The sequence below is a fragment of the Aedes albopictus genome, chromosome 2, assembly GCF_035046485.1.
Source record: "Aedes albopictus strain Foshan chromosome 2, AalbF5, whole genome shotgun sequence".
Lineage (NCBI taxonomy): Eukaryota > Metazoa > Arthropoda > Insecta > Diptera > Culicidae > Aedes > Aedes albopictus.
In genome coordinates this window covers 54,328,814-54,400,902 of record NC_085137.1, presented here as the reverse complement: position 1 = coordinate 54,400,902, position 72,089 = coordinate 54,328,814, and the positions used below count along the sequence as shown (strand labels likewise).

The 72,089-nt window shown below is 38.9% G+C and overlaps 1 protein-coding gene across 1 annotated transcript; it reads right to left on the bottom strand.

Annotated features, from left to right (window-relative positions):
• Positions 1 to 57,001: 57,001 nt before the first annotated feature.
• LOC109409175 (armadillo repeat-containing protein gudu) lies at positions 57,002 to 67,722 on the bottom strand. Its single transcript, XM_019682595.3, has 5 exons — positions 66,647 to 67,722; positions 62,453 to 62,801; positions 57,772 to 58,278; positions 57,323 to 57,718; positions 57,002 to 57,236 (listed from the first exon to the last, which is right to left on the bottom strand). Exons 1-5 carry the CDS (start codon positions 67,285 to 67,287, stop codon positions 57,099 to 57,101), a joined length of 2,031 nt encoding a protein of 676 aa, XP_019538140.3. The 5' UTR covers positions 67,288 to 67,722; the 3' UTR covers positions 57,002 to 57,098.
• Between the last annotated feature and the right edge of the window lie 4,367 nt (positions 67,723 to 72,089).

The following is a 72,089-nucleotide window of genomic DNA, read 5'->3' as shown; positions in this document are numbered from 1 at the left end:
TCATGGGATGCTTTAAATTTTTTTTCTACAATTTCCTTCAGATTTTACTGTAAAGCATCCAGCATTTCTCCGAGAATTTCTCAAGCAAGGCATCCATGGGTTTCTTTTAGAAATCCCTCTTTTAATTATTTAAGAAATCCATGCGCGAATTATTTAAGGAAATTATCCTCGGATTCTTTTTGTTTTCAGCTATTCACATAAAATATCAAATGTTCAGAATTTCTCCAGAAAGTTCTCCAAGGATTTCTTATGAAAATTTTCCACAGATTGATTTCGATTTTTTCCTATGCATCCTTCAGAAGTTCTTCCACGGATTCGTTAAGAAATTTCCATGGAGTTTCATTTACAATTTATTTATGAGATTTCTTTCTTCGATTCGTTCCAAAATTGCTCAAGCATCCGTCGTCATTTTACGGAAATAGAAAAGCAGTTTTTTCAATAGAATGACCACGGAGTAAGCAAGCTCTATACTGTAGACAACCTGTAATTTTACAATTCGATGGAGACTTGTGTTCAACGCGATGGATGTCATTTTGTTTCAGCGAACTCGATGTACTATAGGAAATCGGTCTTAATATCTACCAAGGTTTTTTTTTTCAGAAACTCCAACAGCTCTTCAGAAAAATTTCCAGGAATTCTTCAGGAAATTTCTCCAAAGCTTCAAATGTTCACTCAGAAATTCTTTCTAAAATTATTCGAGTTAGATTTCCAAGTATTGCTTCCGAAATTCCGCCAGGGATAAACCCAAAAATTATATATGACGTATAAGAACATTTGCTCAGTAAGCATTGTTTCTACAGTTCATAAATTTCAAAGGGTTGATCAATTCATTCTAGATGTATCAACGTAGCATAAACAATGGAATATTTGTATCGTTATTCATTATAAATCACCGTTTCACCTAAATAAATTATTGATGGTCCTTATTTTAAGGCTGTTGATATTACAATATCACGCTGCTCGTAATACCAAAGGTAGCACAGAACCATCTACAAAACGCATATGTTTATTGTAATCATGTATGATATAGTATACTACAATATTGATACAAAGTGGTTTTCCAAATAACCCTGGAATTTTAAATGCAGTTTGATTATAGAAACAAATGCCCAAAGTAGCCCATATCCGGTTCTTTACGACATGTGCCCGATTGGTGTATGAACTACTAGGAGTTATAATGTCATAGAGTTGAAAAACTACGAAAAAGTGTAAAAAGAAGCCCCGCATGACCACTAGCGTGCACAGGGGGGGGGCAAGGGGGGGCACTTGCCCACCCTTCTATAAAAAATTATATGCACCATTTTTGCAATTCTTGCACCTTGGATCTTACCACGCAATGTTGAGAATCACTGAGCCATGATGCACCATTGACACATACAATTTCTGAGTATCTCATGCACAACCATGATGTTCTCAGAATCATCTATGCTAAACTCACGCACCATCTTCTAACTAATCAGTGATGTCAGCACCATATTCAAATAACATGCACCATTTTGGCATTTCGTATTCCAAAACTGTATTCCATGTACGTGAACCATGGTGACTTCGGCACCACATTGAATTCTAAGCACCATTTTTGCAATTCGTGCACCTAGCCATACAAAATAACGAGTATCACTGAATAACAGTGACGACTAATACAGCACACTAACATCATGCACCTTCTTCAAAGCTTTCAATACACCATCATGATGTCCACAGAATGATCTAGGTATCCACGTATTATGATGATCGCATGAAATGTCTTTTTATCAATTAAGTATCTAATACCTCATACTGATATGCACCATCATGAAACTTCATGCACCATCACAGGTCTTCAAGCACCATTTCAGCGTTTATCATATGATGTAGGCATCTAAAGCACCGTAATGCCGTGAGCATCACATAAAATACATTTTTTTTGTATGCTATGCACCATTTTTGTAATTCGTGCACCTAACCATATTGATAAGCTTTGAAAAACGGTGCAAACTAATGCATCATCTAGCATCATACACCTTCTTCAAAGCTTTCCAACCACCATTTTGGCATTCACCATATCATCTAGGCATCTTATGCACCATTATGATGTGGTTCACAAGTGAATTTGATGTACCATTTTGACATTTCGCATACAAAATAGCATTCTTTGTTCCTGGTCTATGTTGATATCTGTGCCGTATTGAGTTTCCTGCACCATTTTTACAATTCGTGCACCTACATATGGTATTTGTTGAGTAGTATAACTGAATCATGGTAAAACTAATGCACCATACAAACATCATGTAGCTCCTTTGCATTTCATGCACCACCATGATGATCACATAAATATCTAAGCACCATCTCACGCGTCATCTAAGCATATAATTCACATTTGAATTTCATAAACTCCATTTTGTCATATCGTACACCAAATTGTATTCCATGTAACTGATCCATGTTGACTTCCGCACCACAATAAATTCTATGCATCATTTTTGTAATTCTTGCATTTTGGATCTAATCACCCAATGTTGAGAATCACTGAATCATGGTGGCAACAAATGCACCCCTGATACATACAATTTCTTAGTATCTCATGCACACCCATGATGTTCTCAGAATCGTTTTTAGGCTAATCTCACGCACCATCTTTTAACTAATCAGTGATGTCAGCACCATATTCGAATAACATGCACCATTTTGGCATTTCGTATTCCAAAACTGTTATCCATGTACGTGAACCATGGTGACTTCGGCACCACATTGAATTCCAAGCACAATTTTTGCAATTCGTACACCTAGCCATACACAATGTCGAGTGTCGCTGAATAACGGTAACGACTAATACAGCACGCTAACATCATGTACCTTCTTCAAAGCGTCCACAGAATGAACTAGGTATCCACGCATTATGCTGATCTCATGCACTATCTTTTAATCAACTAGAAATCAAATGCATCATACTGATATGCACCATCGTTAAATTTCATGCACCATCCAAGCTTTCCAAGCACCATTTCAGCGTTTATTATATCATCTAGGCATCTGATGCACCATTATGTTGTGAGCATCACATAAAATACTTTTATTTTGTATTCTATGCACCATTTTTGCAATTCGTGCACCTAACCATGCAACATATTGATAATCTTTGAATAACGGCGACAACTAATGCAGCACACTAGCATCATACGCATTCTTCAAAGCTTTTCATGCACCATTTTGGCATTCATTATACCATCTAGGTATCTTATGCACCATTATGATGTGGTTTACATTTGAATTTGATGCACTATTTTGGCATTTCGCATACAAAATAGTATTCCACGTACCTGGAACATATTGATTTCTGTGCCACATTGAGTTTCCTGCACCTTTGCACGAATTGCATGTGCACCTTAATATGAAACATGACGAGTATAACAGAATCATAGCTAATGCACCATACATACATTATTCATTCCATGCACCACCATGATGTTCACAGAATCATCCAGGCACCATCTCACGCACCATCTTTGAATCAAATATGTGTCTAATTGCGAAATAATGCACCATCGTTAAATTTTATGCATTACTAAAGCTTTCAATGCGTAATCTTGGCGTATATCTGTAGTAATCCGTGAAGGCATTCTAGGAGAAATCCCTGGAGAAATTTCAGGAGGAATCCTTGAAGGACAATGATTTTATTGCCCTTTTCCGGCTATACCAGTCGGCTAGTATGTCTGAAATAGACGTAAAAACTTGAAGTATTTTTAGGCAAAGTACGTTTAATTGGCAAATTGAGAGATAAATTTGTGAAAAAATTACCACTTGTTTTGGTGGGATTCGAACCCACGACTCCGTTATCGCTAGTCCGGCGCTTTAACCAACTAAGCTACAGAACAAGTTACAACTCTGCAGAATAGAAAGTCAAACTGGATTCGAAGCACCACCCTAAACCGTGGCATCTAAGAGCCGAAAGAGAGATAAAGTTGTGAAAGACGGACCTGGTTTAGGGTGGTGCTTCGAATCCAGTTTGACTTTCTATTCTGCAGAGTTGTAACTTGTTCTGTAGCTTAGTTGGTTAAAGCGCCGGACTAGCGATAACGGAGTCGTGGGTTCGAATCCCACCAAAACAAGTGGTAATTTTTTCACAAATTTATCTCTCAATTTGCCAATTAAACGTACTTTGCCTAAAAATACTTCAAGTTTTTACGTCTAATCCTTGAAGGACTTTCTGGAGGAATCCCTGAAGGCATTACTAAAGAAGTGCTTGAAAGAATTCTCGAACGTAGCTCTCAAAAACTGGAAGAGGAGTCTAGAGAAATTCCTGTAGAATTTGCAGGAGGAGCTACTAAAGGAATTGCTGGAAAAATTATTGAAGGAATTCCCTGGAGGCATTTCTAAAGGAATCCTTGAAGAATTTCCTGGGGGAATCCGTAGAGGAATTCGTGAAAGATTTCATGGAGGAATTTGTAGAGAAATATGTCGAAAAACTCCTGGACAAATTTCTGGAAGAGTTCCAGCAGGGGCTCATTAAAGAACCCCTGTAGTAAACTCTGGAGGCATTCCTGGAAGAAACCCGAGAAATTCCTGGAAGAATTTCTGGAGGATTCTCTGAAGGCATTCCTGAAGGAATCCTTGGGAGAATGCCTGGAGGTTTCCTTGTAAGAATTCCTGGAGGAACTTCTGCAAGAATGTCCGGAGGAATTTCTGCAGGAATCCCTGAGGAAATTTCTGGAGGGACATTTCGAGGAGTTTCTAAAAGAATTCCTGGAGGAAGCTGTAAGAAATTCCTGGAGAAATCCCTGACGTAATCCCTGGAGGAATTCCTGAAGGAATCCGTGAAGGAATAACAGGATGAAACACTGGAGGGGTAACAGAAGGAATCCATGAAGGAATCCATGAAATAGTTCATGGAGGAATTCCAGTATGAATTGCTGGAGGAATTCCTGAAGGATTTTTTGGAAAAATTCCTGCATGAATTTGTGGAAGAATTACTCGAGGAATTCAATGACGAATCCTTGCAGAAATAACTGAAAAAGCTCTGGAGGAATTTGTAGAGTCATTCTTGAAGGAATTTTTGGAAGAATCCACGAAAAAAATATTGGAGGAATTTCTGGAGGCATGCTTTCAAGAATCATTGGAAGAATTTCTGGAGGATTTTCAGGAGGAATACTTGGAGGAATCCCTGGAGACATTCATAGAGAAATCCCTGCTGTAATCCTAGGAGGAATTCCTGAAGGAATCCGTAAAGCAATTCAAGGATGAATCCCCGGAGAATTATTAGAGAAACTTCTGGAAGAATCCCTAGAGGTTTTTCTGGAGAAATTCCTAACAAAAAATGTAGGAATTCCTGGAAGAATTTCTGGAGGATTTCCTGAAGGAATTCTTTGAAAAATTTCTGGAAAAATATTTGCGGCTTCCTGAAGGAATGATTAAAGGAACTCCTCGAGCAAAAGAATTCTTAGAGGGATTTTTGAGGAATATCTAAAAAAATCATTGATGAATCCCTGGAGGAATTCCTGGAGAAATTCCTGGCGAAATCTATGGGGGAATACCTGATGAAATTTTTCGAAGAATTCCTGGAACAGTTCCAGGAGAAGTTTTTTTCTGGAGAAAACCGTGGATAAATTCTTGTAGGAATACCTAGAGGAATTCTTGGAGGAATCCATGAAGAATTTTTAAGATGATTTTCTGGAGCAATTAATGAAGAAATTTTTATAGTTGTCCCAGGAGAAATTTCTGGAGAGATTCCTTGAAAAATTCCAGAAAAAAATCCTGAAAAAATGTCATTTCTACATCCCTGGAGAAATTTCTCGAGGAATTCCTGGAAGAGTTCCGGGAGAAATTTCTTCAGGATTTTCTGGAGAAATCCAAGCAGGAATTCATTTAGGAGTCCTTGCAGAAATTCCTGGAGGAATCTCTGTAGAAATTCCCGAAGGTATTCCTTCGGAAGGGAAGTAAAGCGTGGGTCCCGAGATGAACTAGCCTAGGGCTAAAAATCTCGTTAATACAGATAAAAAAAAGATGGAATTAACGAAGGAATTTTTGCAGGAATAATGGAGGAGTTCCTGGAGGAATTTCCGGAAGAATTTTTTGAGAATTTTATTGCGAAACATTCCTGGAGAAATTCCTGGATGATTTTCTTGAGGAATCCCTGGGGAAATTCCTGGAGGAATCCATGTTTGAATTCCGGGAGGTATTTCTGGATAAATTCCTGAAGAATTTTTTGTGGAACTAGAGAAATTCCTGGATAAATTCTTTAAGAAATTTCTGGACAAATATTTAAGGCTTCCCGGAGGAATGTCTAGAGGAACTCATCGAGGAATTTGTGAAGGATTTTTTTTGATTAATTTCTGAAGAAACTCATGGATGGACTCCTGGATGAATTCCCGACGAAATTCCTGGAGGAATCCAGGGAGAAATCCCTTAAGGAATTCCTAGATAAATTCCCAGAAAAGATCCAGGAAAAATCCCTGCTGTAATCCTAGGAGGGATTCCTGAAGGAATCTGTGAAGGAATTCAAGGATGAATCCCTGGAGAATTCCTGGAAAAAAAATCTGGGAGAATCCTTAAAGATTTTTCTGGAGAAATTCCTGAAAAAATGAAGTAATTTCTGGAAAAAAAAATCTGGAGGATTTCCTGAAGGAGTTCTTTGAAAAATTTCTGGAACAGTTTCGGGAGAAGTTTTTTTCTGGAGAAATCCGTGGATGGACTTTTGGAGGAATGAAGAAGAGGAATTCTAGGAATACCTAGAGGGTATCCATGAAGATTTTTTAGAGAATTTTCTGGAGCAAAAACTAGAGAAATTTTTATAGTTGTTCCAGGAGATTCCTGAAAAAATTCCAGAAAAAAAAATCCTGAAAAAAATTCTGTAGAAATCCCTGGAAAAATTTCACGAGGAATTCCAGGAAAAGTTCCGGGACAAATTTCTTCAGGATTTTCTGGAGAAATCCGAGCAGGAATTCCTTAAGGTATCCTTGCAGAAATTCCTGGAGGAATCCCCTTAGAAATTCAAGAGGAATTACTGAAGAAATTTTTGAAGGAATGAATGGAGGAATTTCTGGAGGAATTCCCGAAAGAATTCTTTGATGTATTTTTTGCGAAACATTCCTGGAGGAATTCCTGGAGAAATTCCTGGATGATTTTCTTCAGGAATCCGCATTCCGGGAGGTATTTCTGGATAAATTCCTCCAGATTTTTTTGGAGGAATTCATTTATGAATTCTTAGAGGAACAACTAGAGAAATTCTTGGATGACTTCTTTAAGAAATTTCTGGACAAATATTTAAAGCTTCCTGGAGGAATGTTCTCGAGGAATTAATAAAGGATTTTTTTGAGAAATTTCTGAAGAAACTCATGGATGAATTCCAGAATTCGGAGGGATCCATGAAGAAATCTCTGGAGGAATTCCTAGAGAAATTTTCGGAAGAGATCCGGAAAAAAATATTTTAGGATTTTCTGGAGGAATTAGTCGAGGAATTTCTGGAAGAATCCCTGGAGACAATATTGGAGGAATTCTGGCAGAAATTCTTAGAGAACTTTCTGTAGGAATTCGGGTAGCAATCCCTGGAGGTATTTCATGTGGATTCCATGGAAGCATCCCTGGAGGAATTCCTAGAAGAGTTCTAGGAGAAATTGATTTAGGATTATGTGGAGGATTCCGTGAAGGATTTCCTGCAAAAATTCCTGGATGAATGCCTTGAGGTATTTCTGGTGGAATCCATGGAGGGAGGAATTTCTGAAGGAATTCCTGAAAAAAATCCTGAAGAAATTCTTGGAGGAATCCATGGAGGTATCCCTGAAGGAATTCTAGGAAGGGTTCCGGGAAACATTCCTTTAAGATTCTCTGGAGGAATTCTGACAGAAATTCCTAGAGGATTTTCTGGAGTAATTCCTGGAGGTATTTCTGGATGAATTTTGGAAGAAATTTATGAATAAATCGTTGAAGGAATGAATCCCTGAAGAAGCCCTTGAGAATTTCCTTAGTATGTCCTGGAGGAATCCATGGAAGAATTGCTCGAGAAATTCCAGGAGGAGTTCCTGGAAGAGTTCCGGGAGAAATTCCTTTAGGATTTTCTGGAGGAATTTGTAAAGCAATTCCTTGAAGAATTCTGGGAAGTAATACTGAAGAAATTCTGGCAGACATTCCTAAAGGATTTTTTCTAGAAGAAATTTCATGAGGAATCTCTGGAGGAATTCCTGGGGGTAATTCTGGAGGAATTGCTGGAGGTAATTCTGAAGAAATGAGGCTCCATGGAGAAATTTCTGAAGGAACTCCTCGAGAAATTTCTGAAGGAATTTTTGCAGGATTTTTTTAGGAATTTCTGAAGAATTTTTTTACGAATCCCTCCAGGAACTCATTGAGAAACTCCTAGAAAAAGTTCTTGAGGAATTCCTTGAGGAATGCAAGGAGAAATCCCTGTAGTTCTGGTGAAAATTCCCAGAGGATTTTTTTGAGGAATCCCTGGAGGAGTTCCTGGTAGAATTTCTGGCACTCTTCCTTAAGAAATTTCTGAAAGAATTTTTGCGGAGGAATTTTTGCGGAATTTCTGAAGAAATTCATGAATGAATCCTCGGAGGAATTCCTGAAGAAATGCCTTGAGAATTTCCTGGAGGAATCCATGGGGGCATTTTTCGAGGAATTCTAGGAGGAATTCCTGGAAGAGTTCCGTTTCATTTAGGATTATCTGGAGGAATGCGAGGATCAATTCTTGGAGGAATCCCTAGATGAAATATTGTAGGAATTCTGACAGTCGTTCCTAAAAGAAAATTTCAGGAGGAATCTCTGGAGGAATTATTGGAGTATTTACCAGAGGAATTATTTGAGGAATTTCTGGTGAAATATATGAGGCTTCCTGGAAAATTAATGGAGGAATGCCTGAAGGAACTTCTCGAGGAATTTCTGAAGGAATATCTGGAGGAATTTCTGAAGATATTAATTATTGCATCCCTGGAGGAATTCCTGAAGAAATTTCAGGAAAAAAAATCCTGGAGAAATTCCTAGGAGATTCCGTGGAGGGTTCCCTGGTGGAATTTCTCGCGGAATCATTCGAGGAACTCCCGGAATTCCTGGAAGAGTTTTGGGTGAAATTACTTTAGGATTTTCTGGTGGAGTCCATGGATGAATTTCGGCGAGAAACCTCTGGAGGCATCTCGGAGGAATTTCTGGAGGAATGTCTGAAGGAACTACTCGGGCAAATTCTGAACGAATTCCTGGTGGAATTTTTTGAGGAATTTCTGAAGAAATTTATGAATGAATGAAAAAATCCTGAAGAAATTCCTGAAGGAATCCGTGGAGGATTTCCTGGACAACTTCCTTGTTGAATTCCTCGAGGAATTCTTGGAAGGGTTCCGGGAGACCTTCTTGGGGAACTCAGGCAGAAATTCCTAGAGGATTTTCTGGAGGAATGCCTGGAGGAACTGCTGGAGGAATTTTAGGAGTTCTTCCTCGACAAATTTCTGAAAGAATTCCTGGTGGAGTTTCTGGAGGATTTTTTGTGGAATTTCTGAAGAAATCCATGAAGGAATTTCTGATGAAATTAATTGAGAATTCCCTGAAGGAATCCATGGGAAAAGCCTTGGAGAAATTTCTTGAGGAATACCTGGAAGAATTCCGTGAGAAATTCCTTTAGCATGTTATGGAGGCATCCGTGGAGGAAATATTGGGGGAATTCTGACAGACAGACATTCAGGAGTTTTCCTAGAAAAATGTCAGGAGGGATCTCTGGAGGAATTTTAGGAGTATTAACTGGAGGAATTCCTGGGGGATTTATTTGAAGAATTTCTGGAAAAATATATGATGCTTCCTGGAGAAATGTCTGAAAGAACTCCTCGAGGAATTTCTGAAGGAATTCCTGGAGAAATTTCTGGAAGAAGTTTCTGAGGAATTTCTGAAGAAATTCAGTAATGAATCCCTGGAGAAATTTCTTAAGAAATTTTTGGAAAAAATCCTAAAGAAATTCCTAGAGGATTGCTTGGAGGTATTCCTGGAAGAGTTTTGGAAGAAATTCCTTTAGGATTTTCTGCAGGAATCCGTGGAGGAATTCCTGAAAGAAATCACTGGTTGCATATTGGAGGAATTTCTAAAGAAATGTCTGAAGGAACCCCTCGAGGAATTTCTAAAGGAATATCTGGAGGAATTTCAGAAGAAATTCATTATTGAATCCCTAAAAGAATTTCTGAAAAAAAAATCCTGGAAAAAAAAAACCTGGAGAAACTACTGGAGGAATCTATGGAAGATTTCCTGTAGAGATTCCTCGCGAAATTTTTGGAAGAGTTCCGGGAGACATTCTTTTAGGATTCTCTGGAGAAATTCTGGCTAAAATTCCTAGAGGATTTTCTGGAGAAATCTCTGGAGGAATTTCATGAGGAATTCTTGGAGGTTTTTTTTAGGAATTCCTGTAGGAATTTCTGGCGTTATTTTTCGAGAAATTTCTGGAGGAATTTAAGAAGTATTTTTTTAAATGATTCATGGATGAATCCCTGAAGGAGTTCCTGTAGAAATTCGTTGAGAATTTCCTGGATAATTTTCTGAAGGAACTCCTGGAGGAATTTCTCAAGGAATTCCAGGAAGATATTCTTCAGAAATTCCTTTAGGATTTTCTGGGGGATTCCGTGGGGCAACTCCTAGAGGAATCACTGGAGGAAATATTGGGGGCACACATTTCTAGTGGATTTTTCCTAGAAGAAATTTCAGCCGGAATTCCTGGAGGTAATTTAGGAACAATTCCTGGAGTATTTACTGGAGGAATTCCTGGAGGAATTATTTTAGGAATTTGTGAAGAAATATATGAGACTTCCTGGAGGAATTTCTGAAGGAATTATTGGAAGATTTTTTGAGGGAATTCCTGGAGGAACTCATGCACGAATCTTTGGAGAAATCCTGGAGGAATCTCTGTAGATTGCAATAAGGATTCCGATCAAAATGTTCTATCTAGGAGTTCTGACATTCTCCTAGCATCATTGATTGTCTAGGATCAAAATTCTTTCACAACGACCATATTTTTTTTCTATAATTGATAATTTTCTAGATATTCTCAATTGCATTTGATACGTTTATAAAATTTTATAAGAGTCGAGATAATGACTTCATATTTAAGTTTCGTATTGCCTTGAAATCATTACCATCCGAAGCCTTCTCTAGAATCCCAATATGAAGTACTTGGTGATGTTGGCACCACAACATGTTGAAACCCCTACTTGGGAATTCATATTGCGTGAAACACCATCATTCTATTTTGCACCATGATCATACATATATTGCACCATTATTATAGTGCCCCCCCTAAGCAAGAACCCTGCGCACGCTAGTGCGCATGACGGTAACCCAAATATTGAACGCTTCCTTAACCTACCTCATGCTAATGTTGGAAAATTCTCGCTAATTGTTGAACGGCTCAAGCTTTGTTCGTAATTAATGACGTAAAACCCAACATAAACCTATCATTGACCTGTTTATATTTTGGTCACCAAACCCAACAATCGTTTCTCATTTGAAGAAAGATCTAGTGGACTGAAATCGTTTTAAACATGACTAGGAGCAAAAAATGACTGAAAAGATTTTACTTTAAGCGAAAACGACTGAAGAAAAGAACGCCTTTGAAAGCCCCTGAAACACTCCTGGAAATCCATGGGACCCACTCAACCCCCTAGAACAACCCTGCAACAACCCTTAAATCCCTTGAAAACCCGTGGATCGCTTCTGAAATGCTCCTGGAACCCCCTTAACACTTCGAATCCCTCTCTGGAACACCTCTAGAACGTCCTTGATACCCATTGAAAACCCCTGGAACCTCCCTGAAGCGCCCTGAAAGACCCCTGAAACATTCCTGGAACGCCCCTGAAATCCTTTGAAATGCACGGTTAGGTATGATGAAAAAAAAAATCTGGAAGTCATGCTAGTATCTTAGGTTTTGCCAGTGCTCAACAATTGGACCCTAGATGCATAACCCAGCCAACCAGTGATCGTATAAGATGTTACATAAGATGTAAAAGTGGAGGCGATATGCGTACATTTTACATGCGCCTTAATGGAGGCATGTACGCATATGGCCTCCACTTTATCATCTTATGCAACATCTTATACGATTACTGGTAGTCTGGGAATGACATAATGTGATAAGAAAAAACATTTTTGCAAATGAAATTACAATAAAAATGTGATTTTAAACAATTATAAACTTTTAATGACATCCTTGCAGATCTTTAAACTATAGTGTAACTTTGATATTTGTGGTCGATTAGCCAGCAAAGCTTATTTCGTAATAGCAATTTAATAATAAAATGTTCAATCGATATTTTTGACGCAAAATATGTATAATTTTGTAATATAATTATAGCAATATTGTGATACACATGTATACGCATCTACATAATACGTTTACGTTGCATAATTATTTGCATTATTAGGGCAGGAATGTCTCCAAAGATTTCTACAGGATTTTTTTAAATTTCTTGAATGAAGAAATCTAAGAATTTCTCCACGAATTTAACGTACTTTCTGAGACTTCTACGGGGATTCTACTGGAGATATATAAAGAAATTCCTTCAAAAATATCTCTGCATACTTCAGAGTATTCTTCAGGAATTACCGCAAGCGATTTCTTCAAAAGTTCTTCCGTGGAGTTTATAGAAAGTTACTCTATAAAATTTCTTAGAAAATCCTACATAGATTCAACCGGAAATTCTTCCAATGGATTTTTTTTAGAAATTGCTTCTGCAGTAACATCTTCTGAGGTTTCTGAAAAAAAAAAATACTTGTTGGAATTGTTTGAGATATTCCTATAGCGAATTTTTTTTAACTCTTCCAAAAATTGCGCAAAAAATACTAAAAGAACGATTAAAAATATCTATGAAAGAATTTCTGGAAATTCATGATAATTGACCCGAAAAACTCCTGATATTACCTTTGGAGATTCCTAGAAGAAGACTTTGAATATGTTCTGGGGGAATATACGGACAAAACTTTCTTAGGCAATTTCTGAAGAATTCCTGAATAAATGCCTGGAAGATAACTTGAAGAAACTCTTCAAGTACCTTCCAATATGCTAGGAAAAAATCATGAGAAACGTCTGGAGGAACTCTGGAAGTAACTGCCAGGAAAAATAGCTTGAGAAGTTTCTGAAAGCATTCCTGGAGAAATACGTAGCAAAACTTTTGAAGGAATTCCTTACAAAATGTCTATAGAAATCGTAGACAAAAATACTGTAGCACGTCTCAAAAATTTTCTTAGGGATCCCTGAATCACTTGTAAGAAATCCTGGAGATACCTCTGGGGCACAGCTTCCCAACCTTCATTTCTCGAATCATCAACTGCTTGCAGGCACGCATCGATTGTTCTACGAAAAGCGGGCTGATAACAGACTGGGCGGTTGTGAGAGCCAAACATGGGAAACCGTGCTTCGGATGGACTCTTAGAAGAATTTCTCATACAATTTCTAAAAGAATTAATACACAAAAAAGAAAAAAAAATCCTGGACATTCTGGGGAAATTCTTCTAGGGACCACTGAAGAAATTTCACAAATTTATATATTTTTTGGAGGAATCTTCGAAAAATATCTGGGAGAACTGGAGAACCCTCAGCAAGTATTTAGAATAATGTATCAAAAAATTCCTTGAAAAATGCAAAGGAATAAATTATGCCGAAATTTCTGCAGAAATTGCCAAGAATTCTCTAGACAAGATTCAAAATAAATACCTGAGAGAATCCCTGAATAGTTAGGGTCAAACATGGAGGAACCTCTTGAAGCAAGAAATAATCTCAGAACCTTTGAGAGAAAAAATGTCCTGAAAATGCATATATATAAAAAAAGAAATTTCTGAAGTAACCCCTGGAGAAATTCTGCAAACATTTATTGCGAAATTCATAGAAGAATTCCTGGAGAAATTCCAAGGAAAATCTATTGAAAGAAACTCTGGCGAAAGAATTTCCTTCAGAAACAATACATGAAGCCTACATGTACAAACATCTGTAGAAATCCTTGAAGGAGTTTCCCAAAGAATTCCTGAGGAATCCAAGAAAGAATATATGAAAGAATTTCTGAAGAAACCCGTTTCCTAGTTTCAAAATGAATCTTTTGAGAAATTTCTTGAGAAACTACTGAAGAAGACCCAAGGAAAACTCCGATAGAAAATCTTAAAAGAATCTCTGGAAAAATTCCTGAAGAAATTTTCACAGGAAATAAACATGAACAGGAAAAAACAGGAACAGCAATCTGACACTAGAAGTGTGAAATATTCTATGGGGGTATTTCCCAGATACATTTTTGGTAAAAAGTGCTCAAGAAATGGTAATTTCTTGGAAAATTGTTCCATAAGTCATGAAAAAAAAATGTTTTGGAACCTTCCATAGAACAATTTCCCCTTAGCAACAAATGAAAGAGGAGACCCTTAGCCTTCATTTGGTGGAACACTTAGCGATAGTGATTTTATTCGTTAATATTTTTTGACTCAGGCACCGTCCGGATGAATCTCTAGAAGGATTCGTACTGAACTGCTGAATTCCACATGTATACGCATCAACATAGAAAGAGAATTTCTTAAGTTAGTTGGATTGACAAATCTCCCTACTAATTTAGAAAACTATCAGATATTGAGAAATTTTTCGGAACTACACCATAGACTTCCAGTTTTTTCGTTTTATTTTTACTAAAACTATAGGTTTTTTTTTTGAAGATTTTAATTGTGAGATACCTTGGACGTGAATGGGTTAACTTGGTTAATCAATTTGAAAATTCTGCATGGGAATGTTTACTAAGCAGGTGACTCACCACGCCGCTTTACCAATATCGGAGATAAAAGAGAGATAGAGAGAATAAAAACAAAAACATAAAAAATATATTGCGAACACATGCTTACTGATATAAATATCAATCACCCACATTGCCATAGTTCACCCACATTCAAACAATCTCCGATGAATGGGGCGATGCCGGCTACATTCAAAACTCGTTCCTCTCTAGTCACTATATCACGGTGTTGTGGTTGAAACGCGTGCGCGCACGCAAATACTAGCGCGCTTCGGTTGAATACAGCTGCGGGTGTGGATAGTATACCCACTCGTGCTAGTGACTTATACTAAACCATTGGGGTGAGCAAGCTCACCAAACTTTTTTTGTTTGTTTGTTTTGATCGTGTATATGGAGCAGTTTGGTCTGTTGTAAATGTGTTTCGCGCTTTGATGAGAGTTGTTCAGTCGCCTGGAGACACTTCTTTCAACTAGTCATTGAGAGCGAAAGTGTTCTAGATTGTTTCAACGTTCAATCAGAAATTTCTCAGGAAGAATTTTCTTCAAACATGTCTGTCGACATCAGTTGGGAAACCTTGGGACAACAATTCCGACAGCTGGAATGTCTGGATGATCGCACGTTCGTGGAATGGTCCAACGCCCTGCTGGAGTGGAACGTGAAGAAAGTGCCATTGCCGGATGAGTTTGAAATTCTGCTGCGCTACAAACTTGCTCGCTATGGAATGGGGAAGACATTTGGCGGCGGTGGTGGTCGAGAATGTAAAAGGTTTGATTGGACGTCAGCTGTGGATCGAATGGTGGAATTGGTCGAGGGTGTACGGCTGAGGACAATCGAAGATATGGAAGAGCATTTGGACGACGAACTGCTACTGCGACTTCGGTTGATTCTAGGCGAATTACAAGATTTGCTGAGCGTTGAGGAGCTGCAGGAGATTCCACTACGAGAGATGGAGTTTTGTTTGGCTATGTTCTTACTGATGTTTCAAGATGAAGTGAAATACGGAATTTTTAAACTGTTGCTGCTTCCCACGAATGTTGTGAGTTTCTTGAGAGTTGTCTTGATATCATTGCAGAGGAAAACATCTGATGATGACGAAAAACGATCCGATTTGTGTGAAGAGTTAGAGCAGTTTGAAGAGTTGAAGGAATGTTTCAAAAATGTGGAAAAGCTGTTCAACTTGATAGTCGTGGCAAATATGTTGGATAGTTGTGATAGTCCCTCAGATGTTTTAGAAGTTTTGGTGTCCAACATTACAAATCGAATCGAATTTACATCTTTTGAGATCCCACATCTCAACCGAATCCGTGACAAATTGGTCAAAATATGTTGTTATTCAGATAAGGGCAATGCTATTCGAGATGGCAGGATTTTTGTAAAATTAACAATGTTAAAAACCTTGATAGAATTAGAGCTGTTTCTACAGCTGAGCAAACTTTACCGGCACTTTTTAGGTACTGTAAAAGACACTCAGTGTATACAAAAAATAAGACTACTCTGTAGATATGTGGGAATCTCTAAGCATACAAGTCAGTATCATTCGGTGCTCTATATGAAAATTTCAAACTTTTACTCAAAGCTAGTAATTTATTTAGGTACAAAAGCAGTAAACAGTAATATCTCCGAAAAGTTGAGGGTAGTTGAAAGTCTCGAAATGTCGTGCATTTCTTTTTCCAGAAAAAGTTTATCCAGGATCATTGATCTCATAGAAAGTAATGTCGATGTGGTAAAAGTTCAAAATTTTATAAAACAAGAAATCGAGAGAACTGTAGATGGAGCAACTATTATGTCTATTCATGAATTATGGAATACTGTTTCTGAAGAAATGAACTTCGTCAAATCGTTTAATTATAATATTCAACCGGTAGTACATCTCAATGAAATCAATCCATTCAATCCAACGTCACTGTTTGATCTTACCAAAGCAATTCAATCGATTCTAAATAACGTCAACTGTTCTTCAATTGATGACATTTTAGTAAATTATGGAAAAATATCTCGAAATAGTATGGTGAGCCTTCAATTTCTATTGACTCGCTACTTTGAAAAGTTAAATAAGTCAGATTTGCTTGAGGATGAGATAGAATTGCTGAAATGCGGTCATCAAATGTTCCACGAAAGGAGTTTTCTCAGTTTCCTGAACAACGGACACCCTAGTTCCGAAGTGTTCCTGCCTTGCATTAACTTGAATGTTGTTCTAATATCGTTGATAATTGCTGAGAATCACTGTGAACTGTTTTCGAAGCAGAGTCTACTGTCAAATGCCAACAAATTGAAAGACATTCGTCATGAAGGTCCAAATTGGATTCGAATGCAGCGTGAGCTAGGGAAATCTCTGTTGAAAAGCGATGAGATTCACTTCGAGCAACTCATCAACGAAGGAACTTATCCAAACGCAGATTGGTTTACTTTATTTGGAGATGACATGAGCAATCCACTTAAAAATATGATTTCCAAACAGCTGTACAACAAACTACACCCGAACAGTTGTAGTAATTATTTGAAAGAGATAGCGGCAGAAATGCGCCGTCGAATCTTGACAGATAATTTCAAACTGAATGCTGCCTTGATGCTGAACAGGTATGACGAAGCGTTTGCTCTTTCTAAGAAGCAAATCAGCTCAATCAATAAGAAGCTCTTCAGTTGGGAGTCGTTGGCCTTTGCACTGGATCAAACTGAAACTGGCTCTTGCATTTGGCAATTGGAAACATTCGCAGAAGTGTCGCATAAGTTTATTGACGTCGCTAACGTCAAATCACTCACTTTTATGTTTTCTATTTTAGATAAGCATCTAGATAGCAACATAGAAATTGATCTATCATCGTGGTTTCGTTTGCTAAGAATACTTAGAGAAAGGATTCGAGGAAGTTTTATGCGAACGGAAGATGTTGTTAGCTTGGACAATTTGATTTTGTCATCCGTATATGAGCAGAACAAAATTTCTCTTGAGAATGAATTGCAAACCACAATTGAAAAGAATCACTCAGAGCTTTACAACATAATTTCCTCAAAGTCAGTCACAAACTTCGATCACACCAATGTTTGGATGGCACCAACCTTACTTTATGAAATTATAGATTGTGACAAATTGAGTGACCAGCAGAAAATCCTACTCATGAAATTTTGTCACTCATTGGGTCATGATCTGTGGGCCCAGCCGTCGCATCCAAATTTGTCAGTAATGGCCTATGCTCTTCTGAAGGGATGTAATGCAGTTTTACACTTCTTGATAGGATGGCTTTGCCAGGAGATCAAGGAGCCACAAGTACAATTCGCATTGGTAATTCAACAGTGTTCAGTAAGAATTTTCAAACTGTTTCTGTCGAAGCATAAGTTCAATGATGAAGATACGTTCAACTACATATCGAATGCGCTGCAGGAAATTCATGTCAAACAAGTCTTTATCTCCCATGAACTGCAAGCTTTTCTTTGGTACAAGCTTTCAGAGTATGGTTTCAACAATCTTTGCTCGAATTCTGTCACTCCGAAAGTCCCCACTCAGTGGAAACAATCGTGTCAGTTCATCATTGAAGATGTTCGCCGATTGAAGCATCGATCTGATCGCGGGGAGTTGCTAGGCGTTGACAATGAAGTTCTGTACCATCTTCGTATGATCCACAATCAGCTTTTCTACATTAAGGACAAGCCTCACTTCAGAAATATTCCTTTGAAAGAAATCACTTCTTTGGTTGCTGTTTTTCTCTCGTCTTTCCATTGCCATGATGGGGTTGAACCTCAATCTGAAAAGTACTTGGCTTATAGGATGGTATTAAACAAACTCACAATAATGAAATTTTTTGAAAGCATTGCTGATCTGCTGCAACAGTACCTTATCTCCTTTGCAAATGTAACTAAACGTTTAGTTACCATGCTTCAAGAGAGTGGTGCCGCCCGAAAACGAGAAAAGCTTCAATCGCACTGGAAAGAGATCAGCAAAAAAGAAAAAGACCTTCCAATGTTTTCGGATAACGTTTGGAGCAGTCTTTTCTCGAAAAAGTATTCACCATTACTGAACAAAAATGCGGAAAGTGTAGTAGAGACCGTCTTTTCAACTGAACCCATCGTTTTTGATCTTCCGAAGCAAAGTCAGTCTTGCACGCGAATCACAAGACTCTACCATCGAGTGAAGCAGTTATATTCATTGCGCAAGATATTCAAAATCTTGCAGAATATCTCTTCCGGTGATGATAGCAAGGAAGTAACCGTAGCATCTCTGAAACGGTTCAATCAAATCTTCGGCGAGAGCATCAAAAACACCAAGAATTCTCAAAATCTTCCGGCAAAACTAAACCGTGCGCTAAATCACCAGCTCAGGGACTACATTATGATCGTCAAAAAGGCTCGGGACGTAACGTGTCACGACTACCCTCTGGTGAAGAAATTTTTCCCAATCGAAGAGCAGTACACGCTTTTCTCCCGTATCAAAGAACAACAGATACGAATGTTGACGGTAACCGTTGCGATGCTGTTGATCTGTACTCATTCGGAGTATTGGCGATGCCTTTTTGGTGCTCTTCGTCGGTGTCGTAACATGCATCAGTTGAAATCGCTAGTCCGTTTTGTTGGCGATCAGCAAGAGTTTGAATCGGATCAAGCTCGCTTTTTGAATATCGTTCGCGAGTATCACAATGAAATAGAAGAATTTTTGAATTCCATTACTGTGAGCTCTATGCCTGCGAAGAAACTTGAATCTTTAGAGCGAATCAAGAAGAATCATAAAAGAAGACTTGATGTGATAGAAAAGTTACGCGAAGCAATAGAAGATAACTTCATCTACAAGTTTCGAAATATTCAAATCGCCACTTTTTGTTCTCCAACAATTGAACATGTTCATCGATTGCTTGAAGTAAATTTGCTTCCCAAAAGCGATTATAATCTGTTGGAATTTGTGGAAAACCGCTGGATGGTATTGGATGAGGATCTAGACGCCTTGGCGGATGTTTCGAATTTGCTCGAACAAAATGTGACTGGTTTGAAATCAATGCTGTTTAATATTGAAATCAATCGAGAATCTATGCAGGAATACCACCGACGCCAAGAAGTACGAGCAATTGTGGATGGGCTATTCGATGTTTTGCGTAATCCAATTTGTGATAAGCGAAAATTGGAACACGAACTAAACAGTAAACTGGATCGCAAAAACTATTTTGAAAATATATTTCTTATTAAACACAAAGTACAAGCGATCAGAGATGTGTTCACGCAAATATCGACAAATGCATTGAATGACAAAATTAAAACCTTGCAAGAAAATGACGTTTTGCAGCTGCTAGACATATTCAACGCAACACAACGGTCAATTTTGAAAGTTTATGAGAAATATGAGTGCTCAGACATTGAGTTGCTCGTCAAAAACCATTCTTCCATTCCGCAGCAGGCAACTCTTGCGATTGAGTATTGGCTGTTGGAGCTGTGCGAAATTCTCATCAGTACCAACCAGTTTCAGGATAACTTCCATACGATCAAAAGTGATCTGCAGATGATTTGCGGAAGGAACTTCCGTAACTACTTGGCTCACGATGGATTGTCCTATGACATTCTGACGTGCAGCTCAAACTTGAAGGTGCTTATCAATGGGTTGGTAATGGCAAAGAAGAATTGGAAGCTTTTTGCTGGTGTACATCCAAGTTCGGTAGTAGGAATCAGTGATCCAAGAGAAATGGGATCAAAGTGGTTGGAAGAGCAACAGTTGTTGTTTGATTCAGCGATGGAGACTCGTAAAAATGTATCTGAACCTTTATTCAGAGAAAGAAATCAAGCTTCAGGGAGATTTTGGATGACAAAAGGTGCCTTCGGGGGATTGGTACCGTTGCGACTTACAGATGTTCGAGTGGTTGATAGCTGTTCAGAATCTATGTTTACAACGGCTGTGAACAAGGGAGACTTCAAACTGGCTGCTAAATATCTCGATAAGCAATCGTGGGACCAACATATTCACCAGCTTAGTTATGCTTGCTTTGGTGGACTACTGAAGTACCTATTTGAGCTAGGAAGCAACGAAGAGTTGTTGAAGCTGCTTACGTTTCTTAAAATGGAATGCATTGACTTGTACTTATATGCTGATTCTCAAGAGTTTTCAAGTCTTTTCCTAAACAACAGTTTTTCTGCTCTACCTAAAATACAAATGCATTCAATGCTGTTAGGTAAACCAGTCGACCAGTTATTGAAATTAATTCCTGATAGTTCAGTAGACTATAACCATGTTCTACTCGCTGTGCTGACATGCCATTTTAAATACTTCGAACACTTACTGAAACTTCCCAAATTCCACAACACATTAAAGAATAGTGAACTGGATTCCATCATCAAACAATGTGCTCGGTTTGGTCGGCCGGAAATGATACAGCTACTAACAACTTTACCGAAATCACTTTCGCAAAATTCACTTGACTTGGCATTGAGTGTTGCCACACGACATCAGCATTGGAACTTGGTATCGTTTCTGTTCACGAGTAAACATGCCAACCCTTGGAACTATATGAACGAACTCTATGCTGGCGATTTGGCTATTCGACTGGGAAATTTAAAACTTTGCAAGATGTTTTTCAAAACTCTCTCAAAAACGGAATTCAATTTCCAAAGTCTGTTATCGAAAGCCGTCGAGTTCGGGTCGGTGTGTGTCGTTGAGTTCCTCATGAAAATGGGATGTGACATTTGGCAGAACCAAAAGATTCTTCTAAATGCAAATGCCAACCGGAAGGACACTAGGATGCTTGACTATGTTGAAGAACTGTTGTTTAAATTTCAGTCTGATCGAAAAATAGACCGGAAATTGCAAGAATGGATGCGGCTGGTGCACGAGAGACACTTGGTTGAAAATTTCAATGAGTCTTCAAGATTGTTTTTGCACGGCTATCAACGTTCCAAGAAATTTTTGAAAGAAATAATTAATTTCGGGAAAATGAACGATGGCTGTTCTGTGAAGAAACTGGAATCGTGTTACATCAAATGTAATGATCCTCGGGTCAAGACGTTTAGGTCTATCAATAACCTTGCTAGTCTTGATATCAATATGCAATGCTTAACTCCCAAGGGTCCACCGAAAACAATTACAGTACAACTGGATCACCAAGAAGGTTCATCCGAATTCGTCTTCAATGTCATTCTCGATGTATTCGAAGCGGATACTGAACTGCCAAGCATGTTAAAGCTATCCAAATCCTACACTTCCAAGCCGTTGCCAATATTCATTTGTCATGATTTGATCAAACTAGTTGACCAAAGCACTTCATCGTCTGCCATCATAGGTCAATTTAAGCTGGAGTCCCAAGAAGTCCGTTTCATTCAAGTTGGATCTTGCCTGTTCATCGCTGAGGTAGGAAGTGTTGACTCACCAACCTACCTAAGCGGCTATTTCAATTCCGTTAACCGTAGGGGACATACCATCTTCAATAGTCTGCATGAGGATGCTGATGTAGAACTCATAAAAACTTTACTTTCCACTGGGGTTGATCTAACCACAATAGATAAAAGTGGCAAAAACGCACTGATGCTCACGTTGGATGCTCTGTGTTCTTGGGAGGTGCTGGAGTTCATGCTTGATTATTGCGTTCGTAAAAACGTGCACAATTCTCAAGGGGTTCATATTTTTGACATGCAGGACCAAGATGGATGCACTCTGTTGCAGTATGCTATTCTAATCAGAAGACTCAACGTTGTTGCCTTTCTTTTGGATCATGGAGTAGCTCAAACGATGCACGACAAATCAGGAAGGTTCCCAATCCACTTTGCCTGTTTGAGCGGAAGTCTTTTGATAGTTGACACACTGCTTGACCAAGATAAGGATCTAGTTAACCTACCTCAGCTCTACAACAAACATACGCCCCTCATGATGGCAGTTAATATGGGAAATCATCAATTGGTTAATTTACTATTGCAGAAAGGAGCTGATATGAGCTTGCGAAACGAACAGGGAGAAACAGCAATCGCCTGGGCGATTTCTATGGAGAGATACAGTATCTTGTGTCTGCTATTGAATCATTCGAAAACGCTAGATATCGACGTGTTGAGTAACATTACCGGAGATCGGCAAAATGCCCTCCAGCATACTCTGCTACAGGACGATGAGGACATCTTCAAAGTGGTACTCGAGCACATGGTAGGTTGTTCAATTGATGCCGACATGGACCATAAATCCTTGCTTGTGATGAAGAATCTTTTGCTCGCAAAGGATGAAGATGAAATGAACATCTTCGAGAATGTGTTGTTATTGGGGCGTACAAAAATAAGTTCCTACCTAGGGCAGTGTGAAAGCCTTTACGAACAGATGGCGGGTGAAACTCTACGGGGGACGGAAAATACTTGGCAGTCTGATTTCATGGAAATGGTAATTGAAAGTAGTTTGAACGCGAAAATGTCCCTAGCGGAAATAGATGACCTAGATTAACCTACCAGCAGTCGCGTGGTTGGCCACCCCCCCCCCCCCCAGCACCACGCACAAAAAGCTCAAAAAGCGAGATTTTTTTCAACGTGTTGTACAAAATACAACAGCGCGATCGCTCGAAAGTTAAGGTGCGGTTCGACAAAGGTAATAGTGACTATGATACATTTATATCTTCTCACTCAAAGTGCAAATTTTCGGTAATACCAATCCGTGTGGTCAATTATGAATTTCAAATAAATCAACGTACATATGTACAGATGGGTAAATTATTACCCATCTGTACATATGTACGTTGAGATATTTGAAATTCATAATTGACCACACGGATTGGTATTACCGAAAATTTGCACTTTGAGTGAGTCGTTTTCGAGCATCTACCTCTACGTAGTTATCCGTCGTATCAAACAGAATGCGAACGACGCGTTTGATCGCCTTCCAGGTAGCATTGTTCTTCCTCTACAAGTGGTTGAGGAAGCGTTGCCTGTACGACAGGCAAACAGTTTCAAACAATAAACAAATCGCTTTCGCTCTTCGTACATATGTACAACAGAGATGGTTATATTTGCGGTTTAGGGGAGGATGATATAGATCGATGAGATTAGAATTGAACCTTATGACAACTAGGTTGCCGGGTCATTAATTGGCTCGGTAGCTTAGTTGGTAAAGCACTTGTCTAGCGAATAAGGGTCGTGAATTCAAATCTCACCTGAGCTGTGGATTTTTTCCCAATTTAACCAATAATTTACCCATCTGTACATATGTACGTTGAGTTATTTGAAATGTATATCTTGTTATTACATGTGAACTGAATAAACTGAATAAACTACAAAGCGGTTATTAGTTTTGATTGGAAATATCACCTGATTCATAAAATGGCCAACGAGCTCAAGGGTTGCGAGATCGTAATCTCCAGAACGTGAAAAGAACAAAACATTATAGCACAGACAAACAGACGTAACTCTTAGAGGAAATTCATCAAAAACTTTTGCCCGGTGTCATTTTCATAAGCCACCTGTTGGTAGAACCGCGCGCGACACTGTCGATCATGATGGATTTCGATTTGACGTTTTGCTGACACGCACACTATTACACAAATTGCCTGTAATTTTCGTTTGCATTATTCAGCACCGTGTACACTGGCAAACGTCAAAGCGATCGAACACTAGCGCATCTGGTGGAACACTCGCGCAAATCAAATGAAAATTGAATTGATCGTTAAATGCATGTGCCATGCCGTTTTGAAGAGTGTTACGTCTGTTTGTCTGTGATTATAGCCTCTCATGAGAACAGAGAATAGACATTTAAGTTCGAAGAAGGCCACCTCTACGTAAAAATACGTTTTACTGAGCCGGATTTTTTTCCTTTCTACATATGTTCATACATATTTTTTGTTCAGATTAACAAAAAAAATCTAAATGATGTACGACAATACTAGAGTTATTTCCATCCATAAGAGCGTATCAAATCACTAAAATTTGAAATTTCCATGAATCATTTTTTCACGATTTTTTTCTAAAATCATCGCATAAGGTGCATTCATGAAAGGATTTCCAGCTTGAATTCTTCTACCAATTCCTCCAAAAATCTTTCACAATTTATTTTTTCCCATGCATTACTTTACAATTTTCTCGACGATTACCTTGAGGAATACAGCAATAAATTCCTGTTTTAGTATTTTTTCGAAGATTCCTTCAAAAACTTTGTTTGTTTTTCAGATTTTTTTCTGTGGTTCTCCAAAAGATTCCTCCAGGATTTTTTTTATTATTCTTAATAATTGATTTTTGTGTACTTCCCTCTTCAGAAGTTATACAATAAATTAAAGAAGTTTTCTTTCAGGCATTCATCCAGGAATTACTACAGAGAAATTTAACAATTGCTTCCGGATTTTTCTCCAGAAATCCCTTCTGAAAATTTTCAAGAATTTGTTCTAGGAATATTCAGAAGTTCAGGGATTTTTTCAGGAATACTTCCAGTAACGTTTTGTTCAACTTCTTGAAGAACTTCTGAAAAAATCCTGGAGGAATTAATTCTCTGTGAAAATCGCAAAATGACATATAAGACACAGTAAACGGAAGAGCAGGAGCATTTTCTTAAAAAAAAATTGTAGGAATTTCTGCAAGATTCACCGAAGCAAATTTTCAAGGAACCCTTGGAATTTCCTGGAATGTTCGCAAAAACCTCAGTAGGATTTATGAAGAAATATTTAGAGGAATAATAGAAAACGCAATGGGAATCCTTTTGAAGAAATTCCTTACTGAAAGTCCTGTAGACACCCCTTAAAACATCTGTAGATAAAAAGTCGAAGAAGGAATTTCGAAAGGAATCTGAGCAGAAGCTTCTGATAAATTTCTTGAAGGAACTTCTGAAGAAGTTTCCTGTAGAATCCCTGTCGAAATTTCAGTAAGTACTCTTGAATGCATATCTAGAGTAATATCAGAAGAGATTGCAATGAAATTTTAAAGAAGCCCCAGGAGGAATTTTCGGTAAGTTAGCCGAAGAAATATCTGGAGAAGTTCCTTGGAAAATTCTTGGTTGAATTTTTTGAAATATAAAAAAAGACACGGACACCGTCTTCAACCAGAGGCTGTACAGACTGAATGAAAACTTAACACTAGACGACGGACACAGCAGCATAAAATTCATGAAATAATCCTTAGGGGTTTCCTTAGAAGAAATGGTGGAGAAATGATGATGGCTTTTAATGAGCATTGCAGTTTTATTGACTTTACATTCCCAAAGATAATGCTGAAACAATACTTTCGTACATTAGGTCTGCCAAACAATTCACAAACAACAAATGACATTAGTGAAGACAATGTTGCAATTAATAATGTTGAAAATTCAATTATTTATTAATTTAGTTTAATTAAATTTTATCAAATAAATTTTAATAACTGTTTTAATCAACTTGTAACATTAATTCATGTTCAGGATAATATGGAAGGCATAAGTGAAATATGTAAAGGAATATCTGAAGGAAATCTTAAAGGAATATCTGGAAAAAATTCTGCCTGAACCACTGAGAGTAATAATGCAAAAAATTCAGGAGGACTATCTGCAAGATTTTCTCAAATCTCTACACACATTCCTTTGAGAATTTTCAATGCAATCCCTACAGAAAATGCTGATCAAATCTCTGATGAAATTCACAAAGAAATACTTGTAAAAATTTCTACAGAAATCTCTGGATGATTTTCAGAAAAAAACAAAAACACACACACACACTGGACTGGATGAATATTTAAAAGAATTTCTAATGGAATAACCAGATAAGTTTCTGAAGTAATTCCTGTCGAAGTTTTAGAGGGAACCATCAAAAAAATTCTTGAAGAAATGTTTATGGGAAGCCCTGAAGAAATTTCTTAAAGAATCCCAGGATGCATTTATGAACAAACAACGACCGGGGGAGTTTCTCAAACAATCCTTGGTAGATTTAAAAGCCAAATTCCCGATGTTATTTCTGAAGGAATCCAAAGAGCAATTTTTAAAGGAATCCATAGAAGATTGTTTACAGAAATCATTGGACCAATTAATGAATGAATCTTCAGGAAAATTTATGAAGAAAGAATTTTTAAGAGAATTTTAAACTTTTGATTCTCTAAAGGAATCACTTAAAGCATGTCCAAAGGAATCCGCGTATGGAAGAATTCTCGTACGGAGTTCTGAAAGAAGCTATTGATGATTTTTTGAAGTGTTTTGGAGAATATTGTGGATGTTCTGCTCGAGGATATTCTGAAGAAAATTCTCGAGGAATATCTGAAGCATTCCATGAAAAACTGGGTGTTTTTTTAGAATATTTTTGCAGCCTGATGCTGGTTGACCTCTTGACTTGAAGGATGTTCTGAAAGAACTTGCAAAATTAATCTGTTGAAGACTTCCTGAAATAAATTGCTGGAAGATTTTCTAATTGATTGACTTATCTTTATTTGAGAGACTTTCAGCGAGGATTTTCTAAACAAAAACCAGAAGAACCCAAAGACGAATTCCTGAAAGAATCTTGAGTTAAGTCTCCATATTGCCAAAAGAAATTCCCTGGAGTGAAATATACGAGTTGATCTGTGTAAGACATTGAAGAAATGCCCGAAGAGATTTCATCTTAGATGGATTTCCAAAGAACTCCTAGACAGAGGAATTTGTGGGTAATCCTTGAATAAGTTTCTGAAAAATTCCGGGACGAGTTTCTGAAAGAATCCCTGAAATATTTTTTTTGTTATTTGGAGGGATATCTGAAGAAATCTATAGAAGAAGTCCCAATATCACAGAAAACAAACATTGTGTTTTTTACGCATTTGAGGGAGCAAAAACTTGGAAATAAGCATATGGGCGCTTAACTTATATTTAGGATGCGAAAGAATAATCTCCAATTTCATCACTGATACTTTTCTTACACGTATGTAGGCGCAAGAAGTTAGAATATTCATAAAGGTTTTTTTCAAGCGTGAAAACTAAAAAAGCGTAAAAAATGCCTGTATCACAAAAGAGATTTCTCATGGGAAGAAGTTATTAGAAAGTATTTGTTGTGGCGGGTCATCTTCGGAATGGTTCAATACTAGTATTGAAAGCAGTCTTTAGGTTGGTCAGCTTCAATGCTGTAAATTAATATTTATTTACTTAGAATTCACATTATATCTATCAATCTTAAAGTTAACTTACACTCTAGTATTCTGCCACCATTCCCGACAACACTTTCGTCTCAACTGATCTATTGATTCCTCTATTCGCATCGACCTTTAGATTCCTTCAGTGTTGCCAGATTCACAGGAAAATCACCACAACAATCTCCCCCCCGTGAAACTGGTAACATAATCGATTACTGTACGATCTATTCAATTTAACATTAAGTACATTTTTCTTATTCACATCTCTAAAAACTCGATCGAAATAACCATTCCCTCCGGGATCATAAATTACAAACACAAACACTGTCAACATTTTTATCCGATTGCGTATTTTGCAGCGTTTCATAACGAGAGCTTTCCAACGAACTTTTACTTCTCCTAAGCTTTTCTTGTATCCAACATTGTACTCAACGTTGTTTGATACAACACGACTCACACCACTACTGAACTGATGCCGCAAGCTCATACAGTTTTGCTTTCCCCCATTGTGTTGATCTTTATCATTATGTGCTAAGGAATTCGTAGATTCAGCACAACGTCGGGAAAGAGCACTGTTTGATGGCCGTATATTGGGTTGCTGCTGATTAATTGCACTTACTGCGGATGTAATGCAAACGGTTGGTGTCATGCTAGCAACAATTATTAAATTTTGTTCATTTGTTGAATCTTTCGCAGCATTTTCGACACCAAACTGTTTTTTTACCTCGCTTATTTTCGCAGCGTACTCACACCTAATTCTCTCAATCCTCTTTCTGATTTCTGCCATTCCTCGCTGGTATTCATCCTCGATGCGACGCTCTTCTTCTTCGTATTTTTTGCGCCATACTGCATCTTCCTCGTCCAGCAATTGCAGTTTATGTGCTGCAGACTCCATCGCAACTCTTCGGCAAGCGATGTTAGAGTCATTGAAGAATGTTGTGGCGGGTCATCTTCGGAATGGTTCAATACTAGTATTGAAAGCAGCCTTTAGGTTGGTCAGCTTCAATGCTGTAAATTAATATTTATTTACTTAGAATTCACATTATATCTATCAATCTTAAAGTTAACTTACACTCTAGTATTCTGCCACCATTCCCGACAACACTTTCGTCTCAACTGATCTATTGATTCCTCTATTCGCATCGACCTTTAGATTCCTTCAGTGTTGCCAGATTCACAGGAAAATCACCACAACAGTATTTTCTTATAATTATAAGGGCACAAAAATATCTTAAGAATCGCATAGGTGATTTTTTAAATTCCGGTAGGGTGTAACAGTTTTTAAAATTGGTAAGGAGCTTTTTTTGTATAGAAATGCAAAAATAAAAGTAGTGAAACTTATTTTTTTTTTTACATTGCTCGAGTGCTCATAATGGGATTTTTTTTCTCTCAAGAGCTGGTTACTCAACGGGTAAGTTGGAGTAACCTCGATGACACCACTGTGCATTCAACTGAGCATTTTAAATTTCACCTGGAATTACAAGGGATAACCTAGTCCGAGTTTATTTTTATTCTGCAAATGCGAAGTCCCGTTTTCTGAGAACTCGTTATCTCAGTAGCCGGCATACATTCGAACCGTATACTCAAATATAGGAGGCCTAGGTATGTGAGCGAACGCGGTGTGGTCTGCGAGAGAATCCCCATGATATAAACATTACATTGTATTCCTCTGAGGGTGTGACGATGTAGTGAACGTCAGATACATATTCGCGGAAGATTGTTTGTAAACAATTCCTTTATCGACATCTACACTCTACATTCGACAGCTAGGTATTTGATGTTTCTGTGTGGAGCTGGTCTGCTGGATGAATATTGAGCGTGACAATGTTGGAAATCGCATTCACGAATTTGACTACCCGAGAGCTAGCTGGATTGTTGCTCAGTGTTTAGTCTATGGTTCCCTTCAATACCACGAAGATCGCATCGCATTCGATAGCGGAGTGTGTCTATCAGTTCGAAAAACCTAATTAAGAAATCCATGCGTAAAAATGGACGAACAGAAACTGCAAGTTATATGGCAGCAGTTACAAACAGAGGAACGTCTTAGCGAGCGAACATTTATAGACTGTTCTAATGCATTGTTAGAATGGAGAGTGAAGAACATACGATTACCTAGGGATTTTGAAGTACTTCTACGGTACAAGCTTGGCCAGTTTGGAATGCTCAAAGATTTTGGTGAACCAATTCAAAAAGCGGATGAGTCGGATTGGCGTATCGCTGTGGATCATATCGATGAGGTGGTTAAACAGATAAAGCTGCGAAAAATTGAAGATATGGAGGACCAATTTGATAACGAGTTTTTTCTGCGACTACGGTTGGCCCACGATAAGCTACATTGCATGCTGGATGTACCGGAACTTCAACACATTCCTGTGAGAGAGATGATCTACTGTTTGGCAGTTTTCCTACTCATGTACAAAGAAGAGCGTAAATATGGGATGTTCAAACTGTTGCTGCTTCCTGTTGATGTGGTGGAGTTTTTGCGAACGGTCGTAACGTCTGTGATGATTGCGAAATCAAGAACTGGTAAACATGCAGCTGCTTTTAGTATGGTGGTCAAAAAGCGGTTTCAAATGTTGAGGAAGTGCTACAAACAAGTTGAGGATCTCTACATTTTGGACGGAACTTATAACGATGTGGTGACTGTTTGCGCTCTAGAAAATGCACTAGTTCCTAAAGTAATGTTATCGCATATTACAAGTAAGTTAGATAATTTAGTCTCAAGTCGAGTACGTACAATGGAAGGTCTGAACAAACTTTTAAAAGAAATGATTGAGGATTATCGTTATGCTATAAAAAGTGAAAAACCATTGAAACATTTTCTACCGCTATTGAAGGCATTACTTGGATTAGATTTGTTCTTGCGCATTATGGTTGTTTATCAAAAGTTCTCATTTCGTTTAGGTCAATGCCGAACGTTCAAGCAGATGCGGCTTCTTAGCTCGTATATTTATAATATCGATCACATTAACGATTATCACGAAATGCTTTACCAAAACGTAGCACAGTTTTATCTCAACATCCCTAGATCTGATGGTTATGCAAAGCAACATTCCGATAAGATGAAGACACTTGATGAATTGAAAAATTGGCTTATATCGACAACTTCTGTTAGGTTGGATCAAATTGTATACTACATGGAGCAGAATATAAATTTGGACAGGATAAAAAATCTAATACATTATGATCTTTCGACTATTTCATATAGGATCAAATCAAAACTTATACAAACACATTGGAGTAATATTGATTTGGAGGTTCATTACCTGAATTCCAACGAAAAACCTCTGGCGTCACATGATTCAGTAGTTCCAGGTGACGTAAATGGTGACTATAAATCAATCGATTCTCCTGACGACAAGTCTTCTGAACTTCCACGGGACGCATCATTCAACAGCAACATCTGGAATGACTTACTTTCGCTAAACGAAGACATTCTGCAAACAAGCCGACAAACCACCGACGCAACACAGATTTGGAAGGATGGTTTGTTCGATGAACCTATTTCGGCAATCAAGTTGATTCTGGTGGAGCACAAGTGTTCTTCGATGGATGAGATCTCACGGAACCAGCTTAACCTACCACACCATGCGAGTATTCAGCTGCAGTACTGGATGACTCAGATTTTGCAACTTTTGAAAATCTCAAACCGCTTGGTCAATGAAGTTCAACTGCTGAGGGCAGGTCATGAAATGATCTACGGTCACGCGTTTTTGGAGTTTTTGGAAAACGACCTCCCAAGTTATCGAGCAATGGTTTCCGATTGCGATTTGAGTATCGTGCTGAGTGCTTTGCTATTAACTGAGGTGTTACATGGAGATGTGTTTAACAGGAAACCACTGTCGTTGGACATCAGACAATTGAAAGATATCCAAAAAAGCGGATTGCTATGGGTACAAATTGAGCAGGAGTTGGAAAACAATGAAGAAGATGTTTCCGAAATCAAACTTGCTCTAAAGTCTGGAAGATACGACGACGCGGTTCTGTTATCTGGGAAGGAAATTATTTTTTTTGCAGAAGAAATTTTTGGTTGGGAATCATTGGGCTGCCGTTTGAACCATAGTGATTTCGGGCCTTTACTTGAGGAACAGGATATATTCCTATATGTGGTGGAGAAACTAGTTACCCATGCAAATGTCCAGTCTCTTAAATGTTTGCTGAAATCTCGACCACAGTACATTCCACATGACTCACTGCTAATCAAATCCATCCAAAGTGGATGTGAAGATTTATTTCATTTGCTAGTCAGTAGAAAAAACTGTGTTGAAGAAAATGTCATTAAAATGGCAATAGCGGCTCATATGCATCAAATTGTTATGCCAGCTTTATATGAGCATTCCGATGAAACTCTGCAAAACTTGCTTCAAGCAGCGGTCAAATCCAACAATGTTCAACTTTCGAAAATGCTAATATCTCGACCTTTCATCGATCCACTTCTGTCTGCAGTTCTGCCAATTTCAGTTCAGTTCAACAGACTGACAATCGTCCAAAGTATTCTGAACCACTATAAAACCCCCCATCTCAATTCGCTGTTGTTCTCAGCTGCCTGCCACAAGCACTGGGCCATGTGTAGACTTTTGGCTCAACGAGGTGCCAATCCACATTGTCGTGTTGATTCATCAAGTCAGTATGTTACCAGCTGCCAACTAGCTATCGTGGGAAACTGTACTAAGATTGTGAAAGAATGGACAAAGGCAGGCGCCAAGGGAAATAGAGATTTAGGATACCTGACATTGGCGGCATCTTCTGGATCAGTGAAAATGGTGAGAGTTCTGTTGAGAGCTGGTTTCAGTGTTATTGACGAACACCAGTTATATCCGGTGGTGTGGCCCAATTGTCGGGCTGTCCTACAGAAGGTTCTGATCGATTGCTTGAAACCGGATTACTGGACTACTGCTGCTAATGAAATAGGTGCTTGGTGGTACAGGTTGTTGGAGCAGTTGAAACTGGTTCCATATCTGACGTGCTTGACAAACTGTAGAGAACTTCAGCAAGAAGACGATTTTTTACTGATAGTTGCAAGAAGACTTAAGCTATATCGTATGGTAGATGCACACTGGTGCATTAAAAGTTGTGAAATTACTCATAACGGCGGAAGGGGGAATTGTAGCTTGCTGGATTCGTACATCCAGATTCAATCATTATTGAGACAAAACTTTTTGAAGCTGCGTTTGTTCAAGAGGTTAATTCACGTGTTTAGTTTGACAGCGATGAGTTACGCGTTTGCTGAAGTCAAGAGTTTTCTTGAAATCATGGATGAAGGCTTGGAACTATTTGTTGAAGAAACAAGTATTCACACATTCGAATGTTTTGGATGTCATCTATAATGTGGTTGGAAAAAATGTGTTGCTCAGCTGTAGTATTAGAATTTTCAATGACGAATCAGAACCACAGCGGTTTGAGTTGCTTTATTTGGAGCCGTTCAAATGCATTGTGGAACTTCAAATTTCACAACTACAAGAGAGCTGCGAATTGCTGACAACCGATGCGTTACATCAAATTTCACAAGAACATCGACTTCTATTAGCTGTGAGGTCAGGCGATCACACTTCTTTCATATTTCTGTTGGATCAAATTGAAAAGGTGGAACATGAAGATATCTGGTTGAATCCCGCTTTAGTGCACGAGTTAATAGATTGTTGTCATATAAGTACTAAAGCAAAGGGTCTTGTACTGAAAAAGTTCCATGCAATTGGCATACAGTTCGGCTTGAGACATCCAGAAACGGGACAGTCAGCAGTTGCTTACGCTTTACATAAAGGTCAGCTTGAACTTTCCGATATGATGATGTCCTTCATTTGTAAGAACTTAACAGAACCACAACAGTTCATCGCCATCATTCCACAATGCTCGGTTGATGTTTTCAAAAGATTTTTATCGACGCGGAGACATAGTGATCAAGAAGAGTTCAATCTGATTTCCAATACCTTGAGAGAATTGACTGTGAAACATGTTTACATATCAGCAGAGCTGCAGACTTTCTTATGGTACAAACTAGCAGAGTATGGATTTGCAAATCTTTGCACAGATTCTGATACCCCGAAGAACCCAAGAAGTTGGATGGGATACGTGAATGATATCATTGAAAATGTGAAGAAACTGATGTGTCGTTCTGATCGGAACGATTTCCTCGGAATCGACAACGAAGCTTTATGCATCTTTCGAACGATTCACAAACAACTATTCTTCATCAAAGATAAACCTCATTTGAAGAATATTCCATTGAGGGAAGCTACATTTATTTTAGCGGTTTTTCTTTCCAACTTTAGTTCCCTTGAATACTACTCAAAATCTCTTTCAGTTTTTCGAATGGTACTCAACAAGATCTCGTTGATGCGATCACTCGAGTTCATAGCCGAGCAACTATCTCAGTTTAGAGATTTTTTCCTCAACATAATTGAGTGCTTGGTTAAAATTGTTCCAGTGAGCTATACCGAGCGCAATTTTCAAAATCTACAAACTAAATGGGACAGGGAACGCAAACGTTATTGTTTCTTACCAAAACTGCCAAACAATATTTGGAACAAATTAGTTTCCAAAAAGAATTCCATGTTGACTCCTTCTAATCTGGTATATGCAGTCCTTTCCACTGAACCAGTTATTTTTACCCCAAATCTAACAAAATTAGACAACAAACGTCGAAAGCAACTTCTTAAGCTTTTCCATCGTGTCAAACAACTATACTCTCTGCGTAAAATTCTAAACATTTTGAAACAGATGTCGCTAGACGAACCTTCCAAGGCCGTTACCGTCGCCTCCATGAAGCGTTTCTTGCAGGTTTTCGGTGAATGCATCAAAAATACTTCGAACTCGCCAAACCTTCCGAGCAAGCTGAACCAAATACTCCAGCAACAGCTAACCGGTTACATCAGTTTTGTTAAGCAAACTCGGGACGTCACGTGTCATAACTATCCCTTGGCGAAGAAGTTGCTTTCGCTTGATGATCAGTTCGTTTACTACAATAGCGCAGGAAACTATCTACGAATGGTAAAGGTGACCATAGCAGTTCTAGTGATCTGCACATCCCTTGAATACCTACGAAGCCTTGTTGGAAGTTTAAGGCAATGCCGGAGTCTCGATCGCATGCGATCCCTGATTCGTTTTGTAGGGATTCAGGACTTTGTTGATTCCGAGCAAAACGACTGTATGAACATTATCATTCGATATCACAATGATCTGAATGCAGAGTTGAAAGCTATACCCATTAAGGCATCAGGAGATAAGGAAACCCTCGAGCGACTCATATTTAACCACGATAGAAGACTTCATGTCGTAAATATACTTCAAGATGAAATCCAGCGCTACCTCTACAAATTCCGTGATATTCAAATTGCGGCGTTCTCCACGACCTCAGTGCAGATCATCCACAAATTTTTGGACATCAATTTACTCTCGACGAACAATCACGACGTGCTGAATCTCATTGAAAAAAATTGGGTGGTACTGCCCAATGAATTGGACAAGTTATCCAGTGATAACAACTTGATCGAGAGAAGTGCTGCTAAGTTGACTACGCTGCAAATCAATTTCGACATCAATCAGGAAATGCTGCAGATGTTTCACTGTCGTGAGGAAGTGCGGAAAATAGTGGAAGAACTTTTTGAAGAAACACACGTTGAAGCTCACGAGAAGCAGCAGTTTGAAAGCGTACTTCTGTCTAGATTGGAAAGTGGTGGAAGAGGCTACTTCAACAATATATTCATGGTGGATTCAAAAATACAAGCAATTAAAACTGTGTTCAGACAGCAATCTGTCAAACATTTCACTCAAAAATTGGAAACTATAAGGGCACGGGATGTGGTAGAGCTGCAGATGATATTTGAAACCAAACAAGAATCCATAAGACAAGTTTTGAAAAAGTACAGCTGTTCTAGCATCGAACTGCTAATCGAAAATGCTGCAAAAATTCCACAGGAAGCAACATTAGCGATCGAGTACTGGCTCATGGAGTTGTGTGAGATTCTCATCAGCACCAAGCAATTCCGAGACAACTTTTTCGCTTTCAAGTATGACCTGCAGATGATTTGCGGTAGAAACTTCCGAAACTACTTGGCACACGACGCCTTGTCGTATAATCTTTTAACATGTGGTACCCATGCAATAATACTTATCAATGCTCTTGTTATGGTTCAGAAACAGTGGAACCTTTTCGGAGGAATCTTGTTTAGTTCAGAGAGTAACATAAAGGACACATACACAGACGAACCTAAATGGCTCAGCGAGCAGAAATCTTTGGTCCAATCAGCGCTAGATTTTCGACATGAAGACGCCAAACGAATCATCCACGAGGGAGCGTTGATAACCGGGAAGTTTTGGACAGTTAAGGATGTTTTTGAGGGGTTGTCTCCGGTTGCACTAGCTGAAATGTCACAATACACGAAGACAAACGAATTCCGATCATTGGGGGCGAATATTCGAAAGACTTTGGCAGTTGTGGGCCCATTTGTTCAGTGGGATACATTTTCCTCCCCAGCATGGAACATGAAGACGGCTTTGCATGGTGGGGATTTTGACCTTGCTGCCAGCTATCTTGGAAATCATTCATGGGGACAATGGGTCAAATCAGGGTGGTTTCCTCAGAGCATCTACCCTTGCTTGGGTGCTTTGTTGAACTATTTGAATAGTTTGGATCAACACGAAGAAATGCTGGACCTTCTAATGTGCTTTGGACCAGGCTTTTTGAGGGCCTGGATATGTGTGGCTTCGGAGAAATTCACAGACTTCCTGCTGATGAAACTAAAACCGCCAGCTTTTACTGAGATACTGTTTCATGCCATATTATTACATAAATCGTTTGACTTCTTAAAACATTTGACTTCTTATGTTTTGTTTAAATCATGTGCTTTGAGTGCCGCCATTTTAGCCAATCATGTGCAATATTTTAACTTTTTTATAAAAGAATATTGTTCAACAGAGAACACTGACGTGAATACAACTTTTGAATTCTGTGCCCGATACGGTCGAATAAAAATGCTTCGAATAATGTCCAGCTCTTTTGAAATTACACAGAGTGCTCTCAACTCAGCACTTAACGTTTCCACCCAGCATCAGCAGTGGGAAACAGTTCATTATCTGCTGAATAAAGGAGCACATCCATGGATAAGACTGAAAACAAATGAACCAAGTGCTGGAGAAATCGCAATCAAATTTGGAAATGTGCGACTTGCCAAAAAATTTTTGAAATTGGTCCCACCAAGTTATAGCAAACATCGCCTATTGCCTATGGGTGCGAGATACGGTTCGGTTAGAATGGTGAATCATTTAGAGCGCTTAGGATGCAAGATTTGGAAGGAGCGAGAAGTTCTACTGCAATCAATGAAGAATCACAAACATCTGGCTATGGCAAGATTCATAGAATCGTCAATTTTAGATTTTCCAATTCCTGTTCCATATGCTGATACGGTTTCTTTAAATGGCAGCATATACTTTTACGCAGATTATTTTGCAAACGGTACGTGTAACAAACAGTTGTTTAAGTATAACAAACTGCATAAGTGGTTGCAAATTTTGCATGAGCATAAAGCTCTGAACTTTTTCACTGAACTTCCTGCTTCAAACGTTGGAGGCTTCATTGAACTGCTTCAATTCGATTGCCCAATAGCTAAAAGAATTATTAAGAAAATGATGGATTTCGGTAGAATTGATGGCGAATACTATCTACAAAGCATTGCATTTTTCGATAAAGGACTCGAAACCGATGAATTTATTTTCGAGTTGGAACGCAAAATTAGTTTAATCATCCCAACAAACATACATGACAGTAAAGAAATTGTGTTTCAATATAAAATCAAAACAACCACCTATTATCTTAATGTGGTTATTGACCTCTTCAACGCGACGAGATATCTTCCAGATGTTCTTCAATCTACAATGACCCACAGATCACACCTTACCCCATCAGAGTTTTGTTCTGATTTGATTCAGACCTTGGACAACCATACTGAGTCATCAGCATTGATAGCTAATTTCGAATTGGAAGCACAAGCATTCTACCTGATACGAGTGGGATCTTCTTCTGCTATAGCCGAAATAAAGAAAGCCAAATGTTCAAGTTTCTTGCTCCGACTCCTCAATTCAACAAACTCAGAAGGAGAAACCGTTCTTCACAATGTACCGTCCGACAGTGACATAGAACTTTTGGATTTATTGATCGCAAATGGTGTAAACGTATCAGGAGTCGACAGAAAGGGTCAAACCGCGGTAGTTCACATGATCACTCGACAAATGCAGTGGGACGTCCTTAAGCACCTACTCCAACATTGTGCTCTCAACGACATCCGAAACAACAAAGGGCTTCATATATTCCACCTACAGGACCATGAAGGTCAAACGCTTCTTCACCGTGCCGTTAATCATGGACGTCTTCGAGTTGTCGAGTTTCTCCTAAACCACGGGGCAGATCAAACTGTTCCAGATAATTCAGGCATGTGCCCTATCCATAATGCAGTGCTTTGGAGACATACGGCTACCGTGTATGAGCTAATAAAAAATCGAGCAGATGTGATTAATCTACCTCATTTGACCACCGGAGATACGCCTTTCTTTTTGGCAGCTCAGTTGAACATCGTTGAATTAGTGGAGATGTTTCTTAACAATGGAGCCGATCTGATTTCAAGGAATAAATATGGTTTCACTGTGGTAGCTGTAACCATTATCAAAGAATGTTGTGCGGCGTTGAAAGTTATTTTAGATTTTGCAAGTCTTCGAGGCATTGATGTCGTTAACAATACAACACCAAAACAATGGAACGCTTTGCGTTGTACACTGAAGAAGGACAACGTTGAAATATTTCGAACCGTTTTAGAGCACATGGTTGGTCAGTCGATAGATTTGAACATGACGGAAGAATCATTAATTAGAATGAAACAAATTTTACTTACCAAATACACGTTCAATGAGGAACGAGATGTTGAAGCAGCAATATCTTATAACCATGACAATATTAGATCCTATCTAAGAGAATGCGAAAAAAATTATGATTTAGAATTTCCTGATTTTCCTAGAAACAATGAAGGTGGTTGGCTCAGTATGGAAGGAGATGTTTTTGAAGCAGCAATATGTTGTGTTCATGTCAATATTAGATCGTATCTAAGAGAATGCGAAACAATTTACAACTTGAAAATGAATGATTCCTTGAGAAACAATGCAGGTAATTGGTTTCTAGATTATTTAGAGCTAAAAAATGATACCTAAAAACGAGGGCGTTTTTTTAATTTGAGTGAAGGACTGTGTTTTTTAATCGGGTGAAAAATGATACAAAACAAGTTAGGAATAACATAATGAACAACATCTAACATAAAGTAAACAATTAAACAAGTAAGGGATGAATGTTTAATATTTGTGTAAATATACATATATTCAAGAACTAATCTAATAAACATATTTTTTGTGGGTATCAATGCATGAATATGATTGAAAACGCAAAATTGATGACAAGTTCATTTTCGTAGGTAACTTGAGAAAAATAAAATGAGGCATGTGAGTAGGTCTTCAAAAACAAATAGCTTTACATATACTCTTAATGTCAAACAAGTGTTAACAGATGCAATATGTGAATCAAAAATCAATCTCCGCTAATGTTTTCCTCTAAATTGATTTCCTCTGCGTGCAGAGCTAGCTTCCTGATAAAATTATATTGTTTGTTAATCTTTTGAAATTTCCATCAGAAAAATTAAAATGGCTTTTTAAATCTAAACCAAGAAATACTTTTACATTTTATTCCGAAAATTCCACTTTAAATTCTTCCAGGGATTCCTGCAAGAGTTCCTTCAGGGAATCCTCCTAGGGTACCTCCAGAATTTATCCAGAAATTTCTCCTGGGATTCATCCAAGATTTCCTGCAGGAATTCCTCCGGAAAGTATTCCAGGGATTCTTCCAGGTTTCCTCCAGTGATTACACCAGAAACTCTTCCAAGGTTTCCTACAATGTTTTTTTTTTCACAAATTAGTCTAGTAATTTGTGAAGAAACCCTTCAGGGATTCCTACAGAAAGTGCTCTAGAGATTCCTCCTGGTTTCCTCTCTGTATTCCTTAAATCATTTCTTCAGGGGTTACTCCAGTAGTTCGTCCAGAGATTCCCCCACGAATTCTTCGAATAATTTCTCCAGGAAATCCTCCAGGAATTCCTCCAGAAAATCCACCAGGGATGCCTCTCGAGATTCCTTCTGGGATTCCTCAAGAAATTCCTACATGAATTTCAAAGTTTCCTCCACGAATTCTCCCAAGATTCGCTTCACGGATTCCTCCAGGAATACCGCCAGGGTTTCCTCCACAGATTCCTCCATGGATTTTTCTAGGAATTTCGACAGGGAATCCTCCAGGTGTTGCTTGAGGGATTGCTCCAGGCATTTCTCCAGTGATTACACCAGAAATTCCTCCAGGATTTCTTTCAAAGCTTTTTCCAAAATATCCTTCACAAATTCCTCCAGGAATTTCTCCAAGAATTACTTCAGGGTTTCCTCTAAAAGGTTCCCCAGGGAATTCAAGGAATCTCTTGGGTATTCGTTGTAGAAATTGCTCTAGAAGAGTTCCTTCAGAAATTCGTCCGGAAGTTCGTCCAGAGATATCTCCAGAAGTTGTTCCACAGTTTGCCTAGGATTTATGCAGACGTTCAGACCTTTCTTTAGGAGTTCTTTCAGATAATTTTCATGTTTTTTTTTCCAGTACCTCGTACCAGTAAATTGGTACAAGATTGTAAAGAACAATTATACATGGGTGAGAATTAAGCGCTTCCAGCAGGAATGAGCTCAAGATATTTGTCAAGAAATTCGTCCATGAATACCTGTAGATAATTCTCCAGTTATTCCAGGTACTTTTTCCGAAGATTCCTTAAAACACTTTGTTTATTTTACAGATTTTTTTCTGTGGTTGTCCAAAAGATTTTTCCGAGATGTTATTTTTTTAATCTTAATAATTGATTTTTGTACCCAGCTAACACAAAGTCTTATATGATGTTACATAGGATGCTAAAGTGGAGGCCATATGCGTACATGCTTCCATTAAACCGCGTGTAAAGAAAGCGTATATCGCCTCCACTTTTGCATCCTATTCAACATCATATGCGATCATATGCGGTATACTTATCTTAAACTCATACTTATCTTAAGTTTTATTTCAGGCTTTCATCCAGGAATTCCTACAGAGAAATTCAATAATTGCTTCAGATTTTTTTTCTCCGGAATTCCCTCCTGAAAATTTTTAAGAATTTGTTCAAGTAATCTCCAAAAGTTCAGAGTTTCTTCCAGCAATACTTCCAGTAATGTTTTTGTTCAACTTCTCGAAGATCTTCTGAAAAAATCCTGGAGGAATACAATTCTTGCGAAAATCGGAAAAATGACATATGAGACATATTAGATGGAAGAGCATTTACTGAAAAAAATTGTAGGAATTTCTACAAGAATCACTGAAACAAATTTTCATAGAACCCTTGAAATTACCTAGAATTTCCTCAAAAATCTCTGTAGGAGTTTTGAGCAAATATTTAGAGGGATTAAAAAAACTCAATGAAAGAACTTATGAAAAAAATCCTTACTGAACGTCTTGTAGACATCAATTATAACATCTGAAGATAAAATGTCAAAAAAAGGAATCCAAGGAATCTGAGTAGAAACTTCTGATAAATTTTCTGAAGGAACTTCGGATTAAATTTCCAGTAGAATTCCTGTCGAAATTTCAGAAAGTACTCTTTGATGCATCTCTAGAGTAATATCAGAAGAAATTTCAATGAAATTTTAAAGAAATCCCTAGAGAAATTTTTGATAAGTTGGCTGAAGAAATATCTGGAGAAATTCCTTGGAAAATACTTGTTCGAATTTTTGAAATATTTTGTTTTTTTTTGTTAGGAAATACTCTTGGTGGATTTTATGAAAGTATTCCTTGAGCCATTTGTTGACGTATTTCTGAAGGAACTTCTGCAGAAACAACCAGATCCTAGAAAAAAAAACTCTTGAAGTGTAAAAAAAACCTGTAGAAATTTCTCGTAAATGTATCTGAAAAAAATCCTGAAAGAATCCATGAAATAATCCTTAGGGTTCTCCTTAGAAGAAATAATGATGGTTTATAATTAACAATTCTATTGACTTTACAAACTTTCGTTCATTAGGTCCAGCCAAACAATTCACAGATAACAAATGGCAATAGTGAAGACAATGTTGCAATTTATAATATTGTAAATTTTTTAATTACTAGCTGTCCCGGCAAACGTCGTTCTGCCTGCCTGCTTGTGTTTTATGACATGCAACTCTTTTGAAAAATGCCCCGCAAAATGGAATTCCAAATTTTCCCGATTTTGTTACTTTCCCGTTAGATTTTCCCAATTATTTTTTCGTACGAACACGTCGGAGCCCTGCAAGAATGAAACAATGAAAGAATCATGTCGATCTGTTGAACCGTTCCCGAGCATATTCGTGACATACAAACACCGTTCCATTTTTATTAGCAAACTTTTATTTTTCAATCACTTAACCTAATTTACAGCTCTATTGTCCACTAGGGCACTGCATGAACGATTCCAATCGGAAGCAGTACATCCACTTTGTACAGCGCCTAAATGTATTCTATTTCTAATTGTACTACATCGAACTGGTGGCCGTTGCGCTGCTTTCACTGAGCTCGAGGATGTTGATGTGTGGCTGTTGGTTGTTCCTGTTTCCAGTCCGATTGGGGGTCCATTATGGGTTGCCGTTCGCCGATGTCCAAGTATCCGGGATCATTTTAGCCATGGGCTCAGAAGAGGGTCAGTGTCAGCTGCTCTCAGGGGGAAAGAGCAACTGACGAGAGTGCCGGGGCTGGGATCGAACCCATGACCATCTGCTTATGAAGCAAACGTGTAGCCACTACGCCACGGGCCCCGGCATTCCAGCAAACTTTGTCTGTTTCAATCAACTTGTAACATTAACTAGTATTCAGGCTAATATGAAAGGATAAGTGAAATATGTAAAGGAACATCTGGAGGAAATCCTGAAGGAATCTCTGGGTGAATTGCTGCTTGAACAACTGAGAGTAATATTGCAAAAAAAAAAAACTCTGGAGGAGTGTCTGCAAGATTTTCTGAAATTCCTAGACACATTCCTGCGAGAATTTTCAATGCAATCCCTAGAGAAAATTCTGATCAAATCTCTGATGAAATTCATGAAGAAATACCTTTTAGAATTTCTAGCGGAAATCTCTGGATGATTTTCTGAAAAAAAAAAAAAACACTGGACTGGAAGAATATCTGAAACAATTTCTAAAGGACTAACCTGAAAAATTCTAAAGTAATTCCTGTCAGAGTTTGAGAGGGAACCGTCAATAGAACTCTTGGAGAAATTCTTGAAGAAATGTTTATAGGAAGCCTTGAAGAAATTTCTCAAAGATTCCCAGGATGCATTTCTGCACAAACAATGGCCGGAGAAGTTTCCGAACGAAACCTTGGTAGATTTAAAAGCCAAATTCCTGATGTAATTTCCGAAGGAATTCATAGACCAATTTTGAAAGGAATCTATAGAAGATTGTTAAAGATATCCTTGGACCAATCAATGAATGAATCTTCGTGAAAATTTCTGAAAAAATATTTTTTAAAGGAATTTTAAACCTTTGATTCACCAAAGGAATCGCTAAAAGCATTTCTCAAGGAATCCGCGTATGATTTCCTGGAAAAATTCTCGTACGGAGTTTTGAAAGAAGCTATCGATGAATTTCTGAGCTGTTATAGGAAAATATTGTGGATAATCTGCTAGAGGAAATTCTTAAGAATTTATTTATTTTATTTTTATCTGTATTAACGAGTTTTTTAGCCCTAGGCTAGTTCATCTCGGGACCCACGCTTTACTTCCCTTCCGAAGGAAGAACTCACATTTTTTGCGAGTTTGTCGGGAGTGGGATTCGATCCCAGGTCCTTGGCGTGATAGTAATTCTTAAGAAAATTCTCGAGGAATTTCTGAAAAAAATCCATGAAAAACTGGGTGTCTTTTTAAGATAGGTTTGCAGCCTGATGCTGGTTGACCTCTTGACTTGAAAGATGTTCTGAAAGAACTTGCAAAATGAATCTGTTGAAGTCTTCCTGTAAGGAATTCCTGGAGAATTTTCTAAACAAAATCCAGAATAAACCCAAGGAAGGTATTGTAAAGAAGTTCTTAAAGTAAATTTTTGGGTAATCCCTAGAAAGTTTTGAAGGTAATTCTAAAACATATTAGGCATTTTCTAAATGAATTCCTGGGCGAATCCCTGAAGGAATCTGAGAGAAATCTCCATATTACCAACAGAAATTCCCTGGATGACTTTCTGAAGTAATCTTTTTAGTTATTTCGGAGGAATTGTTAGTGAATGGAGTTGATCTGTGCAAGAAATTGAAGAAATGCCTGGAGAAATTTCATCATAGATGGATTTTTAATGAGCCCCTAGACAGAGGAATTTGTGAGTAATTCTTGAGAAATTCCGAAACGAACTTCTGAAATAATCCCTGAAATATTTTTTTTATTTGGAGGGATATCCGAAGAAATCCATAGAAGAATTTCCACTACTGTGGAGAATTTGAGAGCGCAAAAACTTGGAAATAAGCATATGGGCGATTAACATATATTTGGGATGCCAAAGAATAATCTTCAATTTCATAACTGAGACTTTTCTTACACGCGCAAAAAGTTAGAATATTCATGAAGATTTCTTTAAAGCGTGAAAATTAAAAAAAAGTAAAAAAATGCCTGACTCTTCTTATGCAATTATGGGAAGAAGTAATTAGAAAGTATTATTAGTACAAAAATATCTTAAGAGTCACATAGGTGTGTTTTTCTGAAATTCCAGCAGGGTGAAAACAGTTTCTAAATTTGCTGAGGAGTTATTTTTTTTAATAGAAACGCAAAAATAAAACTAGACTATTGCGCATTTGCCACCTCACTGGGCCCCTTTCTCAGTTAGTACAAATGCGGGATCGTAGATAAAATTGCGATTTTGCATTGAATCGTGTCAGTGTCTTCTGCGCACTTATTCAGCATCTTGTAATGCATAAGTGCGCAGAAGACAGCAACACGATTCGATGCCAAATCGCAGTTTTATTCACGATCCCGCACTTATGCTAACTGCGAAAGGGGTCCAGTGGGGTGGGAAGTGCGCAAAAATTTTTCTTACATTGCAAGAGCGCTCATACTGGGAATTTATTATTTTTTTCTCAAGAACTGGTTGCTCAGTGAGTAACTTGCATTCAACTGAGCATTTTAAATTTCACCTGGAAATACAAGGGATAACCTAGTCCAAATTCATTTTAATTCAGTAACAAATTTTGAAAACGACGTATAATCAATGCTACAGTGCTACACCATACGTCGTTTTCAAAATTTGTTACTGAATTCGGCAAATGCGAATTGCCGTTTTTCTGAGAACTCGTTGCCTCAATAGCCGGCATACACACAAACCGTATGCTCAAATGTAGGAGGCCTAGGTATGTGAGCGAACGCGGTGTGGTCCGCGAGAGAATCGCCACCATAATATAAACATTACGTTGTATTCCTCTGAGGGTGTGACGATGTAGTGAACGTCAGATATGTATTCGCGGCAGATTGTTTATAAACAATCCCTTTATCGACATCTACACTCTACATTCGACAGCTTGGTATTTGATGTTTCTGTGTGGAGGTGGCCTTCTCGGTGAATATTGAGCGTGACAATGTAAGAAATCGAACTCGCGAATTTGACTACCCGAGAGCTAGCTGGATTGTTGCTCAGTGTTTAGTCTAAGGTTGTCTTCAATATCGCAAAGATCGCATCGCATTCGATAGCGGAGTGTGTCTATCAGTTCGGAAAATCAAATTAAGAAATCCATGCATAAAAATGGACGAACAGCGACTGCAAGATATGTGGCAGCAGTTACAAACAGAGAAACGTCTCAGCGAACGAGCGTTTATAGATTGTTCCAATGCATTGTTAGAATGGAGAGTGAAGAACATACGATTACCTAGGGATTTTGAAGTGTTTCTGCGATACAAACTTGGCCAGTTTGGAATGCTGAAAGATTTTGGTGAAGCAGTTCTAAAAGTAGATGAGCCGGATTGGCGTATCGCTGTGGATCATATCGCTGAGATAGTCAAACAGATAAAGCTGCGAAAAATTGAAGATATGGAGGACCAGCTTGATAACGATTTTTTTCTGCGACTACGGTTGGCCCACGATAAGCTACATTGCATGCTGGATGTACCGGAACTTCAGAACATTCCTGTGAGAGAGATGATCTATTGTTTGGCAGTTTTCCTACTCATGTACAAAGAAGAGCGTGAATATGGGATGTTCAAACTGTTGCTGCTTCCTGTTGATGTGGTGGAGTTTTTGCGAACGGTCGTAACGTCTGTAATGATTGTGAAATCAAGAACTGGTGAACAAGCAGCTGCTTTTAGTAAGGTGGTCAAAAAGCAGTTTCATATGTTGAGGAAGTACTGCAAACAAGTTGAGGATCTCTACATTATGGATGGAACTTACCAAGATGTGGCGACTGTTTGCGCTCTAGATAATGCTATAGTTTCAGAAATAATGTTATCGCATATTACAAGTAAGTTAGATAAGCTAGTCTCAAGTGCAGTGTGTACAATGGAAGGTTTGAAAAAACTTTTAAAGGAAATGATTGAGACTCATCACTGTGCTATGAAAAATGAAAGACCAGATCATGATTTGAAACTGTTTCATCATAAGCTACTTCATCATCTACCGTTATTGAAGGTATTGCTCGGATTAGACTTGTTCTTGCGCATTATGATTGCTTATCAAAAGTTCTCATATCGGATTGGTCAATGTCGAACGTTCAAGCAGATGAAGCTTCTTAGTTCATATATTTACAACATCGTACACATTAACAAATATCACGAAATGCTTTACCAAAACGTAGAACAGTTTTATCGTAATGTTAATAATTTTGAAGGTTATGAAAAGCAACATTCCAATAAGATGAAGGCTCTCGATGAATTGAAACATTGGCTTATCTCGACAACTTCCATTAGGCTGGACCAAATTGTTCATCTCATGGAGATGAATATAAACCTCGATAAGATCAGAAATCTAATTCATTTTGATCTTTCGACTATTTCAGATAGGATTAACTCCAAACTTATCCAAATGAATTGGAGTAATATTGATTTAGAGGAGTATTACATACATTCTATTGAAGCATCTCTAGCACCACTTGATTTATTAGCTTCAGATAACGTATATAGTGATTGTGAATCAATTAATTCCTCTGAGGAACCGGAGGAACTTCCGTCATTCAACAACGGTGAGAAGGACTTCCTCTCCCTAAACTTTCCAGACATCGATGACATTCTGCAAACGTTTAGTCGACTAACCACCGAGGTAGCACAGATTTGCAAGGATGGTTTGTTCGATAAACCCATTTCGGCAATCAAGCTGATTCTGGTGGAGCAAAAGTGTTCTACCATTGATGAGGTCTCAAGAAACTACCACAACCTACCGCAAAGAGCGCGGATTCAGCTACAGTACTGGATGGTTCAGATTTTGCAACATTTGAAACAGTCTAACCGCTTGATTAATGAAGTTCAACTTCTGAAGGCGGGTCATGAAATGATCTACGGTCAAACGTTTTTGGAGTTTTTGGAAAACAATTCTCCAAGCTATCGAGCAATGGTTTCCGATTGCGATTTGAGTATCGTTCTGAGTGCGTTACTGGTAACCGATGTGTTGTATGAAGATGTATTTAACGGGAAACCTCTGTCGTTGGACATCAGGCAGTTGAAAGATATTCGAAGATACGGATTGTCATGGGTGAAAATGCAGCAAGATTTGAATAAAATTGAAGAAGATGTTTCCGAAATCAAACTTGCTCTAAAGTGTGGAAGATACACCGAAGCAATTCTGTTATCTGGGAAACAAATTTACTCTTTTGAAGAGGAACTTTTTGGTTGGGAATCACTGGGCTGCCATTTGAACCAAAGTGATTTGAGGTCTTTGCATGAGAAAAAAGAAATATTTCTCTACGTGGTGGAGAAACTAGTTACTCATGCAAATATCCAGTCTCTTAAACTTTTGTTAAAATCTCAACCACAGTACATTCCACATGACTCGCTGCTAATCAAATCCATCCAAAGTGGATGTGAAGATTTATTTCATTTGCTAGCCAGTAGAAAGAACTTTGTAGAAGAAAATGTCACAAATATGGCAATAGCAGCTCATATGCATCAAGATGTTATGTTAGCTTTGTATGAGCATTCCGATGAAACGCTTCTAAACTTCCTTCAAGCAGCGGTCAAAGCCAACAATGTGCAAGTTACGAAAATGTTAATAACTCGACCTTTCATCGATCGACTTCTGCCCGCAGTTCTGCCAATTTGCATTCAATTTAACAGACTGAAAATCATTCAGACGATTCTGAACAACTTCAAAACACCCCATCTCAATTCGTTGTTGTTCTCAGCTGCCTGCCACAAGCATTGGGCCATGTGTAGACTTTTGGCTCAACGAGGTGCCAATCCAAATGGTCGCGTTGATTCACCAAGTCCGTATATTACCAGCTGTCAACTAGCTATCGTGGGAAACTGTACTAAGATTGTGAAGGAATGGATAAAACAAGGCGCCGAGGGAAACAGAGACTTAGGGTACCTGACATTGGCGGCATCTACGGGATCTGTGAAGATGGTGAAAGTTCTGTTGAAAGCTGGTTTTAGTATAATCGATGAACATCAGTTGTATCCGGTGGTCTGGTCCAATGGTCAGGACGACCTTAAGAAGGTTTTGATCGATTGCTTGAAACCGGATTGCTGGACAACTGCCGTTGATGAAATAGGTGCTTGGTGGTACAGGTTGTTGGAGCAGTTGAAACTGGTTCCATATCTGACGTGCTTGACAAACTGTGAAGAACTTCAGCAAGAGGACGATTTTTTACTGATAGTTGCAAGAAGGCTTAAGCTATATCGTATGGCAGATGCACACTGGTGCATTAAAAGTTGTGAAATTACTCATAACGGTGGAAGGGAGAATTGTAGCTTGCTGGATTCGTATATCCAGATTCAATCATTATTGAAACAAAACTTTTTGGAGCTGCGTTTGTTCAAGAGGATAATCCACGTGTTTAGTTTGACAGCGATGAGTTACGCGTTTGTTGAGGTCAAGAGTTTTCAAGAAATTATGAATGAAGGCTTGGAAATATTTGTTGAAGAACAAGTATTCACACATTCGAATGTTTTGGATGTCATCTATAATGTAGTTGGAAAAAATGTGTTGCTCAGCTGTAGTATTAGAATTTTTAATGACGAATCAGAACCACAACGGTTTGAGTTGCTTTATTTGGAGCCGTTCAAATGCATTGTGGAACTTCAAATTTCACGGCTACAAGAAAGCTGCGAATTGCTGACAATCGATGCGTTACATCAAATTTCACAAGAACATCGACTTCAATTAGCTGTGAGGTCAGGCGATCACACTTCTTTCATATTTCTGTTGGATCAAATTGAAAAGGTCGAACATGAAGATATCTGGTTGAATCCCGCTTTAGTGCACGAGTTAATAGATTGTTCTCATATGAGTACTAAAGCAAAGGGTCTTGTACTGGAAAAGTTTCATGCAATTGGCATACAGTTCAGCTTGAGACATCCAGAAACGGGACAGTCAGCAGTTGCTTACGCTTTACATAAAGGTCAGCTTGAACTTTCCGATATGATGATGTCCTTCATTTGTGAGAACTTAACAGAACCACAAAAGTTCATCGCCATCATTCAACAATGCTCGGTTGATGTTTTCAAAAGATTTTTATCGACGCGGAGACATAGTGATCAAGAAGAGTTTAATCTGATTTCCAATGCCTTGAGAGAATTGACTGTGAAACATGTTTACGTATCAACAGAGCTGCAGACTTTCTTATGGTACAAACTAGCAGAGTATGGATTTGCAAATCTCTGCACAGATTCTGATACTCCGAAAAATCCAAGAAGTTGGATGGAATACGTGAATTCTATTATTGAAAATGTAAGCCAATTGATGTATCGCTCTGATTGCAATGATTTTCTTGGAATCGACAACGATTTTTTATTCATCGTTCGAACGATTCACAAACAACTATTCTTCATCAAAGATAAACCTCATTTGAAGAATATTCCATTGAGAGAGGCTACTTTTCTCATAGCGGTTTTTCTTTCCGACTTTAGTGTTTGTGAAACAGTTAAATCTTTCGCAGTTTTTCGAATGGTTCTAAATAAGATCTCGTTGATGCGATTACTAGAGTTTGTAGCCAATCAGCTTACCCAGTTTAAAGATTTTTTCCTTAGCATAACGGATTGCTTGAATGAGATAGTTCCAGTTAGTTTTTCTGACCGCATTCTTGAAAATCTTCAAACTAAATGGGGCAAGAAACGTGAAAATAATTGTTCTTTACCATACCTTGCACATAACATTTGGAACAATTTAGTTTCCAAACGATATTCCAATATGACTCCTTTTAAGCTGGTATACACTGTTCTTTCCAGTGAACCAGTTATTTTTACTCCAAACCTTTCAAAAACAGACAACAAACGTCGAAAGCAACTTCTTAAGCTTTTCCATCGTGTCAAACAACTATACTCTTTGCGCAAAGTTCTGAACGTTTTGAACCAGATGTCGCCAAATGGATCGTCCAAGGTCGTAACCGTCGCCTCCATGAAGCGTTTCTTGCAAATTTTCGGCGAATGCATCAAAAACACTCCGAACTCGCAAAACTTACCAAGCAAGCTGAACCAAATACTGCAGCACCAGCTATCCGGTTACATCAATTTTGTCAAGCAAACTCGGGACGTCACGTGTCATGATTATCCTTTGGCGAAGAAGCTGCTTTCGCTTGATGATCAGTTCGTTTACTACAGCGGCGCAGGAGCTTATCTACGAATGGTAAAGGTGACCATAGCAATTTTGATGATCTGTACATACCTGGAATACATGCGAAGCCTTTTTGGAAGTTTAAGGCAATGCCGGAGTCTCGATCGCATGCGATCCCTGATTCGGTTTGTAGGGGTTCAAGACTTTGTTGATTCCGACCAAAACGACTGTATGGACATTATCATTCGATATCACAGCGATCTGAATGAAGAGTTGAAAGCCTTTCCCATAAACTCATCCGAAGAGAAAGAAACACTCGATCGCCTCAAATCAAATCACGACAGACGACTCCATGTCATAAAGATACTTGAAGATGTAATCCAACGATTCCTCTACAAATTTCGTGATATTCAAATTGCGGCGTTCTCCACGACCTCAGTAGAAACCATCCACAAATTTTTGGACGTCAATTTACTCTTGACGAACTACCCCGGCGTACTGGATCTCATTGAAATCATCTGGGTTGTACTACCCCATGAGTTTGACAAGTTACCCAATGAATGTAAAATGATCGAGACAAGTGCTGGCTATTTGACTATTCTGCAAATCAATTTCGACATCAATCAGGAAACGCTGCAGATGTTTCACTGTCGCGATGAAGTGCGAAAAATAGTGGAGGAACTTTATGAAGGAAAACATGTGGAAGCTCATGAGAAACAACACTTGGAAAGCGATCTTTTGTCCAGACTGGATCGTGGTGGAAGAGGCTACTTCAACAATATATTCATGGTGGATTCAAAAATACAAGCAATTAAAACTGTGTTCAGACAGCAATCCGTCAAAGACTTCGCTCAAAAATTGGAGAATATAAGAGCACGGGATGTGGTAGAGCTGCAGAAAATATTTGAAACCAAACAACAATTCATAAGGGATGTTTTGCAAAAGTACAACTGTTCCAATATCGAACTGCTAATCCACAATGCTGCAAAAATTCCACAGGAAGCAACATTAGCGATCGAGTACTGGCTCATGGAGTTGTGCGAAATTCTTATTAGCGCCAAGCAATTCCAAGACAACTTTTTCGCTCTCAAGTATGACCTACAGATGATTTGCGGTAAAAACTTTCGAAACTACTTGGCACACGACGCCTTGTCGTATAATCTTTTAACTTGTAGCACGCATGAAAAAATAATTGTCAATGCTCTTGTTATGGCGCAAAAGCAGTGGAAACTTTTCGGAGGAATCAAGCTCAGTTGTGAGAATAACATCATGGGCACATACGCAAACGGAACTAAATGGCTTAATGATCAGAAATCGTTGAACCAATCAGTGCTTGATTTTCGACATGAAGACGCCAAACGGGTCATACGCGAGGGAGCGTTGATATCCGGGAGATTTTGGACAGTTAAGGGTGTTTTCGAGGGGCTGTCCCCGGTGGGACTAGCTGAAATGACACAATTCACGAAGACTAATGAACTCCGAACGTTGGGGGCAAATATTCGAAACACTTTGACAGTTGTGGATCCATTTGTTCAGTGGGATACATTTTCATCCCCAGCGTGGAATATGGAGATGGCTTTGCATGGTGGAAATTTTAACCTTGCCACCAGCTATATTGGAAATCATTCATGGGGACAATGGGTCAAATCAGGGTGGTTTCCCCAGAGCGTCTACCCTTGCTTGGGTGCTTTGTTGCTCTATTTGAATAGTTTGGATCAATATGAAGAGATGCTGGACATTCTAATGTGCTTTGGACCTGACTTTTTGAGGGCCTGGCTATGTGTGGCTTCGGAGAAATTCACAGACTTCCTGCTGATGAAACTTCCGTCAGCTTTGACTGAGATACTGTTCCATGACATATTATTACATAAATCGTTTGACTTCTTATCACAGTTCACTGCTAATCATTCCTTTAAATCTAGCACGAATGCTGCCGTTTTAGCCAATCATGTGCAATATTTTGACTATTTCGTGAAAAATCATAGTTCAATTGAAAACACCGATGATTTAAAGACTACTTTTTGTAACTGTGCCCGTTACGGTCGAATGGAAATGCTTCGAATAATGTCCAGCTTCTTCGAAATTCCACAAAGTGTTCTCGACTCTGCACTGAACATTTCCACCCAATATCAACAGTGGGAAATTGTACATTATCTGCTGAATAAAGGAGCAAATCCATGGATAAGACTGGAAACGAATAAGCTGAGTGCTGGAAAAATCGCAATCAAATTTGGAAATTTACGACTTGCCAAACACTTTTTAAAATTGGTACCACCAAATTTTAGCAAACTCAGTTTATTGTCAATGGCTGCGAGATACGGTTCAGTTGGATTGGTGAAGCATTTAGAACGCTTAGAATACAAGTTTTGGGATGACCGAAAGGTTCTCATGCAATCAATGCAGAACCACAAACATCTCAACATGGCAAAATTCATAGAATCGTCAATTTTAGATTTTCCATCTCCTGTTCCATATGCTGATACGGTTTCTCTAAATGACAGCGATCACTTCTACACAGATTATTTTTTAAACGGTACGTGTTCTGCAAAGAAACAATTGTTTAAGTATAACAAACTGCATAAGTGGTTGCATATTTTGCATGAGCATAAAGTTTTCAATTTTTTCACAGAACTTCCTGCTTCAGACGATGGAGGCTTTAGTGAACTGCTTCAACACGATTGTCCAAAAGCTAAAAGAATTCTTAAGAAAATGATGGATTTCGGTAGAATTGATGGCGAATACTACCTACAAAGCGTTGAATTTTACGATAAGGGACTCGAAATCGATGAAATTCTTTTCGAATTAGAACGGAAAGTTAGATCAATCATTCCAACACACATGCATGACAATAAGAAAGTTGTTTTTCAATATCAAATCAAAACAACCATCTATTCGCTCGATGTGCTTATTGACATCTTCAACGCGAGGAAATATCTTCCAGACATTATACAATCTACGACGATTCACAGCTCACACCCTACTCCATTAGAGTTTTGTTCTGATTTGATTGCGACCTTGGATCACCATACTGAGTCCTCAGCATTGATAGCTAATTTCGAATTTGAAGCACAAGCATTCTACCTGATACGAGTGGGATCTTCTTCTGCTATAGCCGAAATAAAGAAAGCTAAATGTTCGAGTTTCTTGTTTCGACTGCTCAATGCTACAAACTCACAAGGCGAAACCGTTCTTCACAATGTACCCTCCGATAGTGACATCGAACTTTTGGACTTATTGATCGCAAATGGTGTAAACGTATCAGCAGTAGACAGAGAGGGTCAAACTGCGTTAGTTTGCATGTCCAATCGACAAATGCAGTGGGTCGTCCTCAAACACCTACTCGAATATTGTGCTCTTAACGACATTCGAAACAACAAAGGGCTTCATATATTCAACATGCAGGATCATGAAGGGGAAACTCTCTTGCACCATGCCGTTAATCATGGACGTCTTCGAGTTGTCGAGTTTCTCGTAAACCACGAAGTGGATCAAACTGTTCGAGACAATTCAGGTACGATCCCTCTCTATAATGCAGTGCTGTTAAGACACACGGCTATCGTGTATGAGCTGGTAAAACATCAAGCAGATGTGATTAACTTACCTCATTCCACCACCGGAGACACACCATTCTCTTCGGCAGCTGGTTTGAACAACGTTGAACTGGTGGAAATGTTTCTTGACAATGGAGCCGATCTGGGTACAACGGATAAAGATGGTTTTACTGTGGTAGCAAAAAGCATCATCACAGAAAGTTGTTCAGCGTTGAAAGTTATTTTGAATTTTGCAAGACTTCGAGGCATTGATGTCCTAAACAACACGACACCCAATCAATGGAATGCTTTACAATGTACACTGATGAAGGACAACGTTGAAATATTTCGAACCGTTCTAGAGCATATGGTCGGTCAGTCGATAGATTCGAACATGACGGAAGAATCGCTAATTAGGTTGAAACAAATTTTACTTACCAAACACAGAACCATTGTGGAACTCGATGTTTTTGAAGCAGCAGTGTTGCACAACCATGTCAATATTAAATCCTATCTGCGAGAATGCGAAGCAATTTATAACTTTCGAATGAATGATTCCTTGCGGAAGGACAAGAATAATTGGTTTTTAGACTTTCTAGAGAAAAATATTGATGCGTTAAAACGAGAGCATTTTTAATTTAAGTAAAGTCTGTGTTACTTAATCGAGAAGAAATGAAAGGAAGAGAGGAAAAAACAAAAGGAACAACAACTAACAACATGACTTATCTATCTATCTATCTATCTATCTATATATATAAAAATGAGTTTGAAGTCCCTTTGAGGCAACAAAACTCACGAACAACTGAACCGAACAGGACCACTCTTGCATGGTTAGATTCGTATTCTTGCACTGATAAAATACTTTCGTAAAAGCTCAACGAATATGCTTCGTAAAAGCAGTTTTCGTAAATTGAAAACAATCTGCGTAAAATGTACGGTCCATTCGTACCACCACGCTGAAGCAGTACAAATGGAGTTGTATCATGTACGAAATCACGAATCCGACAGACGCAAAGCTTGCTCATTCGTAGATTTTAGCTCCCGCTTTGTAGAATGAAACAATATAAACAAATGTCAAACGTTTTTTACTAACCATGCGTAAAAAGAAAATTTCGCTTCGTAAAATGCAACAAAGCTTTGCAGTCAACACTGATGTTTGAGGGGAGCGCAGAGAAAACAAAGCAACCTGTTTTCATGTGCATATGACGGTGCGTGTGCGAGAAGAGGAAAGGAAGCATGCTCTCAGTTGGAAGTAAAAGTTACTTATAAATTGAATCAGAGTAGAAAGCGTTCTGGTTGTTTCCGAATAATTTCAACAAGCGCCTACAGATGGATGTCTAGCACTGGTAGGTATCAATCAGAAGATCCGTGTTCGAAGCCATGTGAAAACCAAGCTGATATACGCGTGCTATTTTTTTTTTTCAACATGATTTATGTCGGTCCGACAAAAAAAGAGACAGAAAAAATCTGTTTTATTGCGTCGGAGTGATTTTTTTTACGAAACGAACTCAGGCACACTACGAATCTTTTCGTTGCAGAAAACAACGAATGGCATTCGTAAACCGGACGAGCGATTTCGTACAATGCAACAAAATATTTTTTCAGTGTGGTGGCTGTGTTTATATGCAAAAAAAAGTTACGAAAATTAACTAGAAAAGGGTGAAAATTGATAAAGTACTGATTTTCGTGAGCTGGGAAGAAAATCAACACGATCGAAATGAAACCAATCTAGAGTGCGGTGACGTTATGAGCTCAACAGTTGTCAAACCGCCACAGCTTGGCAAGACAAAGTTTGCCGGGACAGCTAGTGCTGTATGAACGTGCTAATATGGATAAATGTTTAATATTTGAGTAGATATGTGTTTAGAAACTTATTAATCAAGTCAAACTAATAAATGTAATTTCGTAGGAAGCAATACGGATTAATGATAAATTGAATGAATGATGACAAATCCATTTTCTTTGGTAACACAAGGGGTTATATATGTAGAGGTCGAGAAAAAAATATTTTTTATACTTTTATCTGAAAGTATGGTTTCTTAAGAATGCTCCATAAAATTTTCAAAAAGATTCAAGCAGTAGAAGCAAAAATATATAGCGTTCTGCGCCTCGCTCCCTTATAAGCGCGTAGTGTATATTTAAAATCGTCGATGCGGTGACTATGATTGCGGAATCAGTTCTCAACCGATTTTAACCAAACATTGTTTGAGTGTTCGCTATTTATGTATCGTGTCCTTGAATGACCAATATTTTATGCAATTCAGTATCATAATTTACCATTTATACCACTCGATTGGGTATCATAATGGCCAATTTTTCCGAACTGGTTTATTATGCAACTGAAATGAGTTGTATAATGTAAAATAGTTGTATAATGTTCATAATGCAACTCATTTGAATTGCATTATGAACATTATGCAACTCAAATGGGTTGCGTTATGAAAAAATTATTGCATTATTTTTTTTATGCAATTCAGTATCATAATTTCTTTTTTATTTTACTCAATTCGGTAATCAACATTTTTTTCCGAACTGGTTCATTATGCAACTGAAATGAGTTGCATTTGCATAATGAAAAATAGTTGCATAATGTTGCAATTTCTCATCGTAATGAGCTGTTTTACCTCACAAATAACTATTTCGTAAAAAAAATCCATATCATTGTTATGATTTTTTAAATCACTTTTTGGAGGAAAATCGTTCTCGTTTGCAAATTAAACCTTTTTTTGTTATTACAATCGTTCAAGGACACCACAAGGTCTTCTAGTAAAGTTTGTTTTGTGCTTGGAGCCGTTGGTCTGTAATCATAGTCACGGCAAGCCTCTTTAAAGAAAAACACGTTTTTCAGAAATTGTTATAATTTTGCTAATTTGCACTATTTTTTACGTGTTTATGCTGTTTTACACATTTAATACCGTTTTATGCACGACGTTATTTTTTTTTAATTTGCCTACATACTTTAACCAAAATTTAAACTTTGCTTTATTTTTACGCACTTACGCTTTAACACCTCAATTTAAAAATAAAGCATGTTAATAAGACTTCAAAACAAACACCTCAATACAGTTTAATTTCAAAGAAATGTCAAACAAGTGTTAACAGATACAATATGTGAATCAAAAAACCACCTCCTCTAATGCTCTCCTCTAAATTCGAGCTCCTCTGCGCGCAGGGCCAGCTTCCTGATATTCTGCAGACAACCAGCGGAAGCCTCCTGTAGCTCACGATCCTTAGAGCCAACAGTTTCCAAGAGAAATGGAACCACGCCGCTCTTGCAGTCAAATAAAAATAAAGATACGAAAACACATAATGTCACATTACAGTTATCACAGTTTACCAAAAACAAAGCATACAAACCTGATGCATCGTAATACAATTCTGAGGGTCTTCCGAGAGCTTCTGCAGTGCCATCGCCGTGGTCCGGTGCACTCGTGGGTTGTTGCTGACCATGTAGCCAACGATGGGCGTCACGGTTCGCAGGCGGCCCAACTCCTGGGTGTTCTGTGCGTACGGTGCACAACTCGCTATGGCAGCCGCCAAATTTTCCCGCAGCAAATCGTCCGTGGTGTACACCAGGTGAGCCAGCATGGGAATTACCTTGTGATCGGAGAGGACCGACAGGTTTTCCCTGTCCTTGGCGATGGTGGCAATGGCGGCACAAACAGCCGACAGGACAAAGTTATCCCGAGAGCTAAGCAACCCGACGACCAGCTCTAAAGCACCCACGAAGCTACGGACCAGTTCTCCAGAGTCCTAGAAAATCCAAATGGGAGTTCAAAATTTTGGAATACAAGTCAGCCACCCACCTTAGCATTTTCGATGCAGGGACACAGCGCCCAAGCGGCGTGAGCTTGAACTTTCGGGTTGGAGTTTTTCAGCAATGACCAAATCAAACGAATGGCGTCCAAATCTTCCATGATGGTCATACTCTCCGGATCCGAAGCACATTCGTGCAGGGTTTTGGCAATGTTTTCCAACAGTGGTGCGTGAGTCATGTTGAGTAAATTGACCAGCAGTGGTATGCCTCCGCACTGACGGAGCGTTTCGCGGTTGTTCTGATACTTGACACACTCCGAGATAGCTCCAGCGGCATTGGTTAGAACGTCTTCGCTCTCGTCGTTGAGCAACTGTACCAGAACCTGAACTGTCTTCAGTTGGTCAAGTTTTTTGACGTTGGCTTCACTGGCCGCGCACTTCCACAGAGCGCCCGTTGCTGCCGCCAGTAAGGGCTTGTTGTCACGCACGGACTTATCCCGAGCAATACCGACCAATGGTTCTAGGCCTCCTGACTCACGTACCATGTCACTTGCTGTCTGTAATTGGAAATGAATCAGTTCCGTTTATGAAAAGCATATTCTACGTTAGTTTCTATTCTGTGCCCGGTATTATATTTTCCGGATTATCATTATTGATTCCATTATTGATAACATGATACTCGGGATACCTTGTTTACCTATCATCATCATCATCATCATTTTCTGCAGTGACATTTCGATATGCTCATTAAGAGGAAAACGTTTTCTGTCTTGAAAATAATGATATGTATTCAATTAAAATTTGTATTCGTAGTCTACAGAAGCAACGACCGTTGGTTCATTTGAGTAAGCTTGAGTTCATTATATTTTTAGTATTAAATCTACGACGGTGAAAATTTAATCAATTTAATTTAAAGCAGCATCGAATTGAACGTGGGTATGTGATGAATGCTAGAAAATCCTGCAGGATGCTTGTGCTCCCAAGAACTTTTTTAGTCTAGTCTAGTCTAGTCTACACATACACAGCCATTCATTGAAAGCATCCTGGAAAATGATAGAATCGACTATTTCTACCATTTTTCTTGTCATTATCAATACTTGCAAGGCATCGGAGATGCATTACAAGTATTGAAGCGGCCAGGCCTACTGTGCAGTGTCATTAAATACAATTGAACAAGCAACGGCGACATCTCGTCTGCCGCTCCATATCGTATGTGTTATAAATGTGAAGCAAAAAAGTTGGGAGTGACGTTGCTAAGAAAGTTAATGTCACTCCGCTGGAGCTCTTTTTCCTGGGATGGGACATAGGTATTTGCCCCTTATGTCCTAGCTCGAAAGCCTAGGCTTAAGCGCCATTGCTCGCTCTCTGAAACGAGAAGAAAATATAAAGATCCCTTCCCCGGGTAAATTAAATAACCTGCATTATAAGAATGGAAAGTAAGCAGTATGATTTCCACCGGCCACATTTAATAAAATTGTACTTTGTTTGGACAAACTGCATACATAAAAGATAAATTAGAAAGATCTTACGAATATCCAAATTCAATGCCCGGTATCCTCTGTCGACGATGCATTTCCTCCAAAACGCTATATTTTGCCGAATACCTCACATTACCCCATCAGATTTTCATTTGTAATATCCGTTTTAAATTCACCCCGAACCAATGCACTCGTATTCCTCTTATTTTACTTTATTTTTTTTTAATCAATATCAAATCTAATCTTATTCCAATCACTGTAAAAACTCTTTTTCGGCAAAGTTATTCATTTGTCAATTTTTCAACAATCAATCCAACTGACACTCTTCCAATTTTAACCACAACCACTGTGACATCATATTTTTTATTCTCCAACTAGTTTCTAGTCCCACCCTAGTCCTGTTTTTCTCAGCTTTTTTACCCATTATCAAAACGAGCCCTTCATTTTTCTTTCTTTTTTTTTCCGCTTCCACTAATTGCCACCATCTACGGCTCTCTTTTGATCTGACCTTCAGTCCGCTGCACATACACCAACTGCCACCCTTTACCTACAGTCCAGAACCAACCAAAACCGGTCACCACTCCCAACTCCACAAATCCACTTTGTCCCACCACTCAATCACAAGATAACCGTACCAACTGTTATTTCTCGCCAAATCCGGTCACTATCCCAACTCCTCCACAACAATTCCACCGCATCCCAATACTCAAATTCCACAAAATCTCAAGAAATCCGTCTCCGCTTCAACACACAGAACACGCTTCGCTTCAATAGACATACGGCAAACATGTACGGACACCGTGCTGGAAATCTAGTGTCGGCGGGTATCCACTTGCTTTCCACTTGAAAAAAAAAGCTTCAAATCCGGAACCAAATTCTATCACAAAGCAAAATCTTTTTTCAAAACTATGCACTTTCACGAAAAACATCACCGGATGGCGTAGCGCCACGAGCCAAATCACGATTTAGCCGGCCAAATTCCCGCTTAATAATACGGAACCATTTGAATAAAAACTCGCGGACACGAAAAAATGACAGCGAAAAAAATTTTGCCTTGTGCTCCCAAGAACTTTTTTGAACAAAAACTCCATTGCGTAAAGTAAAAATGGATCAATACCGAGGCATCATGCAACTTGTGCCGAGGGCTGAATGGTTGAGGATGTTCTAAAAAGGCGTTTACCAGAGAAACAACCTCAGTAGGATGCCTTTACTACTTTACAGCGAACCTTTATTTCCCTGGTTGCTCGTGGGACCAAAAATCATTCAACTGCCTAACGACTGGCTCTCTCAATCGGATGGTCAGCGCATACCGCACGGACATGATGCCCATAGCACTAGCACTAGTGGCAGAGGATGAAGAGTGCTTCGAGCGACTCGGCATATGAGGCGCGAGGTGGATCGCCAGAACTTCGTCTATGCTGAAGTGGCAGAGGGAATGGGATTCCTCCAGCAAGGGTAGATGGACAAACAGGTATCAGTAGGTCGGCTCTAGAGGCACGTTTTCCTCCATTCGGGAAATTTGTGCCATTCAAAGGTCTTTCAATGTCCATTGCCTACGTTTTGTGGAGCAAAGGTCGAGCATGCATGAGGTATGCGGTAAAGATATCACGCCTGACAAAAATGTTGCAAGGATGTGTACGGGTCAGGCAAGTTGGATTCCGTTACTTCCACGGTCTCCCGAATCGTACTTGAACTACAGAGAAATTAGCGGGCCGACCAACAGCAAATTTAGTTGGCCCCTCCCCATCCGGGAACTTGAGTTCAACGGGTAATATACAATACTAACAAGGACCCAAGCTTCTAGGGGAGAGAGGATAACTTAAGGCGGTAGCTGGTGGAACGCTAACCAATAAAGAGTACTCATGTATGTACGCCCCTCCCCCCTTTCGAAGTCATCCCTAACGGGCGTACCGCGAAGGTATGGAAGAGAGCGAATGAGTTTTTAGTGGGTTGATCCCCACATAACCAGAAGAACCACCTCTTGGGTATCTGATCAGCAAATTTTCTCATTCTATAAAAAGGGTTGAGATCAAGTCGCAGTTAGAGTAGAAATCTGCAAACAAAAACAGCTACCAGAAAATAAGACGCAAAGAATTGACCAAACGAGTGGGGAAACGGAAAAGAGAGATATGAATTTTCTATTTTGGTTTGTCTCATATAAGGCGATACAGTCAAGGTTTTACTATTTTGACAGTTGGATATGTAGTTCCTGAATGTCTAGCATTTAAGCAGCCATATATTGGACCAACACCAGCATGCCCTAAACTGATAACACTCATTTGAAGAGGGTATTCTGCTTAGAGGGTTCGAAAAGTCGGTACAAGATGCTGTTTGCAGTTTCCACCACATTCAGAGTTGTGGTATTCGGGCAAAAGACTTTCGGGCTAACATAGGGCTATCGGGCTTGTGTCGTTCGTATTAGTGTCATTTGGACTAGCGATATTTAGGCTATTGTTATAGAATCCTAGCACGAATGCACATTAGCTCGAATGTCATTAGACGGAAAACCTCAAGCCCGAATCTGATAAGCACGGTCATCGCTTCAAAGAAGAAAACATCTTTGCCGAACATGTTAATTATTCATGGCGCTTAAGGCATTAGCGGCAATATATCTTGAAATAAATAATTACTAAAAGATATAATAATCTCGGATGAAATTATTGATCAATTTCATCCAAATGCATTTTCTAGCATTCGGGCTAGTGGTAATAGTGGGCTTGAAGCAATTTCAACGTTGCAAAATTCCAAATTTAAACCAAAACTTTAGCTAGCATACCTACTTCTGCATTCTACATACTGGTGGGTTTTCCGTGATTGTACTAGTTGGGACATTAAGTCAAAAAAAAGAAAAACTATAACAAAATTTCTGGATGGGTTCTAAGAAAGAATGCGCGAGAATCCCTGGGCGAAACTCCTCTGGAAGAAAACCTAAAAATCGGAAAGAACTGCGTGAGAAACCTCGCGAGGAACTCTAGGTGAAATCTCTGAAACCCATGAGGAAAACTTTTATCATATCTCTACAACGCGTGAAAATAGCATTAATACCAACAATTTCCTAAATTCTCATAATGGTCTGCATTGCGTGAAAGAAAATTAATTGTCATTTTTTTTCTATGAAATGTCCTTAACCCTCGAGCAGTCGCGTCTTTGACTACTTGCAGATGCCACGCTCACGCTGTGTACCATTTTCTATGGTGCGTGTACTCAGTATACGACGCGACCGCTCCCAGGTTAAACATTAATAAATACTCACCTTATCACTCGCACATTTGAAGATGGCCGAACTGCACTGCCGCTTCAGGTCCAGGTTGTCCGAGGTCAGGTGCGACACAATGTCGAAAATCATTCCCTCGGTGGTGATGGCCAGCTGATAGTTAGCCTGCGAGGCGCACTGCTGTATGGTACCCATAGTCGGAACCACGATGTCGATGTGAATGCTCTTCAGCAGTCTGCCCATCAACGGGACGATGCCGCCCTTGCACATCAGTTCCTTGTTGTGTCGGGACTCGGACAGAGACCAGAGAGCTCGCGCCCCGGCGCGGGCCATGTCCAACATTTCGCGCTCGTCTTCGCTGAGCTGGTCGCGCTGGGACCGAAGTATGCTGGGGAAGAATAAAAGGCGGATGTTTTATATGTTTTTTTTACATAACACGTGTAGCTTACACTACTGGTCGGTAGAATCCCAACAAATAAGTCATCATGTTAGAAGCTTTTGAATGTGTAGCAACTTTTTGTCTAGTTTAGTTATAGCAATTCAATGCAGCAAACCCGTCAAAATATTGCCTGAGTTCATAGATATCGTTTACTTTGACTAAAGCCAACATGATCACCTCGCTAACGTGTTATCACAATTGCGTGATTAAGCCTGTATCCGCAATAATCGGGGCACAGAAGTACGTCAGCAGCTCTGTAATGAATCGATAAAATTGGCCAAATAATTGACTGAGAACTCTTTGGTGTATGTTTATTATTTGTGCCAAATTTCATAAAAATCGATGCATTACTTTTAACTGTGGGTGAAAAACAAACAGACGTGGTTTTTAGCATTTTGTACTAGTAGTTTACGCAACAAGGTGCAGAATCAAGATTTTTACAGCAGGAGTCGTACATTTGTCCAACGAGGCTTGCCGAGTTGGATAATTAAGACGAGTGCTGGAAAAATCGATTTCTGCACCGAGTTGCGTACAACGTTTTTTGCAATTTCATAAATTACCGCTTGAGGATAGTTTTTTAAATTTTTTTCATCAAACTGTACACTGATGTTCATAACCCTGTTTAACCCTCTAATACCCAAATTTTTGATTTTGATCTAAATGTCATTTTTCGTCATCTAAAATCGATTTAAACATGTTTTGGAAGATGATTCTTTTTAATTCTCGATTTCGTGAATTTCAGTTTTTGATTTTTCTAATTTTTATTTTTGAACACCCTCACAGTTTTATATTTTTCCTGGAAGCCAATTTGAGGAACGAATTTTTTTAGATGAAAGCATTTTGAGGTTTTACGATTATTGTTGAAATATTATTATTTTAATTTTTTTTTACAGAAAATTTTATTTTCCGTGTAATTTTAAGGAAAATAATTTTAGAGTGTATTCGATTGCCTTAAACTATTAAACAAGGATAGAATGATTTGGGAAAAATTTAAAATATGTTTATTGTAGCGATTCAAAGCAAAATAAACAATGACTTATAAAAGGTGACTAAAACAACAGTTTTTCAATGATTTTTAAAAAATGTAAAGACGCTTTAAAATACATCAAAAACCATTTTGAAATATACAGAACAGTCCTAAATATCAGCCAAAAACATAAAAAAAAATGATTTTCCACGAATCAAAAATTACAACAATGCTTAAACTATACCCCGTCTAAAGGCGGGATTGGGTATTAGAGGGTTAAGAAAGTCTGATCATAACAGGTTATACTGTGCATTTGTCACATTTTTTCAGAGCTGCGTCCAGAAATCACCAAGAAGTTGAACTGAAAACAGTGCTGTAATGGTTCATTACGCAACGCAAATCAGTGCTGTAATGAACCATTACAGAGACACTTTCTTACAAAATTTCATAAACTTTGATCGTTTGATTTGAAAGCTACAGTGAAATTTTTTCGTGTTTTTCATGTGCGATGTTTGCCTATTCATAACTTTTGAATTTCTCTGTCAATTTTCATGAAATTTTCACAGAAAGTAGTCGATTATGTGTATAATATGCCTGCAAAATTTGATGATTATTGGTGTAGTACTTTCAATAGTACAATCGAAACAATAAAGGGTCCCAAGCAACACACATGTTATAATAGAGTTACGACAGCGCAAGTTTTGGTTGTATAGAAGTTAATTTGACGTAATTTCATTGTGTTTAAATAACGTAAAATAAACTTCTATACAACTAAAACTTGCGCTGCCGTAACTTTTATATAACATGTGTGTTGCTTGGGGTACCGTAAACCGGGGTCAAATTGATCAACGGGGTGAAATTGATCATTTGGGTACTACATTGTAATTGCATACCAGGAACTTCTAAGCGTCGCAATGACCTCAAACTTCTTACCTCATCTAGTTCATAGATGTCTAGAGATGAGTTTAGACTTTTATTTGTTTAGAAGAAAGTTAGTTTTGCCTTATTTTTTTCAGGAATTTGTAATGTATATCTCACTTAGCTGAAATCATTGCTTCTAAACAATCGATTGCCGCTAGGACTTCCCGTGAATTTTATGTTTTAACATTTTTGTGGAGCCTTGGTTGAAAAGTTATGAAGCTATTCTGAATTTAAATAAGTTAAAAAAAGTTCTTTGTTTTGACGAAAAAATCATTTATTGTAACAAAAAATACTTATTTCAAAGGAAATTGCCTGCCTTTAGGCGTTAAGGGGGAAATTTCAAAATTTAATTTTGCATTTTAAGTGTCAAATTTATTAGTTGTAAGAGTTTTGACACGTTATTCGTGTTTAGAAGAGCAAAATAAGTGGATAAGGATTTTTATCTTTTTAACCGATGCTTAATTGTATACTGATCAATTTCGCCCCAAAGTGACATCCTTAATATTTTGATTTTTGAGTTAATTTAACTAAAAATTTAAACTTGGTAAACAAAATTCTGTCACATGGTTTCATAGAGATCCACTGGGTACTGATTTTACAGAAACTCTTTTGACAATATTTGAATTGTCACACATGTTATCCATAAAAGTTGTTTTCAAGAGATCAATTTGACCCCGGATTACGGTACTGACTAATTGCTGTCTGAGGGGCTAAAATCACGTTCTGTCCCAATACATGTTTCGACTACAAAATTGTTGATAGTTCATCGATTTTTTTGAAATTTTGCCTATGCAACAAATGTAGATTGAGAGGTTTGTGTTCAAAATTTCAACCATTTCCTTTGCCAAATTCAAAAGTTACAGCGCTGACAAGCAAAACTAGGAGCTGTACAAAATTCTATGGCGCACATTTTACTCTTTCGTTGCTACAACAAAAAGTACTGCACCGATTCACATGAAATTCTGTAGGTGAAATAAACACATCTTAAGATGTTATTTGACAAAATTTGAGCAATTTTAATGTACCTATTGCAGAGTTACAGCTGTATTTCTGTGTCCCGATTATTGCGGATACAGGCTTTATCTCAATTGAATCACTATATCGTTGTGCTTGCCACATGATAGTGAAATGCAGAAATGGTCAATTGGCAATGGCAATCGCTCAGGGCACTCAGCTGCGAAGCCGTATCCGTTCCAGTTGAGATGTTACACCGAAGGAGTAAATATAATGTAAAGTTTTCCTTGAGACATTGGCTTACCCCATCCTAAATTCAATACATAGTAAATTTTAAGAAAAGTCGGGGCCCGTGGCACAATAAGTCACACGTTTACTTCATAGGCAGATGGTCATGGGTTCGATCCCAGCCCCGGCACTTTCGTCAGTTGCTTTTTCCCCATGAGAGCAGCTGACACTGACTCTCTTCTGAGCCCATGGCTCAAATGTACCCGGATACTTGGACATCGGCGAACGGCAACTCATAATGGACCTGGACTTGAAAAAGGAACAACCAACAGCCACATATCAACAACCTCGTGCTCATCATTCTACCACGATAGGGTAGAGAGTGAAAGCAGCCCAACGGCAACCAGTTCGATGTAGTAGAATTAGACTGGAACACATTAAGCGCTGTACAAAGTGTAAGTACAGCTTCCAATTGAAATCGCTCACGCAGTGCCCTAGTGGACACAAAGAGCTGTAAATTAGGTTAAGTGATTGAAGAATAAAAACAATAAATTTTAGGAACGAACTTTGTACAACTTATTGATTTTTCCTAGTGTCGAGTCCTGCCTAGACCTAAATTTATCCTGAATGTAGTCAACTCGATAAAAAATGACACCAAAAAGCCGTCTCAAGGTTGTCTGCTAGCACGAACACGAAAACCCCATTTATCATGCAACCAACTCACCTGATATTGACGTCGAGCAAATCGACCAGCCTTGGCACTCCGCCGCACTTCCGGACCAGCTTGCGCGCCAACCGCACCTTGGCCACATTGCCCAGCGTTTCGGCTGCCATTACCTTCAGGTCCCGCCCGGGTTCCGACAGTATCTGCACTAACAGCGGAATACCTCCTAGGTCAACTATCGATCGGCGGATGTCCAAATTAGACGAGATCTCCGACAGGACCGTCAGTGCTCCCAGTCGACACTTGAGATCGTTGCTCTCGAGTAGATTAACGAGCACTTCCAGCCCGCCGCAGTCCTGAATCGCCCGTTGGTTCATCTGCGTCGTCAGGTCGTGATCCTTGAGGCAGCACAGCGCCACAATCGTCGCCGTCTGGTTGCCCGCCTTCATGTACTTGACCAGCTTCTGGATGTGCCAGTACTCCGACGGAACGTCATTGGTATGCTTGGATTCCTTCCAACGTTCTTCCTCATCCGACGATGATACGGCATCCGTAGATTCCGATTCCTCACTTTCCTGCTTCAGAAGAACTTTATCCTTCAATGGACCATTCGCACTACCGGTAACTGAACTCCCTTTTCGATTGGAAGTTTTCGCGGTCTTTCCACGACCGGATTTTCCCCCACGTCGAACGGCGGACATTATTCAGATCACAGAACAAAACTTTACCGAACCGAACTGTAGCACAGTGCAGGAATTTATGCCGAACTATTTTCACCCCTGGCGTTTGGTCGATAGCACCAAGGAGGTTTTCCTTTCGACGGTTATGCTTTCACCGACAAAAACAACCAGCTGTTGATTGACACGTTGTTTATGCGCTGCTTGCCGGTTTGCCTGTTAGTATTGACAAAAGGAAGCCAGGTTGAGGTTCCTGAGAGTTCGTACAGGTGTGCAACCTTCAACGGTTGCTATGGTTCATTCAAATTGTCTATCTAGTTGTTCACAAGACAGCATGGTGTAAAACTGCGCATGTGCTTGATGGGTAGTAGACAGATCGCAAGAAATTTCTTGGCCTATCTTAATGCAAGGAATCGCCCAAGAAATGGGTAAGTTTTCTAATTTTCTTGATCGCAGTAAGGAACTGAGAAGAAACGTCAAATCAAATTGTGCTTGCTGCGTTAAATTTCTTGACCATTCCGGTCAAGGAAAAAATAATGCACTGAACGGAAATTACTTTAGAAATTCCGTTTGAGGTAATTGCTAATTCTACATTTAAGTCCAGTTTCGTGTTCGAAAGGAATCGCTCAAGAAACTTCTTGACCGATTCCTGGCAGAAACTTTCCACGGTGACTGCCATTTGAACTGTCATTTCTTCGCAACTGCGTACTGTGATCGAAGAAAAACGGTTTCTTGGGCGATTCATGCAAGGAATTTGCCATGCATCAAGATAGGCCGAAAAATTCCTTCTGAACTGCAAACAGCCCTTACTCCTAAACGTACGTCAGGCATTGTGCGCTGTATAGAGAACCAGGTCCGCTGTCCAGCGCATTATTTTCGACGTTATGTATTTTGTATGGATTTGGAGAATTGGAGAACTTCGGGTTTCAACCGCGACTACAATAACAGGGTAGATTCGTCAGAACATCATCGGATATTCCTCCTGGAGTTACATCATAAACTTCTGTTGAAATTTATTGAATCCTTTCTTTAGAGCGAGGATCCTTGATGAAACCTTTCATGATTCTTCTATCAATAGGACGTAATCAGTGGAGTACTAGATTTGTAGTAATGAGCTGTTTGTATGGTGAGAAGGCAAATTATCCGTTTCTGTAATGAAATGATGCAAAAAGCGCAATTCCTTGCCTAGTTCAATGCTGTTTGAGCAAATCTTTGGTTAAGTGTGTTGTTTTTTCTCATTTTTTTGTCTCTTCAACAACACAGTTTCCCAAAGTTTTTCTCAAACATCATTAAATTAGGCAAGACATCATACTATCCACGCGTTTTGCGCCATTTCATTGCAGAAACGAAGACTTTATCTTATCACCATACGAAAATTCAGTTCATTACTACAAATCTAGTACTACAACGATTGTGTCCTATTCTTTAAAAAAATATTTTAGGAAAAATATCTTGCTGTTTTCCCAAGAAATTATTCTTGAAATTACTGCAAAGCCTTCTCCTTTTTCAAGATTTTTTTCAGAAATTTAACCCTCACATACCCGCCACCCGACAACTTATTTTGAAAATGCTGGCATTTCGTCAATTTCCATCCGATTTTTTTGAAGTCGCTCTTAATCGATCATAAATTAGTGCAAGTTTATTACACTCAAGTGGTCATGTAATATTCGGAACCATTCCGGAGATATTCCAGATTGTACTGGGGTCAAGGGGTGGGTGAGGGGTCTGTTTTGTCAAATGGCTAAAAGTGATTATTTCGTATGTTATTGTGTTTGAGAGGCTCTCGCGGGACCTGTTTCAGGTGTTCCGGAGCGGCCATATCAGTTGCTACACACATCAGTCAATTTTTTCTGCCCGAATCATTTGAAATCATGAAGATTGGTACGTCGCACGGCATTTTTTGGTTGCAAAACAGAAATGTCCCCGATGTCACCCCGTGGAACCTATGCTAGATGTTCCGGTGTGGCCATATTAGGTGATACAGACTTCAGGGTATCGTTTCTGACTCAGTTATTCGAAATCATGAAGTTTGATATGTCGCACGACATGTTTTGAATACTTACGTTACCGGTCAGGCCGGGGTGGTCTCTGCTGTACATAGTAGCCGCCTCCATTCCACTCGGTCCATGGCTGTTTGTCTCCAGTTCCGCACTCTGCGTAGGGTCCGCAGATCGTCCTCCACTTGGTCGATCCACCTAGCTCGCTGCGCACCACGTCTTCTTGTACCGGTCGGATGACTCTCGAGAACCATTTTAGTCGGGTTGCTATCCGACATCCTGATGACGTGACCCACCCACCGTAGCCTCCCGATTTTCGCGGTATGGACGATGGTTGGTTCTCTTAGCAGCTGATGCAGCTCGTGGTTCATTCGCCTTCTCCAAGTCCCGTCTTCCATCTGCACTCCGCCGTAGATGGTACGCAACACCTTCCGTTCGAAAACTCAAAGGGCGCGTTGGTCCTCTGCACGTAGGGTCCATGTTTCGTGCCCATAGAGGACGACCGGTCTAATCAGCGTTTTGTAGATGGTTAACTTCGTGTTACGGCGAACTTTGTTCGATCGTAGAGTTCTGCGGAGTCCAAAGTAAGCACGATTTCCTGTCACAATGCGCCTTTGAATTTCTCTGCTGGTGTCGTTGTCGGCGGTCACCAGTGACCCCAAGTACACGAATTCTTCAACCGCCTCGATTTCATCACCGTCGATATGAATTCGGGGTGGCGGGCGCGGTGATTCCTCCCTGGAGCCCTTTGCCATCATGTACTTTGTCTTCGACACATTAATGACTAATCCGATTCGCCTGGCTTCACTCTTTAGTCGGATGTACGTTTCCGCCATCGTCTCAAATTTACGAGCAATAATATCAATATCATCGGTGAAACCAAGCAGCTGAACGGACTTCGTGAAAATCGTCCCACTCGTGTTTATCCCCGCTCTTCTTATTACACCCTCCAAAGCAATGTTGAACAGCAAGCACGAAAGACCATCACCTTGCCGTAACCCTCTGCGAGATTCGAAGGGACTCGAGAGTGTCCCTGATACTCGAACTACGCACATCACTCGATCCATCGTCGCCTTGATCAACCGTATCAGTTTATCCGGGAATCTGTATTCGTGCATAATCTGCCATAGCTGTTCTCGATCGATTGTATCATACGCCGATTTGAAATCGATGAACAAGTGATGTGTGGGCACGTTGTATTCGCGGCATTTCTGCAACACCTGGCGGATGGCGAACATCTGGTCCGTTGTAGCGCGTTCACCTATAAATCCAACCTGATATTGCCCCACGAACTCTCTTGCAATCGGTGATAGACGGCGGCATAAAATTTGAGAGAGTATCTTGTAGGCAGCGCTCAGTAGTGTGATCGCGCGGTAGCTCCCGCAATCCAACTTGTCGCCCTTTTTGTAGATGGGACACACGATACCTTCCATCCATTCCTCCGGTGATACTTCCTCCTCCCAAATCTTGGTAATGACCCAGTGTAGTGTTCTCACCAGTGCTTCTCCACCGTATTTTAGTAGCTCGCTTGGTAGTTGATCTGCTCCAGCGGCTTTGTTGTTTTTCACATGTTTTGAATGAAAATCAGAAATGTCCCCAATGAGGCCCCCGCGGAATCTGTCACGGGAATCCGGATGGGTCAACTTATTTAAATCTGATTATCGCAGTTGTGTTTTATTGTTCGCAATGAAAATTCAGCTGAAAATAGATGGTTCACACACAACACACGAAATAATAATTTTTAGTCATTTCGGCGCCCTCACTGACCCCAGTACAATCCGGAATATCTCCGAAATGGTTCCGGATATTGCATAGCCAATTGGGTGTAATAAACTTGCACCAATTTATGATCGATTGAGGGCGACTTCAAAAAAATTGGATGAAAATTGACGAAATGCCACCTTTTTGAAAATGAGATGTTGGGGTCGGGTACGTGAAGGTTAAACAAAAAAAATGTCTTTGGAAATTTATTTTGGTTGATTGATTGATTGATTTGTCTTAATTTAATAGACTTTCAGCCCTTGGCTGATTCGTCCCTCCTTTTTATTTTGGTAATTCCTTTATGAATTCTTCCAAATTTGTTTTGTTTGAAAATTTTTCTCCGAACGTTTCTCTTTGCTCTAAGGATAACTTTAGAAATTTCTTCAGGGATTTTTGTCCATTAATCATTTTAGTCATTTTGCAAGATTTTTTTTTATTAATTTCTCTGAAAAAATCTACAAGAGTTCTTCCAGGGTTTGCTTTATAACTTCTTTCAGGAATCCCTCTAGAAGCTTTTTGAGAGATTTATTCAAGAATTTCTCTTATAAATTTCTCTGCATTTTCTGCACGAAACTTTTGCAAGGCTTCCTTCAGAAAATTGAACTCTCTCCACAAAATTCTTTAAATTTTTTTTCAGGGAGCCCTTGAATAATTTCTCCAGTATCCTTTATGCAATTTCACAGAATATTTCTGTAAATAATTGAATGAATGGGTCATTGAAGCCAACTTTTCTGGCATTTGCCGCATCAAAACAAAGGAACCACTGTATATGGGCAATAACATTGTGACAGTAGATGAGTTATGTCAAACACACAAGCCTACGCTGGCGCTATCATTTCATAGCGACTGTTTTAGATATTTTAATGATTCATTGCTAGAGGCATATCTGAAAGAATCTCAGAAGATATTCTTGGAAGAACCACAAGAGAAATTCCAATCAGAATCATTCACATGGCATTCCTGAAGGCACTTTTGGAATTTTTTTTTTGTAAGAAACGCTGAAATAGAAAAAAATCTAGATGAATTTCTGAAAAACAAAAATCATGGGAAAATTTCTAAAGAAATCCT

Excerpts from the sequence above, each read along its gene's own strand:
- LOC109409175 (XM_019682595.3), bottom strand. The coding sequence starts at position 67,287 with ATGTCCGCCGTTCGACGTGGGGGAAAATCCGGTCGTGGAAAGACCGCG. Across the intron at positions 57,719-57,771 it reads CCTGCATCGAAAATGCTAAG|GACTCTGGAGAACTGGTCCG; the intron begins GTGGGTGGCTGA and ends TGGATTTTCTAG. Across the intron at positions 57,237-57,322 it reads ATTGTATTACGATGCATCAG|AGCGGCGTGGTTCCATTTCT; the intron begins GTTTGTATGCTT and ends TTTGACTGCAAG.